We start from the raw sequence: 60,948 nt of genomic DNA, 5'->3' as shown, positions 1-60,948 counted from the left end.
ATTTATAGTTTTATAAAATAAGCATGCATCCCTAAATAATCTAGCTGAGTGTTTGTTACTTCTTTTTATATATGAGATCATGCAGTATGTATTATATTTTGACTGATTTCTTTTGCTTACATTTGTGAGATTTATGTTGTGTCTAGTTGTTATTTATTCATTTTTATTGCTATATATTATACCATTCTGTGACTGTACTATAATTTATGTATCCATTTTATTAAGGATACAATTTAGATGGCTTTAGTTCTTTGGCGATTACATAACTATGAATATTCCTATACATGTCTTTTGGTGTACACGCTGGTTGTATAATGTACATATTCAACTTTCATAGACAAATTTCCAGAATCTAGATTTATATCCTGGCTATGCTGCTTAAAAGTTATACGATCAGTAAAATACAATTTAGATCTTTTGAAATAATCCAGTCAAGGGGAAAAATAAATAAATACTAGTAAAAAAGAATGAAGAAAGCCTACATGTGTTTTCATGAAAGTACTAAACTCACTAGGAAGGTAAATTTACAAATCACACTTAGAATACTCCAGTGATGTTATGGTGCTGTGTAAATCTCTCAATCCTCTAGTATAAATGTTTAAAGTCAAAATAGTCAAAACGACAACAGCTACAATTAGTGGCTAAGGAACACAGAATAGATAAAGAAGTAAATTAGGGCAAGAAAAATATAAATTGCGAGAAAGGCAGAAAAAGTCTAGAGTATTTTTATGCAACCAAAGTTAAGTTGATATCAGCTAAAAATGGTCAATATAACTATGGGACTGTTTATGTTTGCTGCATGGTTAACTACAAAGAAAGAAATTACAGCAGGCACACAGATAAGAAAGAGAAAGGGAACAAGTTAAACACCACAGAAAACCACCAACAAGAGAGGAAGCAACAAAAAATGAAGAAAGAAACAGAGAATCTATATAACAACCAAAGCAATTAGTAAAATGGCAAGATTCCTTACCTATCAACAGTAACCTTGAATGTAAATAAGTTAATTTTTTATATTGAAAGATACATAGTGGCTAAATGAAGAAAACTACAAGATCCAATGACGTGCTACCTATAAGAGACTCATTTCATGGTTAAAGTCAAATATAGACTCAAATTGAAGGGATGGAAAAAGATATTCCAAGCAAACAAAAACCTAAAGCAAACAGGAGTAGCCGTACTTGTATATAATAGACTTGAAGTTAAAAAAAACTGTAAAAAGGTCATTATATAAAGATAAAAAGATCAACAAGAGTAAATAAGAATTATAAATACATACGCACCTAATCCTAGAGCACCCATATATATAAGCCAAATATTGTTAGACCTAAAGAGAGAGATGGACTGCAATACAATAATACTAGGGAACATCAACATCTCACTTTCAGCAATGGACAAATTATTTAGAAAAAAAAAATCAACCCAGAAACATCAGACTTAAAGTGCACCATAGACCAAATGGATCTAACTGACCTTTACAGAATATTCCACACAACAGCTACAGAATACACATTCTCAACTGCACATGGAACATTCTCTAGGGTAGATCAGATGTTAGGCCACAGAACAAGTCTTGAAAATTTTAGGAAGGAAGAGATCATATCAAATAGGTTTTCTGATCACAATAATGTGAAACTTGAAATTAACAAAAGAAAAACTTTGGAAACTTTACAGATACATGAAAGTTAAATGACATGTCCCTAAACAACCAATTGGCCAAAAAGAAATTAAAAGGAAAACTAAAAGATTTTTTGAGACAAATGGGAATGACAATACATTATACCCAAACCTATAGGACACAGCAAAACTAGTTCTAATTGGGATATTTATAGTAATAAACACCTACATAAAAAAGAAGAGAGATTTCTAATAAACACCCCAAGGAACTAGACAAACAAGAACTAACTAAACCTAAAATTGGTATAAGGAAGAAAATAATAAAGCTCAGAGCAGAAATAAATGAAAAAGACATGAAAAGAAAAGAGGCCGGGCGTGGTGACTCACGCTTGTGATCCCAGCACTTTGGGAGGCCAAGGCAGGCGGATCACGAGGTCAAGAGATCGAGACCATTCTGGCTAACACAGTGAAACCCCATCTCTACTAAAAATACAAAAAATTGGCCGGACGTGGTGGCAGGTGCCTGTAGTCCCAGTTACTCAGGAGGCTGAGGCAGGAGAATGGTGTGAACCCGGGAGGTGGAGCTTGCAGTGAGCGGAGATCGTGCCACTGCACTCCAGCCTGGGCAACAGAGCGAGACTCCGTCTAAAAAAAAAAAAAATTGAAAGAGCAATAAAATGAAGTTGGGATTTTGAAAATATAAACAAAAATGACAAACATTTAGCTAGACTAAGAGAAAAAGAGAGAATACTGAAATAAATAAAACAGAGATTAAAAAGGAGACATTACTACTAATACCACAGAAATAGAAAGTACTATAAGATACTATTATAAACAACCATATGCCAACAAATTTGATAAGATAGAAGACATGGATAAATTCCTGGATGCATACAACCTACCAAGATCAAGTTATGAAGAAATAGAACATCTGAACAGACCAATTAAAAGTTGAATTGAAGAGAAAATTCAATCAGTAATAAAAAGTTTTCCATCAAATAAAAGCCTAGGACCTTATGTCTTCATTGCTGAATTCTACCAAACATTTAAAAAAGAACTAATACCAATTCCTCTCAAACTATTCCAGAAAAATTGAAGAGGAGGGAATACTTACAAACTCATTTTGCAAAGCTAGCATTACTTTGATTCTAAAACTGGACAAGAACACAAAGAAAAAAGAAAACTATAGGCTGATATCCCTGATAAGCATCGATGCAAAGATTCATAACAAGATACCAGCAAACCAAATCCAAGAGCACATTAAAAAAATTATTCATTATGATGAAGTGGAATTCATCCCAGGGATCCATGGATGGTTTATCATATTCAGATCAATAAATGTGACACACTACATTAACAGAAAGAAAGAAACATGATACAATCATTTCAATAGGTGCAGAAAAAGAATGTGACAAATTTCACATTCCTTCATGACAAAAACTCTCAACAAATTAGTATAGAAGGTATGCACCTCAATACAATAAAGGCCATATATAAAAAACTCATAGCTAACATCATACTGAATGGAAAAGCTTCATACACAAATGGACCAATGGAACAGAAGAGAGAGCCCAGAAATAAACTTACTCACCAAAAGCCAACTGATTTTTGAAACAGGTGAGAACACATACTGGAGAAAAGACAGTCTTCAATAAATGGTGCTGGGAAAATTGGATATTCGCATACAGAAGAATGAGACTAGATCCCTACCTCTCATTATATACAAAGTCAACTCAAAATGGATTACAGACTTAAATATAAAACCCCAAGCTACAAAACTACTAGAAGAAAATATAGGGGAAGTGCCCCACATCATTGGCCTATTGACTTAAATGGACATGAGTTGGCAATTCATATAATTAAGGACAGATGGCTATATGAAACCATCTCAACTTACCTAAGGTTTCAGAACAAAAGGTGAAATCCTATATTTCACTGCAAGTTAATTTTATATATCACTTTGGGTCATACTTCTTAAGTAACTTGTTTCTGAAGTAAACTTAGGATATGTGAGGGTTTTTCTCATTCAGGGGGTAAGAATGACTTTATAGAGATCTTGCTTTGAAGAAGTCTCTGATTAATGAATGACTGGAACCAAGAAACATAACAGTAATACTACTTATTGTCTGTGGTTGTTGGTAAAAACCATACTTAAAAAATTCTGAATGACCCAACGGATTTTTGCTTTTGTTGACAGTTGCCATAAGAAAATCATATAGATGGATGGATAGATATAGATAGATATATGATTCATAGAGACATCTCCAACTGTTTTCCTCTGTCTTGTCATTTTCTTGCTTTTCTTAAGCTTTCTCTTTCTCCTATAACTCTTCTGCCATTTCCTTGTTCAGATAATTTCCTTGGCTCACTTGGCCAATTGCTATAGTCTTCTTAATCAATCTCCCTGTCTCTTCTCTCTGCCTCTTTCAATCTACCTTGTATACATCTGCCATAATAGTCTTTCAAAAACACAGTAATCATGTCACTTGAAAAAAGTGTATGTATATTCCCTAGTTTCAAGCTCCCAATCTTGGTATTGAAAACCTGATCAAACCCAGTTCTAACCTGCCTCTTTATCTTTAACTATCATCTCCTATCAGGAATTCCTTATCTTCTAATCAATCTGAAGTACTAATTACTATTTTCAATAAATAACCTTTACCTTCTCACTGCTGTGCCTTTACTTAATTTTTACTATTGCCATAAAATATTCCACATTTAACACTCCAAATTTCACAGCAATATCTACTACCTCTGTACAGTTCACCCCAGATCTCTGGAATTTACTGGTCTCCTGAATATGCTCCTGTTACAAAAAATACAAGCTATCTTTTATTACAAAAATTTAATGCCTTTTCTTCTACATTTGATTATAATCTCCTTGAAAACAGTTCCCATTTTATTCTTCATAGTACTTTATGACAGGTAAGAATTCAATGACTGTTTATTAAGTTGAGTTCTTTCAGCAGAAAAACACTGAAGAGGCATCAGATCATGCACTCCCAGAGACCTCCACTTGCACTCCTTGAGGGCTCCACCCTCGATAGAAAAGGAGAAATCGCAGCTTCACTCGTCTCTAGGCTGTGGAAAGTCTCCAATTCAACTCTGTTCCAAATGATGCTGGTCACTGTTTTGTTGGCTACCATTCTTGGTAAGTAGTGGGGAGACAGGCCAGATGACCAGCATGCAACTGAGTTCATCACACACCCTATTTTAAGAGGTGTCTAAGAGATCTCTAACATTATGGAATATATTTGACCACCTGGAATTTGGGAAACATGCTATAAACTAAAAAAAGAAAAGCTTGTTTTATAGACCGTCCTGATGCTCCCTTTTAGAATTTTTCTCTCCAGGAAACTCTGAACAACTTAACATTGAAACAATCATGACTTGTAATAAATGCGTATTATCTGCCAGCCTGGCCATGAACTCTCACTGCCTGTGTGGTTATTTAGAATGTAGAAGGGGTTGGTATAATTCTTCTGGGGCATTTGGAAGGTCGCTCAGTACTTTGTTTAATTCTTGCCAGGGAAGTAGAATTAAGATTTTATTTTTCAAGGGTTTAATGATTCTCCACCTTGTGATGCTTTTGAAAAACATTTTATTTTTTAGCAGGCCATTTATTCTAAATCTAAAAGTTCCAAAAGGACATAAATGAAATGCCTCCTCATCCTTGACTGAGGCAACTAATCTTGCATAATGCTATTATTAGCAGAAAATATGTTTCTGCTAAGGCAGGAGGTAGAGTCATATGGCATGGCATAGCCACCTATATTCTGAGCAGACGGATGTGGGCAATCTGATAGAATGATGAAAATTAAGTCTATTCATTCACTTTCTAATAAATTAGCACTTATACAGTCAAAGATGGACAAACTTTTCCTGCCTTTACTCATTGTTGTTGTCATTATCATTGCTCAACAAATGTGTATTATTGATCACTTACTGCGCTCATTGAACAATGACACAATAGGAGTTATGATGAAAGAGAAAATCATGGTCTCTGCTCTAGAAAACTTAGTACTCGGACATTGAGACATTGTGTCCCAAGATATAACTGTTGATGTTCCTTGCCAATTTTTTGTGTGTGCAGGTGACTGTGGTCCTCCACCCGAGTTACCATTTGCTTTTCCAATAAATCCGTTGTATGATACTGAATTCAAAACTGGAACTACTCTGAAGTACACCTGCCACCCTGGGTATGGTAAAATCAATTCAAGTCGACTGATTTGTGATGCCAAAGGCTCGTGGAACTATAGTATCTTCTGTGCAAGTAAGTATCAACATTTATTTTTCTCACCTTTACTTTTTTTCCCAGAAAGTTCTTTTAGGAACTTAATGAATTACTTAATTCATATGAAAATCTTCTATCAAAACAGTTCAAAATTAACATCATCTATAGTATTTAGAAGAAATCAGTTGGGAATACACTTGGACATATTTTTCGAACAGTTAGAATATAGCATCTGCTTCCCTTTTCCTTCTGTTTCCCTGTGACGAAGGTCATATATTTTCGAGAGCATACATTTTTATGGACAACTGGTCAATAAATACAACCAGTATTATCACAGTGGTCTAACTGAGCAAATGAAACTAAGTGAAGTTTTTTTTTCTCTTCTTAAAATGTGTCAGAAAAATGAGATATATGTTTATTTTTTTTTTCTCAAAGCAAAATATTAACGAGTCAGAATAAGAAATAAGCATTGAAAAATATCTCTAGGTCTATCTGGAAGCAGGAGTTAAAGTTAGTGAACCAGACTTTTTTTTCCCCTAATGTTCTATTTTGTGAGTAATTGGAATCATGAGTCATTATTTTAATTTTCCTCCTAGAGAAACGATGCAGAAATCCAGAATTAATCAATGGGATAGTGGAAGTTAAAAAAGATCTTCTCCTTGGTTCAACCATAGAATTCAGCTGCTCAGAGGGGTGAGTATAAGGCAACCTAGAAGCAATAATTTCCTTTTCAATTAATTTTTATAAGGAGTTAATACATTTATATGTTTCAAAAATAAAAGTGGCATAAAAAGGTATACATCAATAATTCTTACTTCCACCCCATCCTCATTCATCCCATTTCTCTCTGCCTTCTGACAGAAAATGACATTGATTAGTTTCAGATTTATCCCTTTAGTGTTTACTTCTATAAATACAAGTGAGTACAAGTATTTTTGTCAATACTTTTCCCTCTTTATTATACAGAAGATACCTGACTGCATACATCGTTTCGAACCCTGCTTTTGTTTTTTTCACTTACAACATTGCTATGGGCTGAATTTTTTTGGTATTCCCTCAAAATTCATATCTGAATCCCCAGTGTGATGGCATTTGGAGATGGGGCCTTTGGGAGGTCATTAGGTCATGGGAGCGGAGTCCTCATGTGGGGATTAGTGTCCTTATAAAAAGACGTGAGAGAGCTTTCCCTCTCTGTCTCTCTCTCTCTCTCTCTCTCTCTCTCTCTGTCTGTCTTTCTCTCTCTGTCTCTGCCATGTGAGGACACAGCAGGAAGGCAAACCATCTGCAAACCAGGAAGTAGGCCCTCACCAGAACCTAACTATGTTGGTACCCTGATCTCAGACTTCCTAGCTTCCAGCACTGTGAGAAATAAATTTCTGTTGTTTAAGCCATCCAGTCTATGGTATTTTGTTATAGCAACCAGAAATAACTAAGACAAATATGTACTAGAGATCTTTGACATTCATGCACCAAGTATGTCCTCATTCTCTCTGTCTGTGTGTATATGTATGTTTACAGCTGTATAGTTTTCTAACGCATGTATCGTAGCTTATCATAGTTTATTTAATGATTCTTACTGATGGATTTTTGTGTGTTTCCAACCTTTTCCTGTTACATACAATGTCCTGATGCATACTTTTTATATATGTTATGTTATATATATTAACATAGAGAGATGTTTGTAGGATGAATTCCCAGAAGTGGGATTGCTGGATCAGAGAGAAGATGCTTTGAAATTTTGCTAAATATTGCCAAATTGCTCTTTATAAACTGTAAAATTTTGTAATGTAAACAAACGCCTGTGTCTTTACCTCTGTGATTTACTATTTTTGAATTTTTTGCCTATTAAAAAGAGAAAACAAAATCTCTGTATAGTATTTTTTAAGTTTTTTATTTTTTTCAGACCTCTCAGGGGTGAAAAACTTTTTATTTTGAGGTAAGTATAGGTTCACATGCAAATATTTCAAAAATACAGAAAGAATCCATATCTTTCTCTAGATGGCCTTTGCATTGTCTTGGCATCATTTATTAATAAGTCTACATCTAATCCATGTGAGAGAACATCTTTTAAAAATACGTATTTAATTCTTCAGCGTATATTAGTCTTTTTTAGATGTTCTATTCAATGCTTTTAGTCTTTCTGTATATTCACACAACCAGTTCCTTTCTCTTGAATTTTTAGTGTGCAACATCACTTAGAGGTATCCGCCTGACTGTTCTGTTTTTATAGAGTTTTCCTATGTTTGCTTGTTTGTATTTCTATATGAACTTTTAAATTGGTTGATTTTTACTTTTAATCAATTGTATTAAGCTTTTAAATGAACTTTAAGAGAATAGACATTTTATGATATTGCATCTTGCCAGCCAAGACTTTCCATTTGTCCTAGTTGTCTATGTGTGTGTGGCTGTGTGTGTGTGTTTCAGGACTGTTTTAAAGTTTTCCCCATTTACATTTTTCAATTCTTATGTTTGGTCTCTGCTATCTTATTTTATTTTTGTCTTATTTTTGAGATTGCAAATGGTGTCTTTTCTTCCATTATATCTCCTAACAATTTTTATTCGTATATATGGAAACTACTTATTTCTATATATTAATATCATATCTCAGCTAATGCCTTGAATTTCCTTATTACTTATAATAGTCTATCAGTTGGTGATATGGCTTGGCTTTGTCCCCACCCAAATCTCATTTTGAATTGTAGCTCCCGTAATTCCCACGTGTGGTGGAAGGGACCCCGTGGGAGATAATTGAATCATGGGGGGGGGCGGTTTCCCCCTTATTGTTCTCATGGTGATGATTAAGTCTCACGAAATCTGATGATTTTATAAGGGGTTTCCCCTTTCACTTAGCACTCATTCTTTCTTGCCTGCTGCCATGTAAGACATGCCTTTTCCCTTCCGCCAAGATTTTGAGGCTTCCTCTGCCACGTGGAACTGTCAGTCCATTAAAACTCTTTTTCTGTATAAACTACCCAGGCTCAGGTATGTCTTTATCAGCAGTGTGAAAACGGACTAATACAGTCGGATTTTCTTGGGATTTCCAGATATGTAATTATGTCATCTGAAAATAATGATTCTGTTATTTTCTCTTTTCCAGTTTTTGTATTTCTAATTCCTTTTTCTTATGTACTTATGCTAGCAATTATCTCAAATAAAAAATTGATACTAGTTATTTTTCTCTTATACTTGACTCTAGCAGAAATGACTAGCATTTTCTTCCTAAATTTAGTGGAGCTGTATCTGCACTGATTCCTGTTATATTGAACATTTTTGGCCAAAACTAATTGTTGATTATTTTTCAAATGCCATTTTAGTGACTATCAAGATGATGGTTTATTTTTCTTAATAGATTTATTAATATCACGTATATATTAGTCTGCTCAGGCTTTCATAAAAAAATACCAAAATCCCACAGGCTGGGACAGTTCTGGAGTCTAGAAGTCTCAGAACAAGGTCCCACAGGTTTTGGTTCCTGTTGAGGGCTCCCCACCTGGGTTGCAGATGGCTGGTTGTCTTCTCACTGTGTCCACACATGATCTTTCCCTGGTGTCAGCATGAGGGTGCAGGGACTGCAAGTGGAAGATCTTTGTGGTGTTTTTTCTTATAAGGACCCTAATCTTACTGGATCAGGGCTCCACCCTTCTGAACATTAATTACTTACTTATGCAAATATAGCTACACTAGGGGGTTAGGGCTTCCACATATAAATTTTGAGGAGATAGATACATTCAGTCCATAACAAGTTATTCTATATTAATATATTTCCTAATTTTGAAGGATCCTTTTATTCTTTAAATAAAACTATACTATTTGGTCATTGTATAATTTTCTTTTTAAAGTGTTCCTGGACTCTGTTTGATAATATTTTATTCAGGAACTTATTATTGATATTCAGAGTAAATTTTTTTTTAAAGGCAAAAGGTCCTAGAATAAAGACTGGGACTTGTCAAGAGCAAGAACAATGAGATGATAATCAGGAAGTTAGGAACTTATGAGTTCCTAAGGAACTCTCAGGTTTATGAGAGTAAGCCAAGCTCTAGAAGCCAGAAAAAAGATTCAAATTAGAGGTCAGAGTACTAGTACACATCAGTAATGTGTCTTGCTCGTTTATTTAAAGGAAACTACATAACAAACTCAAGTGAACCACTTACTTGTTTTGAACTGCTTGATTTATAGCTTGTTAGGGAAAGAGTGTAAGATTTAAGACAAGTCCTCAGATTTTAGGTGTAAAACTTGTTGTGTTCTCTTTTTATTCATTTTGGATGGGTACCATGTGATACAAAGAAAAAGCTTAAGTTGCTTAGACAAGCTAGAGCATTTTAAAATTGAACAAATAAACCCTTCGCTTGATATGAGAAAATGTAACTGCAAGTTGGCCTAAATGGTAATTAGTAATCAAGACAGCATTATTTTTTCATTTTAAAATATTTAATAAAAATTTGTTTCTTTTTTTCTTTAACAGGAGAAAATTACAGTGTTTATTCATGCAACATACATGTGGGAGAGCTTGGTGATGAGTAACTCAAAGGGAGTGATTAGAATTTGGGGCTTATATACCATTTTAGTAGGTGAAGGGAGAAAGGCACTTATGGGAAACAAATGACTTTCTAGAAAGATAAATACATTTTCAGGAGAACAAACAGGAGATAAGAAAGTTAGTAAAAAAATATATTTTTTAAATGTTTACTTTAGGTTCAGGGGTACATGTGCAGGTTTGTTATATAGGTAAACTCATGTCATGGGGATTTGGTATGCAGATTATTACATCACACATGTACTAAGCATAGTACTCAATATTTATTTTTTCTGATTTGTCCAAAACCTCATAGACAATTTATGTCTAGAGTAAATGAATTCCACTAAAATGTTTGACCTATCTTATTTAGATTTTTCTTAATTGGCTCAACCACCAGTCATTGCCAGATCCAAGGTAAAGGAGTTGATTGGAGTGATCCTCTCCCAGAATGTGTAAGTAAAACTTTTTTTTTCTGACCTGACTACAAACCTAAACTACTTTAGGTAATAACACTGCTGTGAAATCTCACTGCTTCTTTTACCCTCCGTTAGAATTTGCATGAATTTTCGATTTAACCCAATGCCTACCCTGAGTGTTTCTTTCTCTTCACTCACTCACCTCAGTTGCCAAGTGCGAGCCCCCTCCAGACATCAGGAATGGGAAGCACAGCGGTGGAGATCAAGAATTCTACACATATGCCTCCTCTGTCACCTACAGCTGCAACCCCTACTTCTCACTCATAGGCAACGTCTCCATCTCCTGCACCGTGGAGAATAAAACAATAGGTGTCTGGAGCCCAAACCCTCCTATCTGTGAAAGTAAGTCAGAATGATTAGTTCTGCTTTGATCTCTTTTATTTGTTTAAAAACAAAAGGAAGGCATATTTATTAGGGAAGATGGAATGATTCAAAGAGAAACTAATCACTGCAATGATGGAGTCATTCATTTGTTCAACTAATCTTGTTACATGCTGTATCAGTCAGAATAGCATAGGCTGTGCTGCAGTAGTAATCAACACCTAAATCTCAAGGCCTTTATATAGTAAAAGTTTTTTTCAAGTTTCTTCTTAGTGCACTGCTAGCCTGGGAAACTCCCTAGGGCAGCTGTCACTTATATGGTAATCCAGATTGTTTAGATCTTTGACACCTCCATGTCAAAACTTCCACAATTAGTTCAGCGGGAGAAGAGAACAAGGAAAGTCAGTCTCTGGCTCTTCAGTTCTTTGACCTGGAAGTGACATATATCACTTGCCATTACAGCCTTTTGACCAGAACTAGTTCCTTATTTCCACCTAATACAGAATAACCGGGAAACACTGTCTTTTGTTTACCTTACAATAACTGGAAGTATGGGTGGACACTAACAATGTCAACCATGCATGCCTAAGGAGCAAACAAACCACCAACACCAGCAGGTAATAAAGGTAATAAAACACAATGAAAGAAAGTACTTTCCCTTGGCCTCTCTATGGAAGCCAGAAGAGATGTTATGTCAATATCAGTAATGATTCAGCTTGCTGGTTTAGGACATTATTCTTTACTGCAAATAAAGTGCCTAAAAACCATAGTATCACATATTGTTTTGACTCAGTACAGGACACAGCCAATGCCGGGGTGAGAGAGAGCATAACAGTGAAAAGACTGCAAGAAGTGGAAAAGGCAGGAGCTGAGGCTGGATAAGTTAGTAGGGGCCAGGTTACGAAAGCTTTGTGTGTCACTTTCAGGAGTTTGGAATGAAAGAAAAGGGAAGACATTAAAAGGACAATGTGAAGTGAAACAAAACATAACTAATAGGCACCTGTTGCAACCTTTCAGCCAGGAAGTGAAAGTGGCTTCAACTGTAGCCACAGCAGTGAGCCTGGAGGAAAGTTGAGGAAGTATAGAGGAATTAAGATGGCAGGACTGACAGGACATGATGACTAACATGATGTGGGGTGAAGGCGGCTTGTTCTCTGCTTATGGAGGCGCAGCACAGATTTCCCGATACCCTGGCTGCCTCTGCATGACACCATATCATTACCATGGGTCACTGACCCCCAACCAAAATCATCCAGGAAATTAGGCCATTTAATGGAAGGATTTGGAGACATTGAGATTTGGACTTCAGGGTTTAGATATTGCCCATTCTTATTGATGAGAAAGTTGGAGGACTTTACATGACTAACATGATGGGACCTCATTTTGCTGAGGTTTCTGGCAACTGAAAGGAAGTATACAAATCTCCAAAATGTTTTCTTTGTTCAGCGCCTATTAAATATATATTTGTATCAGGCCCTCCTTGAAGCCATGCCAACAGTTACAGTCACATCTTTACTGCCATTTCTCTCTGATAACTCAGATGTCTTTTTGTATGCTTCTTTAGAAATTGTCTGTCGTCGACCACAGATTCCAAAGGCAATCTTTGTTTCTGGATTTGGACCCCTCTATACTTACAAAGACTCTACTATGGTTAACTGTGAGGAACGTTATATCCTCAGAGGCAGCAGTTTAATCTATTGTGAAACGAATAATGAGTGGTATCCTTCTGTTCCCTCTTGCGTATCCAGTGAGTATGGGCTACGATGGAGTTCCAATATTTGGATCTAAAACTATCCTGACATATAGGTGTGGCATGCTCACAGGCACAAGCCAACTCTACTCCCAATAATCATTTTAAGATAAATTAATACTTTTCTTGTTAAAAGGAAGATTTTTTTGCTAATAATCTCTTAGTGCTATTGGAAGAATTCCAAATATATAGTCATGAGACCAATGACTTCATAGATATTGTAGACTTATATATTTGCTATAAAAATTTTCCAGGAGACAATAGTAAAGTGTTTCAGTCTAACAAAATCAATGTATTATGAGAATTTTTTGAACAATGGAAGTAAGATCCCTTTAAGACAGTTCTTTTTTATAATTTGCACAGAAATGCTCTATGGGCCAATATTGGTCTTGAGACCTTCATGTTGTAAATACATACGGATCATTTATAACATTAATGATTTATTGCTAACATTTATTGAGCATTTTCTATGTTATAAACACTGTTCTAAGTGCTTTACATCAATTAACTCATTCAATATTGACAACTATTCCAAGAAGTTGCTATTTTTTATCCAATTTTAATGGTGAGAAAACCGAAAAAGAAAGATTAAGTAACTGGCACAAGCTCACATAGTTAATTGGAGGTGGAAGCCACCACTACATTGTGGTTTATCTAGTCTCTTCTGCTATCACATGAACTTAGGTGCCATTCAAAATGTGTAGTAATGAAACTCAATAAATACACAATTTGACAGACACATATCCTCTCCTTGATTCACACTGACCTTTAGCATATTGTTGAATAGAAAAAAAAAATACAAGACGAAAGGCCCAGCTGCAAAAGTTATATGGGGCTTGGTTTGAGGCCAAAGCATGAAGTTGCAGATGATAGTGTCATGATGTCAAGAAGAATGCCTCTTATTTTAATTCCCCATTAGGCAAAGAGATTAGAAAGTCATTCTCATCTTGGAGCAAATTTTTGCTATGTCTTTCTAGTGATCCTAATTCTTCCCCTGAAGACCAACCATTCTAAAGTGCAGTGATGTAAAAGGAAAACTAAGCTCCTACAGAGTTGACCCAGCACCTAGAAACTGTCCCCTTCCTACACCATGGCATGCTTCTCAGTACAGCCTCTCCAGTGGCACATGCATTTAGTAGACACATGCACTTAATAGACACTAGTCTATTGGGCAGTGGTGCTGCCGAGTCTTTTTCTGGAATTCCCATTTAATCTTTACCATCTCATTTTTTGCTGAATGACTATGTTATATCCCTTTTTTGTGACAGGCTCATGAGTCACTCTGCCATTCCCAGTAACACGTTTCTTTCACCCTTGTGCTTTCTTTATGAGTGAATGGTTGCACTGACCTACCGGACATTTCCTATCTTCCTGGGAGAGAAATGACTACAACCTAAGTGATCACGAAATATTTGAAATTGGAACTGAGTTGAAATATCTATGTAAACCTGGCTATAGACCTGTTTTAGATGAGCCTCTGACTGTGACTTGTCAGGAAACTTTGACATGGACATCTTCCAATGAGTGTGAGAGTAAGAAGACTTGAACTTTGTTTTGTGTATATATGTGTGTGTATCTTCTTTGATATTGAAAATGTTGAGCACAATCCTTGAAATTTGCTGAGACTTGCTTCACTTCATAGCATATAGTTAATTTTTATAAATGTTCTGTGTGCACTTGAAAAGATGCATATTTTGCAGTTGTTGGGTGCAATGTTACATATACATCAATTAGATCTAATTTTAATGGTTTTGTTCAAATCTATTTCCATATTTATATTTATTTCTTGTCTACTTGTTCTCTCGGTTACTAAAAAAGTTTTGTTTGTCTTTTATCTTTTCAGAGTTTTTGTTTGTTTGCTTGCTTGCTTGTTTTGAGACAGGGTCTTGCTCTGTCACCCAGGCTGGAATGCAGTGGCATGATCTCGGCTGGATGCAGCCTCAACTTCCCGGGCTCGAGCCATCCTCCTGACTCAGTAGCTGGGACTACAAGTATACACCACCACACCTGGCTCATTTTTGTATTCTTTGTAAAGATGGGGTTTTGTCATGTTGTCCAGACTGGTCTCAAACTCCTGGACTCAAGAAATTCACTCACCTCAGCCTCCCAAAGTGCTGGGATTACTGGTGTGAGCCACCACACCTGGCCATCTTTTTAGTTTTTTCAAATCATTTTTTGCTTTGTGTATTTTGAGACTACATTGCTAGATGCATACAAATTTAGAATGATATATTTTCCTGATAAATTTCACTTTTTATCATTATAAAATGACTCTATTACTATAACTGTTTTATCTTTAAAATTCTACTTTTACATTAATATAGTTCTGACATCTTTATTTGAGTTAGTGTTTACATGGTTTATCCTCTTTTAGTCTTTTGTTTTTGTACTTTCTGTAATTGTATATTTTAAGTGTATCTTGGAAGCAGGATAGAGTTGGATATTTTAGTCCTACTTGACAATTTTCATTATTTAATTAGAGCACTTGTCAGTGTACAGTTAGTGTAATAATTAATATAATTGAATTTATATCTACCATCTATTTGCTATATACGTTTTTTGTTTTACATTCTTTTTTTTCCCTTCTTTTGAATTGATTTTAAATTTTTTTCCATTTTTTTACCTGGTATTTACTTGGTATTTATTTACTTTTAGCTCTTTTTATGATGTTTATACATAATTTACTACTTTTGCCTCTTCCCAGGCAATGAAAAGCCTTAGAAACCTTTAACTTGATTTATCCTGCCTGACTTATATGATTTTATTTTTCAATTCTAAATGTGTCTTAAACTCTGCATTATTATTATCATTATTACTATTGCATTATTATCTTAGTAAATCCAATTAGTTTAGATTTGTTCACATAATTACTATTTTATTCTCTTCTGATTCTTCAGTCATATCTGTTATCCCTTTCTTTTGCTTCATAAATACTCTCTAGTTTCTTTTAGTGAGAACCTGTTGATGATAAATTTCTCTCTTTGTTTTTCTCAATGTGCCTTTATTTCACCTTAATATTTGAAGATATAGTTGCTGGATATAAACTTCTAGATTGGCAATTATTTTCCGTGGTCATGTGAAAGATTTCATTCCATGGTCTTCTGCCTTTCATTGTTTCTGTCAAGAATTTTGCTATTAGTCATACTGTTGATCATGTGAAGGTTTTCTATTTTTTCTGATTGCTTTTAAGATGTTCTTGCCTTTATTTTGTGGCAGTTTTTGTCTGATATGTCTGGGTTGGTTTCTTTGTGTTTAGCCTTTTTGAGATTTAGGATATTTCTAGAATATGAGGTTTGATGCCTTTCACTGATTTTGGAAAATTTTTCAACTTCAAATACTTCAATATTATAAATAAGTATTTTCTTTGAGTACAATTTCAGCCCTATTTTCACTCTTCTACTGATACTTTGGCTACATTTATGTTAAGCTTTTATACTGAATCTTCTATATTTCCTGTGCTCTTACCTGTGTTTTTACTTTTTGTTTCTCAGTATTTTACTATGAATATAAATTAAGTTCACTAATTCTCTCTTCATTGATGTATTATCTGATATTAATTATGAGTTGAATTCTTAACTTTATTGTTTTTTCACTTTCAAGATTCCCATTTGTAGTGGATTTGTAGTATTGATATTGACTTTTCTACCAAAATTCTCAATGTTGTATTTTATTTCCTTCTACATAACAAAGCAAAGTGGCTTTTAAGTCAATGTTTAGAACTTCATTTTCTGGATCCTCTCAGATCTGTTAGCATTGTCTCTTGCTTTCTTTGGCTTTTTAATAACCTTGTCTGGTCTCCTGTTTGCTTGTGGCAGGTAGTAAGGGGCATTAAGGGCTTTGAATGACCCAAATCCAATCAGGGAATGTAATGATACAAGCCTGGGCTTCAATACTTATTATAGATAGTTGGTCTATTTTTGGTTTATTCTTACTTCAAGGTATAGTTCTAAAGATTCCCAAGAACTGTGGGTTACCAGCAATCAATCCCCACTACCACACACACATTGAGTTCTGATCAGCTTCTTAGCCACTAAGTTGTATTTTGGGGGAGGAGAATTATTGTATACTTCTAGATATATATTAAAAAGCAGCTCTACATTCCTGGTACACATTGGGTATCTTTCTTTCTCATTAAAAGAACAACTAAGACAATTAAGGTCTTAGCACCTGAATTCTTTCTTCATGGATTAACTGCCCCCACTCCCCACCATGTTTTTCTACTTGTTATCAAAGAGAAGGTGAATCTAAATTGCTTAGCTCATTACTGCCAAAATCAACACTTCGTTTTAAGGACTTCTAATGAAGAAACACGGTTGGAGGGAAATTAAGTAATAGCACTTCAACCAAACAATGGCAGAATTTGGAGAAGATGCTTGGTCTAACTCTTCCCTCAACTTCTTTGTTTCTTTCTTTCTCTTTCTCTCTTTAAATTTTGGCAAAAGCACTTAACATGAGATTTACCCTTTCAATAAGTTTTTCAGTGTATAATATAGTACTGTTAATTATAGGCACTATTTGTACAGCAGATTTCTAGAACTTATTAATCTTGCACAACTGAAACTTTATACCTGTTGAACAACTGGGGAGTTGTTTCCCCTCCCTCCTCCAGCCTCTGGCACCCACCATTCTACTCTCTGCTTCTATGAGTTTGCCTTCAGATATTAACATCTTCTATAAGGTGGAATCAGGTCTTCAGCCAAAGGTGTGTCCCCCTGATTGATTTACTAAATGTGAATAACATTTAAAAATTTTTAAAAAAATTTTTGTGAGTACATAGTAGTTGTATATATTTATGGGGTACATGAGATATTTTGATACAGACATGTAATGTTGAACATTTTTTAATCCATCAGGGGTATGTTGCCCAACACCAGATCTGGAGAATATCAGAATCATAAATGAAAGGAGGTATTTCACTGGTAGATGTGTCTATGCCTATGGAGACTATATTTCATATATGTGTGATGAAAGCTATTACCCTATTTCTGTTGACGGGGAGAGTTCATGCCACACAGATGGCACATGGAAGCCTAAAATGCCAGCATGTGAGCCAGGTAAGAATATTGAGAGAACCTGTCATAATCATTTCCTAGATTCCCCAAATGATTCCACTTGGTTCCACAAAAGATCGAAGTACTTAAAACTAACTGAATTTGAGGTTGTTCCTCCAAGAAGCATTGTGCAAAAAGGATCACAGATACACATCACTAGCACCATGCAAGGCAGCTATGGAACAAAATATGTTGGAAGACAAACTTACAGGAGAAATTTTCTTTTAAGAGAAAAAAGTAGAATTGATGAAGTCTTTCAGTCTCATTTTGTCATTTTCCTGCATGTATACTGACGTTTTAGTAAAGAGGGACACTACCTCACAATGCTCCATATTTATAAGTCAAGGGAGAAAACATGATTTACATATTGTGTAATAATGGAAGCTCCAGGTTGAAGAAGTGCTCTGTTAGGGAGAGTCTTGAAGCCTAGCGGCTGACGGTGTCAGCCTTTTCTTTCCTTGCTTTAACTCAGACCTACTGAACCACCTCTCTGTTGAAATACCACGAAGGAGAAGAAATAAGCATCTAAGGTGATAAACATCTGTCTCTTATCAGGATAAGACACTGAAAATGTTATTATTATGGAAGTATCTTCATTATGAAAGACTCTTCACATCAACACGATGGTGATTACTCGGTACTATAGTTTGGGTTTCTCTAAAAGCAAAGCTTGAGAAAATGACTTGGGAGCCAGTAGTTTATTTTGGAGGTGATTCTAGGAGGTAGGAGTAAGAGATGAGGGAGAGACAAGGGGAATCAGCAAAGGTGACTATTATAAGCAGCAGGGGCTCAATTCTTTGGGACCACAGAGAAGTGTAAGGAATGCCTTTCATAATTATCTATCTGAAGGATGGGAGACTGGGACATTTATCCACTACTTTCTGTTGCTCATTGGTTTAGGGTTGCCCTAAAGCGCAGTAACCGCTTCAGTAATTTAGTCAGTAACTGAGCCTCAATTGCAACTGTGCTCTTTCAGCTGCAAAGGAGGCTCCAAAGTAAGACTGACAGATTCACATTGAATGCTTTCTGTAGAACATCATCAGCGTAAATCTGAGCTTGTGTAAAATTATATATTTCATCTGCGACTGTAGTCAGAAGTCCAAAGGGACATGGCATGGGTACAAAGCATTTGTTACAATATATCCTTTGCACCACTCGATTTGTTTATGTCCCATTAATTAAACTCTATTAATTTAAGTAATCTACTGCTAACAAGTGTTATAAAAGGAAAGAACAGACATTGTGTATTGGAATAATCAAACAAAGCTTCATGGAGAAGTGGGACTTGAGATAACAATTAGAGAAGGTAAGCAGATGCTAATAAAGGGGAGTCCCAGGAGGAAATATTAATATATAGAAGTGGAAATGTACATGACAAGTTTAGGGAAGGAGGAGTTGACTAGTTTGGTTAAACAGAAATAGTGCTAGATGGGGCCCAGTGCGGTGGCTCATGCCTGTAATCCCGTAACTTTGGGAGACTGAGGTGAGCGGATCACCTGAGGTCATGATTCGAGACCAGCCTGGCCAATGTGGTGAAACCCCATCTCTACTAAAAATACAAAAATTAGCCGGGTGTGGTGGCGCATGCCTGTAATCGTAGCTACTTGAGAGGCTGAGGCACGAGAATTGCTTTAACTTGGGAGGCAGAGGTTGCAGTGAGCCAAGACCATGCCACTTCACTCCAGCCTGGGTGACAGAGTGAGACTCCATCTCAAAAGAAAAAAAAAATAGTGCTAGATGAATTTGAAGGATCTATGAAAAAGGCCAATAGAGGTATTTGTATTTTTTCATATGTCCATGGTTTGTTAAAGATGCTGATTATTTTATTTTTAGAAAATAGAGCATTTTAAAATCCCCGTCGCTTAGTTTTAATCTTCGGAGGCAATCATCCTTCAACACAGGACTTCCTTTGACATTCTCAGGGCTCTAAATTTGTTGCAATTTTTCATTCAAGAGTTCCTGAAACTTGAAAGTTCCCTTCTAGTGTGACTACCCCAGCATTTCATATTACTTATGTCAACACTGAAATCATTGTTTAAATTGTAAGATATGGTAATTATGTTCTTATGGTGTTGTAGTTATGGACAAGATTGTTTGGGGATCCTGCAGTTATTCAGGGCCTTTACAACTATTCCTTTACTTAGCCTTACTTCTATTGAGAATGATTTTCATTTAATATGACTCTCTATGGTTGAATTCATGCTTTCGTACCAAAGCTCATTTAATTTCCCTAAGCAGTGAAATATTTTAGTGATCATGTACACAAAAACCAAGAAACGTCCTACAAAATGGAGAATTCTCTCAACCCAAGAGTTGCTTTCATTCACATCAAGCTTTTCTCTAGATTCTCAGCCTGAAAGCAGTAGAAATGTTGAGTTGCGTCAAGATACCCTATGGAAAAAGGATTTGGATGGGAACATTTGAATCTCCTACAGATCATTCAGATTTGGGGAGATTAATCTGAAACTATGAGTTCATGCTCTTCTCTCTCTCTCATCATCCAAGTTTGCAGTTACCCTCCCAGTATTGCCCATGGACACTACAAGGAAGTTATTTTAATAACTCCTTATCCTGAGGCTACATATGAATGTGATGAAGGATATGTTTTGGCTGGATTTGCTACAATCTACTGCAAGTCTTTTCACTGGCAACATGCACCTCCTCAATGTAAAGGTAACTCCAACTCAACTCATAATCCATAGAAGATAGAATTAGAAAATATTAATGGCAATGTTTCCTATTAATCAAAGGCAGCATAAATTTTGTCTTTATTTATTTATTCATACTATTTAAATTATGCCTGATATATTTTAAAAAGTAATTGACAGGTATATTGAAAATGAACTTTACTTCCTACTCCAGTCTTCCAAAAGCATAGCTTGCCCTATGTTCAGAGAGAACCACTACTACCAGGTTCTTATGTGTCTTTCCAGAATATGTTGAGACAGTATCTTTTACCTGAGAATACCTTTGTGGCTCTAGTTTTCATGAGAATCCTGAGTTAATTTCAACTACTCAAGAAAGAGGAATCTCAAGTGTTAATTCCCAAATTATGAAGTGTTGGAAATCTCCACAAAAACTTCATGATGGTCACCATTTCCCCATGATAGTTACATTTCCACTTTTGATTACCTGATGGTGGTGCTGTTGGTAAACCTGCTGTAGAAACAAGACGAATCAAGTAAGGCTCTGTCTCTTGATTGTGCTTGGAGCTTTCATCATTCTGCTAATAATCACCACTGGCTCTGTTTAACCCAGGAAGATTATGAAGCAAGAACAATGGAAAGTACATATCAAGAATCCACAAATCAAGGCTGTGGGGTGCAGCAATTGAGAGCACCAATTCTTACCACTTATAAGCTATGTGATACTGAGGAAATATTTAACTTTTCAGTTTCCTTGCTGGTAAAATTGTGATAATAATAGTATCTAACTCATAGATCGGTAGCGAGGATTAAATGAGATAAGTAAAAAATTTAGCACATAGACTGACATATAGTACTTGTTCAATAAATGCTAATTATTACTGTTATAATTATTATTAAAATAAAAGCATAGAACAACCTGCAGGACCAGAAAATAATTGTGAATACAATTTTGTATCCTTTTTATTATCCAATGCTGTTATGATGACTTTTTTTGAGAAACAGTGTGATCAAAAATACATTTTCATTACAGCTCTGTGTCTGAAACCAGAAATAGTGAATGGAAGGCTGTCTGTGGATAAAGATCAGTATGTTGAGTCTGAAAATGTTACCATTGAATGTGATTCTGGCTATGGTGTGGTTGGTCTCAAAAGTATCACTTGCTCAGAGAAGAGAACCTGGTACCCAGAAGTGCCCAGGTGTGAGTGGGTAAGTGGCACAATTCAAGGAAGTTCTGTGCTACCAATCCCTAAAAATAGTGGCCTCTTCCAAGGTTCTGTTCCGGTTAGCAATGGGGAGATCTGACTTTTGTCAGGAAGCATAAGTAACTTACCACAATTAGCACTTCCATACTTGCATGGTGATAAGCCAAGAGAGACACATTTTCCTGCTCTGTGTCTACAGCCCAAATCTCTAGACTTGAGAGTCTATTGACCCAGATGTCCTGACCCCTAGCTCTACATTTTCTACAATAAATGTTGTGCATTTGTTCCATTTCTGGTTGGTCCTCAGAACCATCCCTCAGTTGTCTTTGTGGAGGTGCTTTGCATCTCCTCTGGAGCCCAGCATCTTTTTAGCTTCAACCTGCTTGGTTGCTGCTCAAGGACAGATCTGGGCTTGGCTTGCATGTGAACACTTGCTAGGATGCACGGTCTCTCCTGATTTCCTATTTGTTCCTCAGGTCAATCTCCCTTTTGCCAGTAATGACTCTCAGAATGTACTCCCATCTTTATAGCAGCATGATTTATATTCCTTTGGGTATATACCCAGTAATGGGATGGCTGGGTCAAATGGTATTTCTAGTTCTAGATCCCTGAGGAATCATTCTTAGCAAACTATCGCAAGGACATAAAACAAAACACTGCATGTTCTCACTCATAGGTGGGAATTGAACAATAACACTTGGACACAGGAAGGGGAACATCAAACACCGGGGCTTGTTGTGGGGTGGTGGGAGGGGGTAGGGATAGCATTAGGAGATATACCTAATGTAAATGACGAGTTAATGGGTGCAGCACACCAACATGGCACATGTATACATATGTAACAAACCTGCACATTGTGCACATGTACCCTAGAACTTAAAGTATTAAAAAAAAAAAAAGAATGTACTCCCATCCCCTACTCATTTCTTTAAATCACTTTTAGGAGGCACCTGAAGGTTGTGAGCAAGTGCTCACAGGCAGAAAACTCATGCAGTGTCTCCCAAGCCCAGAGGATGTGAAAGTGGCCCTGGAGGTGTATAAGCTGTCTCTGGAGATTAAACAACTTGCAAAAGAGAGAGACAAATTGATGAACACCCATCAGAAATTTTCTGAAAAAGAGGAAATGAAGGACTTATTTTTCCCTTCAAATCAACATACAGAATCTTCATTCATCCACCCTACTCTTCCTTGAGCACCATCACTCTCATAAGGGTCTGGGCTAGGAGAACTTTCTTATTACTGCCAGAGAAAATGTGTAATTATTGGTAATTAGATTATTGGTAATCTAGCCTTTTGTAGCTCAAATGTCCAGTTTCCTGGACTTGAAGTGCTGGTTAATTAAATAATTATTTACCAAATATCAGTTTGTATTGTCATCTTGGTCAATATGTTGCATAAATATGACACACTCCAGTACACAAATCCACTGCCTAAAGTTTCTGTAATTAACTTTGCCTCACCTTTTTCATACCTCAGAAAGAATGGAAGCCAGGAAATTCAAACCATGTTCATACCATAATCTTTATCTGAATGCCTTTACTCTGAATCCCGCATGTGCCTACCCTTAACCTACAGAAAAGGATACAAAACTCAAAGGATTTTCTGTAACATTACAGACAAAACCATTGTCTGTTTGATGGCCCCTGCCCATTAGTAACTCATCGCTTTACCCCTGCACAGAATTCCACTCTTCTCACTTTTAACAGCACTTTCAACAGATTGGGCTTGCATGCTGCACTACTTTATAGAAATGGAATCATCCATTATGCACTCCTTCATATATGTTTTTTTCCTTTAAATATTATATTTGTGAGATTCATCCATGTTATACATAGTTGAGGTTCATTTATTTTCATTTCTATTTAGTATTCCACCAGTGTATGAATATATCACAATTAACTTATCTATCCTATTGTTGATGAACATTTGGGTTAGTTTTAGTTTTTTGGCTATCATGAATAGTGCTGCTACAAATATTTTTGCAAATGCCTTTTGCTGAATATTGACATTTTTTTCTCCGCATATACCTGAGGATGGGATTGCTGGCTTATAAGGTGTGTGTATGTGTTTGTTCAGTTTTCCAAAGCTGTTATAGCAAAACACACTCCTGCAGAACATGGAACACTTGCTATTGTTAATTGTTCTTTTTTTTTTTTTGAGAAATTCTGTTGGGTATCACATTGTGCTTTAAATTTGTTGTTCCCCAGTGATTAGTGAGGTTGAATTACTTTTCATATGTTTATTGACCATTTAGATATTCCTTTTCTGTCAAGTTCTAGTTCAAGTCATTTACTCATTTTTCTATTGGATGATTTACCTAGTTCTAATTTAGTTGCAGGAGTTTTTAATATATTCTGGACAAAAGTCCTTTGTGAGATATGTACTGCAAATATCTTTTTCCTGATCTATGGCCTGGCTTTTTTTACTTTTATAAAGTTATGTGTTTTATAAACATAAATTCCTAATTTTAATGTAGTACAATATATCAAGTGCTTCCTTTTTGATTAGTGTTTTGTATCCCATTTAAGAAATCTATGCCTACCCCCAAATCTTTGCCCATGTTTTCTTTTAAGATATTTAGAATTTTACTTTCACACCTAGAACTATGATCCACCCATAACTGCTATCGTGTAAGGTAAAGGACCAAGATTCATTTTTTTCCATATGGATATACAATTAATCTGGTATAATTTATTAAAAAGACCATCCTTTCTCCCATTGCTCTGTAGTGTCACTTTGTCATAAGCCAATTAGCTATGCATATTTGATGTTTGTTCTTGACTCACAGTTGTTAGCCCTTGGTCTATTTGGCTATCTTACACCAATACCACAATGTCTTCTTTACTAAAGCTTCATAATGAGCCTTAATATCTGGCAATGTGGGTCCTTCTCCTATTCCTCCTCCACCGCCTCTTTAGATTACATCGACAACTTTGCTCCTTTGCACTTAAATGAATTTTAAAATCAGCTTGTCAATTTTCACCAAAATTCTTTTGAAATTTTTATTAGAATGCATTTGATTGATGTATGAATTTGGGAGGAATTGATATCTATACAACATTGTGCCTTCTAATCCATAAACATGGTATTTTCCTACATTTATTTATATCTTTTATTTATCTCTAGCTTTCAGTGAAGAGCTCTTATACATCTCTCATTGAACTTACCTCTAGGCACCTGGCATTTTAAGTTTTACATTTATACAAAAATCTTTTAATATAATTTTTGGACAGTAGATAATTGTTTTTAATTGTTGATATTTTATTTGATAATCAGCTAATTCTAATTAATTTTTTATATGTCTTTGGCTTTTTAAAGTTCCTAATTATGTCACCTGTGAGAAATAAGTTTGCCTTCCTTCCCACTCCTACCATTTATCTATCTATCTATCTATCTATCTATCTATCTATCTATCTATCTATATATCTATATATCTGCCTGCCTGCCTATCTATCTATTTACTTAGCTAACATTCTATTCCCATGAATGGGACCGCAATTCAACGTACAATGGAAGTGAATATAGCAATTGTTCACGTCTTCTTATTGATCTCAAGAGAAAAACTTTTAATGGCTCACTATTATGTAGTATATCTATGGCCATACCACCCTGAACATACTCGATCTTGTCTGATTGAGAAAGTTTCTTTTCATTCCTAATTTTCTAAGAGGTTTCCATTTTTATCATAAATTGTTGTTGAATTTTATCAAGTATGTTTTCTGCATCTAGCGAAGTTATCAAAAACATTTTTTCTGTTAATGTAGAGGATGCTGTAATGTTATTTGTTGCTGCATAATAAATTACCCCAAAACTTGCTTAGTGGCTTAAAATGGTAACATTTACTTTGTTCATAAATCTGCAGTCTGGGCAGAACTTTGTGGAGGTTGACTTTGCTCTACTCAGCATCAGTAGAGGTGTCTCATAGACTGGGAGCTGGAATCATCTAAAGATTTGCTTACTCACATGTCTGGTATCTGAGCTGGGAAGACTTAACAAGCTGAGGGCTAGAACAACTGGGACTCCTCAGGCATCTCTGCCTTTATGTGATATCTGCCCTTTGGTTTACTAGTCTGGCCACTTCAGAATAGCTCCAACTATCAACTACTATTTTAGGAAATATATCGTATCCTGGCTGGGTATAGTATCCCACACCTGTAATCTCAGCACTTTGGGAGGCCAAGGTGGGTGAAACCCCATCTTGAGGCCAGGAGTCCAAGATGAGTCTGGCCAACGTGGTGAAACCCCATCTCTACTACAAATACAAAAATTAGCTAGGGATGGTGGTGCATGCCTGTAATCCTAGCTACTTGGGAGGCTGAGGCATGAGACTCGCTTGAACTTGGGAGGTGGAAGTTGCAGTGAGCTGAGATTGTGCCACTGCACTCCAGCCTGGGTGACAGAGCAAGACTCTGTCTCAAAAGAAAAGAAAAGAAAAGAAAAGAAAAGGAAAGGAAAGGAAAGGAAAGGAAAGGAAAGGAAAGGAAAGGAAAGGAAAGGAAAGAAAAGAAAAGAAAAAAAAGAAAAGAAAATATACCATATGCTATAGGTCTATACTCCAAGTTCATAAGGCATTCTTTCTTAGCTTCTTGGGCATTCAGTAGACCATTGCACTCTTTCATAATGTCAGCTGCTTCTGTGATGGAATACCACATAGGACCAGTGAATCTCAGGAACATCATTTCATTGACTTATATTATTTCATCATCAAGTGAATTCCTTGATCAGAAGTAATAATGTATGTCCTCCCATAACAGCAAATAAAGCATTTAGCAAGTCCGCAGATGGTATGGCTGCAAGAAGCCTTGCCATAGGGATGATAAATCCAAATCCATTCAAGAATCTACTGCTGCAGAGGCAAATCACTGTATCTTCCATGATAGGAACCCAAGTGATTGGCTGGCCTCCCTTGGATATGGTACCAAGATGGATGTTGGTAGATATAAATGCCAGCTTTCTTAATCCACAGGTAGGCAATCTCTGAGGCATGTTCTACACTCTCTACCTGAGGTTCCTTAAGGGGTTTAGCTTCAGTAAACCACAAAGGTAACTTGCTCGCCAATGTAAACTGTATTTATTTTCTTCTCTCCCATTTTTACATCCTTATTCCTTTAATGGTGTATTCTAGGATCTCATAAATTTCATAAAGTTCTTCCCAAGGACTGCATCTTGGTGGGCTAAGGCAAGTTCTTTTACATTCACATATTTTGTTCATTCAGTAGGGGTTGATATGGTTTGGCTGTGTCCCCACCCAAATCTCATCTTGAATTGTAGCTCCCATAGTTCCCATGTGTTGTGGGAGGGACCTGGTGGGAGATAATTCAATCATAGGGGTGGTTTCCCCCATACTGTTCTCATGGTAGTAAATAAGTCTCATGAGAGCTGATAGTTTTATAAGGGGAAACCCCTTTTGTTTGGTTTTCATTTCTCTCTTGCCTGCCACCATGTAAGACATGACTTTCACCTTCTGCCATGATTGTGAGGCCCCCCCCAGCCACATGGAACTGGGAGTCCATTAAATCTCTTTTTCTTTATAAATTACCCAATCTCTGGTATTATCAGCACCATGAAAATGGACTGATACAGGTGTTAATATGATTATTTCATGGTGAGTTGAGCTATAGGAGTAAGGTTTTATACCTCATTATTGTCAACCCAATTTCTGCTTTTCTTGTCCTTTATTTAAGACAATAAATTCCTATTTTTTTGCACTTTATTTTTTCCATTACTGCACAAGCTTAAAATTTCTATACTGGAAATATCATAGAGACCATTCTAATTCCAAGCTCTTCTTTAAACATATGTGGAGATGAAGGCCTGGGTCACAGTATCATGACTAAGCCACATGATTCTTGGTAGGTTATACGAGGATTTGGTCTCCTGATAAAATGGGCAGTTCAGAGTCTTTTCCACCATAATAAAAGCAGAAAGTCCTTAGGCATACTCTCCTAAGTGATAGGCACAGAGTTCCACATAAAAAAGCTTAGTCTGATTTCATTAAATGCAATTAGTTTGACATAGTGAAAAGAGCTTGGGATTTGAATCAGACTTGGATTCAGAATCTGATTTTGCCACTGATCAGAAAGATTTAGAAAAGTATACTCAGTCTTTCCGAATAAGTTTCCTCTATAAAATATGTCTACTAATATCCATGTTATAGGTTTGCTTTAAGAAATTAAATGCAATAATTTATGTAAAAGTTTGGAACATGTTTAATAAGCAGAAGCTGTTTCTTAAAAACAATATTCTACTTAACTATTTAAATGACCTCTTTTATCTACATAGTCAGATTTTATTTTAGTTCCTGTTTATCAGATGAATCAAACCACATGATGGGTTCATTCATTTTCCTTTCTTTCTAGGAAGGTTGAAATTCAATTGTGCTGTCAGCAATATTTACAAAGAACTCCACCCATTTATTTCTGGGAAATGTTCCTCTTTATTTTTGAGAGTTAAGCACTTTGGTTGTTATGTGCCTATTATACTCATTACCGCTCAGCTTGGTGTTAAAGGTCATTTTTGGATATTTTTTCAGCGTTCATTGTCCTCTGTGGATGAATATTTGTGTATACTCAAGTAACAAATATACATAGCTTCTCCAAGGGGCAAAATATGAAATCCAAGCTGTTATCTTCACCTTTTCACTTCATGGAGACTAAAAGAAATAATTCAGGCATATGACTTAGGTAGTTATTAATGGACCAGTCTTAACCCAGATAGTTATTAATAAACTAAGTCCTAGGTTTAACAAATACAACTTATTGTTAACGTTTTACAACTTATCTTTTTGTGCTTTTGTCAGAGATATAATACTGGAAGGGAAGGGCCTCTACTTGGATCCAGCACCACTGAAAAGTTCTTAAAGTCCTCATGATCCTTTCTATATTTATAATGCTTCATCCTCTACCATTTAATTTTCCACACAGGCTTTATCTGTGCTGTACACACCACTCTGAGAAACTTTCCTTTACTTTCCAATTAGTGTGGATGAATAATTAGATATCATAGATACATCGAGAAAACATAAATATTGAGGGAGTAATTGTTTGAACTATATTTTTGGATTTTTTTTACAATTATAAACTTGCATGCATTCTCTATTCCACTTAGGCTGTGGAGTGTTTAGGAAGAACATTTAACTATAGATTTTTTGAAATTTTTACCTGCCTATTGGGAGATCACAGTAGTGACTGAAGATCTGACACCTCTGGGAGATGGTGTAAAACATGTCTCAGCATCTCACCCTGACACCTGAAGAACATGACACACATCTAAACTGTGCCTTGATTACTTGGAAATAAATGATGTATATACGTAGACAACAAGCAATCAAGTGCCCCTGATAACAAGGGAAAAAAAGACAGTGAGAAAGTCTTGTGGTAATGAGTATAAATATCCACCAAATCCCAGAACTCTCATGTCCAGCTCATATTGTTCCCCCAAGATCTGGAGCTTTATTGGATTGCTCCCTATTGGTCTTATCCTGAACCTGATCTACCCAACTCTGCCCTGCCCTTCAGTGACTCAAAGCTGTGGCCTTCCCAAGACTTAGTTTCTTGGTTCAGGTATCAATTTACTAGAGATTTGGAGCACCAACTTTCATCTGATTTAGGGTGTCTGAGAATGCTGAGCCCAGTGCTGTGTCTGAGATTCTGCACAATGCCTCCCAAGTTGCAGGGAATCTTCCCAGCACTGCCTCCCCAGGGTCCTGTCTCTTCTGCAGTTTCTAGCTGTCCTGTGTGGTGAGTACTGAGGTTATGGGGAAGAAGAGAACAAGAGGGGTAGTTTAAATCAAGATATGGTGAAGAATTCCTGGTTAAAAATTAGTGCAGTATGATCAAATGGCAATAATTTGGTACAATTTTGGAGAAATACAATGAAGTACATTATTAAGAAATATATTTAAATAGTTTTAGTTCTTTTGATATAATCTTTAGTTATTTGGAAAGCAAAATATTATATAAATCTTTGAGAAGCTGATCTAACAAAAACCTTTAGTTTTTATATTAATGTATGTTACATAAAATTATGTTTAAATGGATACTGTCAAATAATTTAAAATTAGCTATTCTAAAGGGTTGATTTTTTCTACTGCATTAATAATTGAGTAGAAGATTTTTGTCATTTAGAAAGGAAAATTTTATGTTGTTACAAATAATGAGTGCATTTACTAAAGTAAAATTATAAAGCATTGAGTAAACTGAAAACATTATATAGGATGTAAGGTATTTTATTGTAATTTAGGGAATAATTCTACCTTACCAAGAGCACTGAAAGAGTCTGTGAGAACTTGTAGGTCCCACTAGCATAGTGCTGGTTATACATGCAGATGTAATTGTTTTAATTTATAAATTAAGAATGCTAATAAAAAGTAATTTTTTTCTTCTGATATGATTTCTTTTTTAAAAGAAAACTTTCCTAAAAGTATTAAAAAAAATTTTACACACATCCCTTATGCCATCTATCAGAACACTTAAAGTAGAGCATTTGCATAGAATTTCAAAATCACTCAACAGAGAAGAAAATATTTCACCAATAGCTATGTCCATCTCTATGGTGACCATATTTCATATTCATGTGCTGTCAGGGATTTTCCCAGTTCTGAAGATAGAAAGATTTTATGCTGATCAGAGAGAATGTGGTGTCCCACAATGCCATTCTGTCATCCTGGCAAAAGCATTGAGATAATTTGTCAAGATTAATTTATCTTTTTCTTTTTTAAATTTCAATAGTCTTTTGGGGAACAGGTGTTTGGTTACATGAATAAGTTCTTTAGTGGTGATTTCTGAGATTTTGGTGCACCCATCAACTGAGCAGTGTACACTGTACCCAATGTGTAGTCTTTTATGTCAAGATTAATTTCTAGTGCCCCAGAATGATCCCATGTTGTTCATCCTTTGAACTTTCTCAGTATCACAAGGTGACTTCTGAATTTCTTCTAAGGAGAATTTTAAAATGTTTTACTTTGGAAGAGGTCTCTTTTTTTTTTAAATCAAAATAATGGATATTTTAAGGGAAACTCTAAGGTTAAATGAATTCCTTTATCCCGGGTTATTCTTCTCTCCTGGAAAATGAAATGGCTAAATTTGTGATTCTTCCAAAGCCATACTCCACTCCAACCCTCTTACTGTTTTCCCTGGGCACCGTTACCGTGACCTTCCAGGTCTCCTCTTGTTTCTGAGGCAGTGAAGGTAGACTATGTCTAACAGGTCACAGAGAGTTGTTCCTCCGGGTTTCTCCATATTTATCCCCTGTTCTTCTAGTTCCTCAAAATCCTACTTTGCCTGCAGTGTCACTTATGCCCAAATCTTTCACAATCTGGTTTCTAAGTTTGCCTCTTTTTCTTCTGTCAATAAAAACTTTCTGCTGCCTTTAAGCCTTTGCCTAAACCATTACTCTAACATGAAAAGCCTACCCACATCTCACCCATTTAAGCAGATTTTAATCTAAACTTCAAAATATATATTTCAAATCTCCTCCATGAAATGTTATCTTATCCTTTTCTGTGTTGGTTCTCTCTCGTTCCTTCTTTCTTATTATACCCTTCTTGCTGGCTTCCCTTGTCTTTGGATATTACCATAAGCTGACTGGTATTATGGTTTTGCTATTCATGTGGTTATGACTTATTTTCCTTACAGTATCCAAAGATGTGCCTTGATGTCTGCTGAACAGTCTTATGGGGGTGAATTCACATAAGTGTTTGCTGGACTCATCATAAAAAGACTTTTCCTAATAATGCGTTTGATCTGAGGCTCAGGACATTTCATTTGTGAGCCCTAGACTTATACATGGGTGAACATTTATTTTGAACCTATCATGTCAAAAAGACACAAAGATACTTGAGACATGTTCTCTACTGTCAAAACAGAAAAAAAATATTAATAAGGAGAGTATAACTCAGTTGTTAAATAGCAGATAGACAGTATAGACTGAAGCCATAGAGGATGTGAACTTTTGAGCAAAATAGACCTCAGTTCCAACTCTGTTTCTGTCACTCAGTAGCTGCTTAACATAAAGCAAAGCTCTTCTCCATGGAGAAGTTTTCTTCTTTAAAAGGTAGGGAAGATGATAATGAGTATCTGTTAGGGGTATTGTGATCATTGGATGATATAATATATATAAGGTGTTTCAATTATGAATATATTATGTCTGTAGTATCATAGTATATATGCTATATGTAGCATACATATACTATGTAGGACATATACAGTGTCATAGAATACACAGTATTCATACTATACATGTGTATATATAAAAGATAAGTAATATACATACTATACATTCATATATATAAAATGTGTGATATATGCAATGTAGTATAGACTATAGTAAGATCTCAGCAAGCAGTTGGATATGATATATAATCTCTTCCTAATAACTGCTATAGGAGCTTACAGAAATAAATGATGACTGCTTGCTGGAGAAGTAAAGAGAAGCCTTCACACAGAGCATTTGGCACTTGAGCAGCAAGGAGAAAAGAAAGGATGCCATTCTAGGTAGGAGAGACGATATGAGCACAGGTACCCCTGTGAAAATGTGTATGATGTATTTGGGGACCAGTGGCTAGGTGGATTAGTCTATAAAGAGGACAAATTAAAAAATAGTGATGATTAAGGTTGAAGGATCCATGAGAAAGGCCAGGAGAGGGTTTTCTAAATGCCCATGTGTAGATAAATGTTTTAAATTTTTATTCCCAGTAAATAACAATTCGGAAGGCATTATTACTTGGTTTCAGCCTTAAGAGAAAATTCTTACCTTGGCATGGTACTTTGTCTGACATTCCTGCTGCTCTATTCTGTTCAACTTCCTCATGCAGTGTTTGTGGACCCTGACAGTGTTTCTTTTCAGTGAAGTGCTCTGTGCCATGTCCTATTTATTTCAATGTGCAAGTCACCATTTTTATTATTCCTATGAGTCATTTTCTAAAATATCTTAAAATGCAGTAAGTATATTCTTGGTGAGGATGAATAAACAGTTTTTTTTTTCTAATTTTGTTTTAGTTGCAGGGGTACATGTGCAGGTTTGTTATATAGGTAAATTGCATATGGGGGTTTGGTGGACACATTATTTTATTGCCCAGGTAATAAGCACAGTACCTGATGGGCAGATTTTTTATCTTCTCCCTCCTCCCATCCTTCACCCTCAAGTAGGATCTGGTGTCCATTGTTTCCTTCTTTGTGTCCACATGTACTCAGTGTTTAGCTTCCATTTATAAGTGAGAACATGCAGTATTTGGTATTCCATTCCTACATTAGTTCACTTATAACAATGGCCTCTAGCTCCACTCATGTTGCTGCAAAGGACATGATTTCATTCTTTTTATGCCTGCATAGTATTTCATGGTGTATATGTACCATATTTTCTTTATCTAGTCTACTGTTGATGGGCATTTAGGTTGATTTCAAATCTTTGCTATTGTGAATAGTGCCGCAGTGAACATACGCATGCATGTGTCTTTATGGTAGAACAATTTATATTCCTTTGGGTATATACCCCATAATGGGATTGCTGGGTCAAATGGTAGTTTTGTTTTAAGTACTTTTGGAAATCATCAAGCTGCTTTCACAGTGGCTGAACTAATTTACATTCCCACTAGCAATATAAGTGTTCCCTTTTCTCTGCATCCTCACCAGCATCTGTTATTTTTTGACTTTTTAATAATAACCCAAATGGACAGTTTTGATTGGGGAGCAATGACTCAGGGATTGTGGATGATGTAACTTTCTCACAGATGCACATCTCTGCATATAGCTTGCAAGGGACTAGGGGTAGCATGAGTATAATATGACTTCAGGCTGAATCCAGCCTTCATGCCAAAATGGTTCCTAAACAATGTCAAGTTGAGTGAGCTTGTTAGTAAGATGGTGGAAAATGTAAGGTCTATAACTTGAGCCTTTCTACAGTTCCTCAGCCTGAGGCTGACAGGATGGCCACACAAGTATGAAGGTTTAGCCAAGTGATTTTATGGGCAGAGAGGATGGAAGGACAGAATAAAGCCTCCTACAAATAACATGCATTCTGGGATGTGCTATTTTGTACATTCTATAACCTCGTGCTCTGTCACGTTTGTATCTCACCATCAAATTGCAGTTTTCCCCCTAGTTTTGCCCATGGGCATCCTAAACAAGTTAATTTATGCAACTGTTTCAAAAATGAGGCTGTATATAAATGTAATGAAGGCTACACTGTGATCAGACAGGTGAAACTCACCTGCATTTCTTCCTGCTGGTCATCTCCAGCTCCTCAATGTAAAAGTAACTCCAGCTCCCTTTTCAGTCCATGACTACGTGGGTGGAACTGTCATTAGAGCACTGAGAGCAAAGTTTCTCCTCTGCTAGAGGCAGCACAAAAACATTCTATTTGATTTATTTTAAATAATTAATATATGGAGATGATACCCAATGCAAAAACTACAAAGGACATCCAGCACCTATATTTCATTTAGGAGTCCCTGAGCAAGCACTCCCAGGCAGAAAACTCATGCAGTGTCTCCCAAACCCAGACAATGTGAAAATGGCACTGGAGGTGTATAAGCTATCTCCAGAGATTGACCTACTGGAACTAGAGATACAAGGGAAGATGATACACTCTGGAAAAATAACTATAATTTTTCCCAAAAGAGGGAAAAAAAGATGCCTTGTGGCCTTGTTGCTTTCATTCAATACGGATCACTTCTGTTTTGCATCTCTACCATACCTTTAGCTCCAATTTCATGGTGATTAATATTCACATATCAGAACTACTTTGTCTTTGTAATCATTTAAGAGCCCAGCAAATGAGAGTCCTAAAAAACCCACTTCATAAGTTAATACTTTTATTTTACTGTGTAGACCTTAGAAGTGCATACTTGGCTTTCCACCAATATGTGTCCCTGGACTGCCTTTACTCCACAGTTCCATGTGTGCACACCTCTCAGGTCCTCTATGTTCAGACTAAACATCAACACACCCTCAAAGACTCTTCCAATCTTTCTGTTTGAGGGAGGCATGCCCTCCCCTGAACTCCTGTGCATGTTGCCTCTTTCATTCATGCCACATCTCAACTGTTGCCTTCCATGAATGGGATTTTCATTTGCGTTTGACCTCCTTGTTTCAACTCCAAAGAAGGAACTCTAAAATAGGGATGAATATTGTCGTGGGTTGCAACTGGCTGGGGCCAGCCTTGCGGGTGGTAAACAAACTTACCAAGACAGTCTTAGGTGAAGAAAGGCAGGTTTATTACAAAAAATATTAAAATACGAAGATATGTTGCAAGAGAGCAACGGGTGAAGATGGCTGAATAGAAAGAGCTCCGGTCTGCAGTTCCCAGCGTGATCGACACAGAAGACAGGTGATTTCTGCATTTCTAACCGAGGTACCTGGTTCATCGCATTGGGACTAGTTAGACAGTGGGTGCAGCCCATGGAGGGCGAGCTGAAGCAGGACGGGGTGTCGCCTCACCCGGGAAGCACAAGAGGTCGGGGGATTTCCCTTTCCTAGCTGAAGGAAGCCATGACAGACTACCTGGAAAAACTGGACACTCCTGCCAAAATACTGCACTTTTCCCAAGGTCTTAAGCAACTGGCAGACAAGGAGGTTCTCTCCCATGGCTGGCTTGGCAGGTCCCACACCCATGGAGCCTTGCTCACTGCTAGCGCAGCAGTCTGAGATTGAACTGTGAGGCAGCACCCTGGCTGGGGGAGGGGCGTCTGCCATTGCTGAGGCTTGAATAGGTAAACAAAATGGCCAGGAAGCTCGAACTGGGTGGAGCCCACTGCAGCTCAACAAGGCCCGCTGCCTCTAGACTCCACCTCTGTGGGCAGGGCATAGCTGAATAAAAGGCAGCAGACAACTTCTGCAGACTTAAACGTCCCTGTCTGACAGCTCTGAAGAGAGCAGTGGTTCTCCCAGCACGGTGTTTGAGCTCGGAGAATGGACAGACTGCCTCCTCAAGTGGGTCCCTGACCCCTGTGTAGCCTAACTGGGAGACACTTCCCAGTAGGGGCTGATAGACACCTCATATAGGCAGCTGCCCCTCTGGGACAAAGCTTTCAGAGGAAGGATCAGGCAGCAATATTTGCTGTTCTGCAATATTTGCTGTTCTACAGCCTCTGCTGGTGATACCCAGGCAAACAGGGTCTGGAGTGGACCTCCAGCAAACTCCAACAGACCTGCAGCTGAGGGGCTTGACTGTTAGAAGGAAAACTGACAAACAGAAAGGAATAGCATCAACAAAAAGGTCATCTACACCAAAACCCCACCTGTAGGTCACCAATATCAAAGACCAAAGATAGATACAACCACAAAGATGGGGAGAAACCAGAGCAGAAAAGCTGAAAATTCTAAAAATCAGAGTGCCTCTTCTCCTCCAAAGGATTGCAGCTCCTCACCAGCAATGGCACAAAGCTGGATGGATAATGACTTTGATGAGCTGACAGAAGTAGGCTTCAGAAGGTTGGTAATAACAAACTTCTCCAAGCTAAAGGAGGATGTTTGAACCCATCAGAAGGAAGCTAACAACCCTGAAAAAAGATTAGATGAATGGCTAACTGGAATAAACAGTGTAGAGAAGACCTTAAATGACCTGATGGAGCTGAAAACCATGGCATGAGAAATTCATGATGCATGCACAAGCTTAATAGCTAATTCGATCAAAAGGAAGAAAGGGTATCAGTGATTGAAGATCAAATTAATGAAGTAAAGTGAGAAGACAAGGTTAGAGACAAAAGAGTAAAAAGAAATAAACAAGACTTCAAGAAATATGGGGCTATGTGAAAAGGCCAAATCTATGTTTGATTGGCGTACCTGCCTGAAAGTGATGGGGAGAATGGAACCAAGTTGGAAAACACTCTTCAGTATATTATCCACGAGAACTTCCCCAACCTAGCAAGACAGGCTAACATTCAAATTCAAGAAATACAGAGAACACCACAAACATACTCCTCAAGAAGAGCAACCCCAAGACACATAATTGTTGGATTCACCAAGGTTGAAATGAAGGGAAAAGTGTTAAGGGCAGCCATAAGCCCATCAGACTAACAGTGGATCTCTCGGCAGAAACCCTACAAGCCAGAAAAGAGGGGGGACCAATATTCAACATTCTTAAAGAAAAGAATTTTCAACCCAGAATTTCATATCCAGCCAAACTAAGCTTCATAAGTGAAGGAGAAATAAAATCCTTTACAGACAAGCAAATGCTGAAAGATTTTGTCACCACTAGGCCTGCCTTATAAGAGCTCCTGAAGGAAGCACTAAACATGGAAAGAAACAACCAGTACCAGCCACTGCAAAAACATGCCAAATGGTAGAGACCATCAACGCTATGAAGAAACTGTATCAATTAACAGGCAAAATAACCAGTGACCATCATAATGACACAATCAAATTCATACATAGCAATATTAACCTTAAATGTAAATGGGCTAAATGCCCCAATTAAAAGACACAGACTGGAAAACTGGATAAGGAGTCAAGACCCATCAGTGTGCTGTATTCAGGAGACCCATCTCATGTGCAAAGATGCACATAGGCTCAAAATAAAGGGATGGAGAAAGATCTACCAAGAAAATGGAAAGCAAAAAAAAAAAAAAATAAGCGCGGTTGCAATCCTAGTCTCTGATAAAACAGACTTTAAACCAACGAAGATCAAAAGAGACAAAGAAGTCCACTAAATAATGGTAAATGGATCAATTCAACAATAAGAGCTAACTATCCTAAATATACATGCCCCCAATACAGGAGCACCCAGATTCATAAAGCAAGTCCTTAGAAACCTACAAAGAGACATAGATTCCCACACAATAATAATGGGAGACTTTAACACCCCACTGTCAATATTAGATCAATGAGACAGAAGGTTAACAAGGATTTGAACTCAGCTCCACAACAAGTAGACCTAATAGACATCTACAGAACTCTCCACCCCAAAGCAACAGAATATACCTTCTTCTCAGCACCACATCACACTTATTCTAAAATTCACCACATAATTGGAAGTAAAGCACTCCTCAGCAAATGTAAAAGAACAGAAATCACTACAAACTGTCTCTCAGACCACAGTGCAATCAAACTAGATCTCAGGATTAAGAAACTCACTCAAAACTGCACAACTACATGGAAACTGAACAACCTGCTCCTGAATGACTACTGGGTACATAACGAAATGAAGGCAGAAATAAAGATGTTCTTTGAAACCAATGAGAACAAAGACACAACATATGAGAATCTCTGGGACACATTTAAAGCAGTGTGTAGAGGGAAATTTATAGCACTAAAAGCCCACAAGAGAAAGCAGGAAAGATCTAAAATTGACACTCTAACATCACAGTTAAAAGAACTACAGAAACAAGAGCAAATAAATTCAAAAGCTAACAGAAGGCAAGACATAACTAAGAGCAGAGCAAACTGAAAGACATAGAGACACAAGAACGCTTCAAAAAAATCAATGAATCCAGGAGCTGGTTTTTTGAAAAGATCAACAAAATTGATACACCACTAGTAAGACTAATAAAGAAGAAAGGAGAGAAGAATCAAATAGACACAATAAAAAATGATAAAGGGGATATCACCACCGATCCCACAGAAATACAAACTACCATCAGAGAATACTATAAACACCTCTATGCAAATAAACTACAAAATCTAGAAGAAATGGATAAATTTCTGGACACATACACCCTCCCAAAACTAAACCAGGAAGAAGCTGAATATCTGAATAGACAAATAACAGGCTCTGAAATCGAGCCTGGACCAGGACCAGATGGATTCACAGCTGAATTCTACCAGAGGTACAAAGAGAAGCTGGTACCATTCCTTCAGAAACTATTCCAATCAATAGAAAAAGAGGGAATCCTCCCTAACTCATTTGATAAGGCCAGCATCATCCTGATACCAAAGCCTGGCAGAGACACAACAAAAAAAGAGAATTTTAGACCAATATCCCTGATGAACACGGATGCAAAAATCCTCAATAAAATACTGGCAAACCGAATCCAGCAGCACATCAAAAAGCTTATCCACCACAATCAAGTTGGCTTCATCCCTGGGATGCAAGGCTGGTTCAACACATTCAAATCAATAAACGTAATCCATCACATAAATAGAACTAATGACAAAAACCACATGATTATCTCAATAGATGCAGAAAAGGCCTTCAACAAAATTCAACAGGCTTTTATGCTAAAAACTCTCAATAAACTAGGTATTGATGGAAGGTATCTCAAAATAATAAAAGCTATCTATGACAAACCCACAGCCAATATCATACTGAATGGGCAAAAACTGGAAGCATTCCCTTTGAAAACCGGCACAAGAAAAGGATGCCCTCTCTCACCACTCCTATTCAACATAGTGTTGGAAGTTCTGGCCAGGGCAATCAGGCGAGAGAAAGAAATAAAGGGTATTCAATTAGGAAATGAGGAAGTCAAATTGTCCCTGTTTGCAGATGACACAATTGTATATTTAGAAAACCCCATTGTCTCAGCCCCAAATCTCCTTAAGCTGATAAGCAAATTCAGCAATGTCTCAGGATACAAAATCAATGTGTAAAAATCACAAGCATTTCTATACACCATTAACAGACAGAGAGCCAAATCATGAGTGAACTGCCATTCACAACTGCTACAAAGAGAATAAAATACCTAGGAATCCAACTTACAAGGGATGTAAAGGACCTCTTCAAGGAGAACTACAAACCACTGCTAAACTAAATAAAAGAGGACACAAACAAATGGAAGAATATTCCATGCTCATGGATAGGAAGAATCAATATTGTGAAAATGACCATACTGCCCAAAGTAATTTATAGATTCAATGCCATCCCCATCAAGCTACCAATGACTTTCTTCACAGAATTGGAAAAAAAAAACTACTTTAAATTTCATATAGAACCAAAAAAGAGCCCGCATTGCCAAGACAATCCTAAGCAAAAAGAACAAAGCTGGAGGCATCACGCTACCTGACTTCAAACTATACTACAAGGCTACAGTAACCAAAACAGCATGGTACTGGTATCAAAAGAGATATATAGACCAATGGAACAGAACAGAGCCCTCAGAAATAACACCACACATCTACAACCATATGACCTTTGACAAACCTGACAAAAACAAGCAATGGGGAAATGATTCCCTATTTAATAAATGGTGCTGGGAAAACTAAACTGGCTAGCCATATGTAGAAAGCTGAAACTGGATCCCTTCCTTACACCTTATACAAAAATTAATTCAAGATGGATTAAAGACTTAAATAGTAGAGCTAAAACCATAAAAACCCTAGAAGAAAACCAAGGCAATACCATTCAGGACATAGGCATAGACAAGGACTTCATGACTAAAACACCAAAAGCAATGGCAATAAAAGCCAAAATAGACAAAAGGGATCTAATTAAACTAAAGAGCTTCTGCACAGCAAAAGAAACTACCATCAGAGTGAACAGACAACCTACAGAATGGAAGAAAATTTTTGCAATCTACGCTTCTGACAAAGGGCTAATATCCAGAATCTACAAAGAACTCAAACAAATTTACAAGAAAAAAGCAAACAACCCCATCAAAAAGTGGGCAAAGGATATGAACAGATACTTCTCAAAAGAAGACATCTATGCAGCCAACAGACAGATGAAAAAATGCTCATCATCACTGGTCATGAGAGAAATGCAAATCAAAACCACAATGAGATACCATCTCACGCCAGCTAGAATGGCAATCATTAAAAAGTCAGGAAACAACAGATGCTGGAGAGAATGTGGAGAACTAGGAATGCTTTCAGACTGTTGGTGGGAGTGTAAATTAGTTCAACCATTGTGGAAGACAGTGTGGCAATTCCTCAAGGATCTAGAACTAGAATTACCATTTGACTCAGTAATCCCATTACTGGGTATATACCCAGAGGATTATAAATCATGCTACTATAAAGACACATGCACACATATGTTTATTGCGGCACTATTCACAATAGCAAAGACTTGGAACCAACCCAAATGTCCATCAGTGATAGACTGGATTAAGAAACTGTGGCATACATACACCATGGAATACTATGCAGCCATAAAAAAGGATGAGTTCATGTCCTTTGCAGGGACATGGATGAAGCTGGAAAGTATCGTTTTGAGCAAACTATCACAAGGACAGAAAACCAAACACTGCATGTTCTCACTCATAGGTGGGAATTGAACAATGAGATCATTTGGATACAGGGTGGGGAACATCACACACTGGGGCCTGTTGGGGGGTGGGGGCCTGGGGGAGGGATAGCATTAGGAGAAATAGTTAATGTAATTGATAAGTTGATGGGTGCAGTGAACCAACATGGTACATGTATACCTATGTATCAAACCTGCACATTGTGCACATGTACCCTAGAACTTATAGTATAATAATAATAATAATAAAAACAAAAAAACTAAATATGCAACAACAGGTGAATGGATAAGCAAATTGTTTTGTATCCATACTAGAGAATGGCTGATTTTAATGTATGTGATGTCAATGAGTCTGCAGGATTCCTAAACATTTGAAAATTGGCTTTCTGTGAGCTGGTATATGCTGACTGTAGCACACCACTGGATATAAATAATGTATATATGAAAAAAAAAAGAGCAACGGGCAGTGCAGCTGAGAGAAGGCTGTCTGCCAAGAGGCAGGGGCTGGAGAGAAGTTCTACAGGGTCATGCTGGAGGGGCTATGTGTGGAATGAGGTATTTGGGAATAGGATGTTGTGCCAGAGAGTTGTTTGTGGCTAGAATTTCTCAGAAGAATTGCTCTTCCCCACCCCAGGGCCCCCTCCTCATTGTTGCTAACCTATCTTCTCAGGACTCCACAAAGATAAAGCCCACATGTCAGTCCTAAGCATATTCCCAAGGCTTCCATCTGATTTAGTCACTGTTCCTTAATATTAAAATGGCTTGAGCAACTCTCATACACATGAGGAGAAACCCTGTATCAATCCTTATGTCTCTCAGTACTCTGGCGTCTATTCCTTCGAGTCATCACTTTTTCTGACTGTTGCTTCCTGTGAAGTCTCTTTCTCATTCTTATCTCAGCTTCTCTGGCTGTCTCTTCTCTCTCTGTACATAGAACTCCATGGGGGAATACCAGCCTCTTTGACTTGATTTCTGCAAACACACTCCATGGAGGCAATGGCGTATGGCAGGCTATCATTGAACCTCAGCTATAACAGAGGGGCTTGAACTGTTAGAGAAGCCCACTTAACATTGAAGCTGTCTGTTTATGGTCTTGAAAGCCATTGCCTGCTCCATCTGCTAGGAATTTTTGTTGTTGTTGATATTTATTTCGGGTTCCCCTGAGACAAGGATTTGTGAGCAACTGGTTTCCTTGGAAGGGGGTCTCAGAAAGTACTGATGGGCAGTAAGATGGGAAAAGAAGGAAAGCAAAAGAGGAAACATTGTTGAGCAGGTTCTCGTACTGCTAAGAGGGGCTCAAGCATGCTGAGAACCCGCTGAGAGCTGGTGGCACACTCAACTCTGAGTTGTTCTCCTCAGGATGAAGACCTGGGTATATATCTACCTATTCTCTTCCCTCACTGGTGAAGTCTTGCTCTAGCAGCAATGGCTCCCAGACATGAGGGATCCACACTATTGGTTCGTTGAGCAGGCTCAGAGGATGGGGATCATGGTTAGGCAGACAGACATGGGTAGCCAGTGGCTCCTAATGGGCTGTCTATAGCAACCTCCAGAGTAGGCCAAGGGCACAAAGGTAGGGAAAAGATGGTCTCTTCTACAGTTGCCTTTTCTGTGTGGTCCTATCTGTTGACAGGTTGTTCTAGTCTTCCACTCTCTCCCTACTCATATCTCTCATTTCCCTTTGCCAGATCCCTGAAACATTGTGTTTTTCATTGCCTCTAATACAATTGTAAAATTAAATTGATATAATAGCTTTCACGATTTGAGGTCTGCTTCTGGGAGGTATTAATATCTTAGCATTTCTGGCCTTCTCTGTAAGAAGGCAGAGTAGCTGTCAATGGTTCTGGTAAGAGCCTGGTCTAAATGAAGCAGATTTGGGGAAGTTGGAAGTTGTCCAGAGTGTGCTGAAGTGGCAGGGCCCTAATGATATTAACAGGACATTGACAGGGTCTGCTACACACTATAATATACAATGGATGCCCCCAAGTCTGTAGGCTCACCTCCTTGCCCTGTCTTTGCTTCTTGGACTCAAGTTCTCCTCTTTCTTGACTTATTCATTCATTGTACTGGAACACACCCTCCAGGAGCCACCTAAGAAATGATGCACAGGAAGTAAAATTTTGAGCTCCAACATATTTGAAACTGTCTTTATTCTCACACTTGATTGATAATTTGGCTGAGTGTAGAAAATTGGGTTAAAAACAATTTTCTTTTAGAACTTTTAAACAGTATCTTTTTTTGTATTACAGTTTCCAATATTATAGTAGAAAAGCCAGAACCATTTTAATTCTTGATCATATAGGATGTTTTTATCCTTGTTTTTCTGTAGGGAAACTCATATTTTATTCTGATAAATGTTGTTGGTATAGTTTTTTTTTGTCTTCTTTATATTTTTCTCTTATTTTTAGAGAAATCTTACTGGTCAGATATTGATCCTTTTTGTCAATCTAGTAATTTTCTTAAATTTTCTCTCTTTTTCCCATACATCATCTCTGTCTCATCCCGTCCCCACTTTCTTTGGGGATCATTTCTTGATTTTTTATTTTAAGCATTTTCAAAAATATTCCCTTCATTTAAATAAGTATTCTGTTTTTTATGGATACAGTGCCTACCTATATTTCTCAGAGGATATTAATAATAGTTTCTATGGAAGTTCTATTCTGCTCTCTGCAAACTTCTGTTGATGATGGTTCTAGGTTATATATTCATTTTAAAGAGTGAGACCCATATCACTGATTATTTAAGTTCTATGTACATGGTGAGATTGGGCAGTGAACTACTTTTTTCTTATTGGCAGTTGTAGCAGAAACTGCTGATTGCTTCCCAGTATCCATTTCCCGTACTTGTTTAGGTAATACAACTACCCTCACCCCTTTGAATATCAGCAGGGTACCTGCTGCTCTGTTAGATGCTCCCTTGGAGTAACCTCCCAATGTGCACAACTTCCTAGTTACTTTCTTAGGAAAGAAGTCACTTGCTTTCTTTTCTTTTCTTTTTTCTTTTTTTTGAGACGAGTTTCGCTGTGTCGCCCAGGCTGGAGTGCAGTGGCACGATCTCGGCTCACTGCAACCTCCGCCTCCCGGATTCAAGCAGTTCTCTGCCTCAGCCTCCCGAGTGGCTGGGATTACAGGCGCCCACCACCACGCCTGGCTAATTTTTTCGTATTTTTAGTAGAGATGGGGTTTCACCATCTTGGCCAGGCTGGTCTTGAACTCCTGACCTTGCGATCCACCCGCCTCGGCCTCCCAAAGTGCTGGGATTACAGGCATGAGCCACTGCGCCCGGCCCCACTTGCTTTCCGCTTCCTCTTTCCCCCCGCGGTGGGCTGAAGTGCTGGCAAGAGTGATGGTGAGTCAGCCTCTGCCATTCTGAGGACAGTTCCTGCGGATGCTAGAGTAATGAAAGGGAAAGCATTTGGCCCTTGGATGACCTTGTCAACTTGGGTCAGAGCTTGTGACTGTTCTGAATGCACTTCCATCTCTGGACTGTCATATGAAAAAGAGAGAAACTTTTGCCTCGTTAGCCGTTGTGTTTGAAGTGTGTTTGTTATAGCAGCTTAGCCTATGCCCTAACAAATTCAGAGGGATACCCACATATCAGTTTTTACTGGTATCTCTTCTGTTCTGTCCAGTTTCTCTAGAGAATGATTCTCCAGTCTCCTGCCTGCTTATTTATTAACTTGAATTTCTACCGTGCAACAAAGAAGATTACTGCTTCTATTTTCCTGTGGAACTCTGCTTCTCCCTCCACCTAGCACCCTGTTTCTGCTACAACGTTACTTTTGTATTGTCAACTTTAAAGCATTTACATTCTTTCTTGAAACAATTGTTCCTATTTCTAGAAGGCAGAGTCATTGCATTCATCAACTGCTTTTAGGTGACTTGTTTTTCCTTCTATTATGACTAGTTTATCTTTGTATTTGCCTCAGAGGTGTGTATACAGGATGTGCTTAATAATTACATCATGGGCAAACAGTACATGAAATTATGTGAAATACTAACTTGGTACTAATACAGTCCAGCAGAAGGTCAATTACAAAATTTCTGCTGCCAAATATTCTTCTCTGACTATAGGGAAACAAACTGTAAGTATGTGATTCAGTCTCTCTCCAGGCTTAAAAAAAGAGCCTAGGAAAAAGGAAGCTGCTTAACTAGAAACTTTCAGATGAAAAATTATATGTGAATGGTGACTATGGGTTGAGCTGCCATTTTGTAATGTGGGAAATTAAGGTTCAGAAAAAGAATAAAGGTTTCCAATCCAGAAATAGCCCTGTGAATAGCTACCAGTCCTGTGTTCACATGACTTTTACCAAATTATCAATTTTCTAGACACTGATAATTTTAAGTTTAAAGATATGATAAATTGTTCCTCATTATAAATATTAATATATAACCAATAATGGATATTTATACTGAAAAAAATTTTTCCAAATTTTATTTTTCCATTTTTTATGTCTACCTCAGTACCCAGTAGAAGCTTAATAATTTCAAAAAGTTTAAATATATTAGTTTGTAACAATATTTATAACTTAAATGTGCTAAAATAAAAATGGAAAATCAAAGTCATGTAAGAGAGATAAATTTCCCTAAATTTAAATTTATACAGTAATTGTAATTGAGTTTATTTTGAGTCAAATTAAAATGGGAACTATAATGTATCACATATTTACATTGTTTGACAAAAATAAACATATCAGTTCTGCTTACAGGAGAAACATTTTTTCTTGTTTTGAAAATAGAAAGCAATTTTCTTGCATGAGTTATTTTACAAGGGACAGTGAATAACATAATATATAATGCCTTTAACTTCAGTTGATAAGTTCTTCAAAAAGCTAAATATATCAATCCCCTATAAAACTGAGATGATGAGACATGTTGGGGGGTGGAGCCAAGATGGCCGAATAGGAACAGCTCCAGTCTACAGCTCCCAGCGTGAGCGACGCAGAAGATGGATGATTTCTGCATTTCCAACTGAGGTACCGGGTTCATCTCACTGGGGAGTGTCAGAAAGTGGGTGCAGGACAGTGGGTACAGCACACTGAGCATGAGCCGAAGCAGGGCGAGGCATTGCCTCACCCGGGAAGCACAAGGGGTCAGGGAATTCCCTTTCCTAGTCAAAGAAAGGAGTGACAGACGGCACCTGGAAAATCAGGTCACTCCCACCCAAATACTGAGCTTTTCCAATGGTCTTAGCAAATGGTACACCAGGAGATTATATCCTGCGCCTGGCTCGGAGGGTCCTATGCCCATGGAGCCTCACTCATAGCTAGCACGGCAGTCTGAGATCAAACTGCAAGGCGGCAGTGAGGCTGGGGGAGGGGCACCCACCATTGCCGAGGCTTGAGTAGGTAAACAAAGCAGCCGGGAAGCTCGAACTGGGTGGAGCCCACCACAGCTCAAGGAGGCCTGCCTGCCTCTGTAGACTTCACCTCTGGGGGCAGGGTATTGCCAAACAAAAGGCAGCAGAATCCTCTGCAGACTTAAATGTCCCTGTCTGACAGCTTTGAAGAGAGCAGTGGTTCTCCCAGCACACAGCTGGAGATCTGAGAATGGACAGACTGCCTCCTCAAGTAGGTCCCTGACCCCTGAGTAGCCTAACTGGGAGGCACCCCCGAGAAGGGGCAGACTGACACGTCACATGGCTGGGTACTCCTCTGAGACAAAACTTCCAGAGGAATCAACAGGTAGCAACATTTGCTGTCCACCAATATCTGCTGTTCTGCAGCCTCCGCTGCTGATACCCAGGTAAACAGGGTCGGAGTGGACCTCCAGCAAACTCCAACAGACCTGCAGCTGAGGGTCCTGACTGTTAGAAGGAAAACTAACAAACAGAAAGGACATCCACACCAAAACCCCATCTGTATGTCACCATCATCAAAGACCAAAGGTAGATAAAACCACAAAGATGGGGAAAAAACAGAGCAGAAAAACTGGAAACTCTAAAAATCAGAATGCCTCTCCTCCTCCAAAGGAACGCAGCTCCTCACCAGCAACGGAACAAAGCTGGATGGAGAATGACTTTGACGAGTCGAGAGAAGAAGGCTTCAGATGATCAAACTACTCTGAACTAAAGGAGGAAGATTGAACACATGGCAAAGAAGTTAAAAACCTTGAAAAAAAATTAGATGAATGGCTGACTAGAATAACCAATGCAGAGAAATCCTTAAAGGACCTGATGGAGCTAAAAACCAAGGCACAAGAACTACGTGACGAAGGCAGAAGCCTCAGTAGCTGATTCAATCAACTGGAAGAAAGGGTATCAGTGATGGAAGATCAAATGAATGAAATGAAGTGAGAAGAGAAGTTTAGAGAAAAGGAATAAAAGGAAATGAACAAAGCCTCCAAGAAATATGGGACTATGTGAAAGATCAAATCTATGTCTGATTGGTGTACCTGAAAGTGACAGGGAGAATGGAACCAAGTTGGAAAACACTCTGCAGGATATTATCCAGGAGAAGTTCCCCAATCTAGCAAGGCAGGCCAACATTCAAATTCAGGAAATACAGAGAACGCCACAAAGATACTCCTCGAGAAGAGCAACTCCAAGACACATAATTGTCAGATTCACCAAAGTTGAAATGAAGGAAAAAATGTTAAGGGCAGCCAGAGAGAAAGGTCGGGTTACCCTCAAAGGGAAGCCCATCAGACTAACAGCGGATCTCCTGGCAGAAACTCTACAAGCCAGAAGAGAGTGGGGGCCAATATTCAACATTCTTAAAGAAAAGAATTTTCAACCCAGAATTTCATATCCAGCCAAACTAAGCTTCATAAGTGAAGGAGAAATAAAATACTTTACTGACAAGCAAATGCTGAGAGATTTTGTCTCTCAGGCCTGCCCTAAAAGAGCACCAGGCCTGCCCTAAAAGAGCTCCTGAAGGAAGCACTAAACATGGAAAGGAACAACCAGTACCAGCCACTGCAAAAACATGCCAAATTGTAAAAACCATCGAGGCTAGGAAGAAACTGCATCAACTAATGAGCAAAATAACCAGCTAACATCATAATGACAGGATCAAATTCACACATAACAATATTAACCTTAAATGTAAATGGGCTAAATGCTCCAATTAAAAGACACAGACTGGCAAATTGGACAAAGAGTCAAGACCCATCAGTGTGCTGTATTCAGGAAACCCATCTCACATGCAGAGACACATAGGCTCAAAATAAAGGGATGGAGGAAGATCTACCAAGCAAATGGAAAACAAAAAAAGGCAGGTGTTGCAATCCCAGTCTCTGATAAAACAGACTTTAAACCAACAAAGATCAAAAGAGACAAAGAAGGCCATTACATAATGGTAAAGGGATCAATTCAACAAGAAGAGCTAACTATCCTAAATATACATGCACCGAATACAGGAGCACCCAGATTCATAAAGCAAGTCCTTAGAGACCTAGAAAGAGACTTAGACTCCCACAGCATAATAACGGGAGACTTTAACACCCCACTGTCAACATTAGACAGATCAACGAGACAGAAAGTTAACAAGGATATCCAGGAATTGAACTCAGCTCTGCACCAAGAGGACCTAATAGACATCTACAGAACTCTCCACCCCAAATCAACAGAATATACATTCTTCTCAGCACCACACCGCACTTATTCCAAAATTGACCACATAGTTGGAAGTAAAGCACTCCTCAGCAAATGTAAAAGAACAGAAATTATAACAAACTGTCTCTCAGACCACAGTGCAATCAGACCAGAACTCAGGATTAAGAAACTCACTCAAAACCTCTCAACTACATGGAAACTGAACAACCTGCTCCTGAATGACTACTGGGTACATAAAGAAATGAAGGCAGAAATAAAGATGTTCTTTGAAACCGACGAGAACAAAGACACAACACACCAGAATCTCTGGGACACATTCAAAGCAGTGTGTAGAGGGAAATTTATAGCACTAAATGCCCACAAGAGAAAGCAGGAAAGATCTAAAATTGACACCCTAACATCACAATTAAAAGAACTAGAGAAGCAAGAGCAAACACATTGAAAAGCTAGCAGAAGGCAAGAAATAACTAAGATCAGAGCAGAACTGAAGGAAATAGAGACACAAAAAACCCTTCAAAAAATCAATGAATCCAGGAGCTGGTTTTTTGAAAAGATCAACAAAATTGATAGACCACTAGCAAGACTAATAAAGAAGAAAAGAGAGAAGAATCAAATAGACGCAATAAGAAATGATAAAGGGGATATCACCACCGATCCCACAGAAATACAAACTACCATCAGAGAATACTATAACCACCTCTACGCAAATAAACTAGAAAATCTAGAAGAAATGGATAAATTCCTTGACACATGCACCCTCCCAAAACTAAACCAGGAAGAAGTTGAATCTCTGAATAGACCAATAACAGGCTCTGAAATTGAGGCAATAATTAATAGCTTACCAACCAAAAAAAGTCCAGGACCAGATGGATTCACAGCCGAATTCTACCAGAGGTACAAGGAGGAGCTGGTACCATTCCTTCTGAAACTATTCCAATCAATAGAAAAAGAGGGAATCCTCCCTCACTCATTTTATGAGGCCAGCATTATCCTGATACCAAAGCCTGGCAGAGACACACACAAAAAAGAGAATTTTAGACCAATATCCCTGATGAACATGGATGCAAAAATCCTCAATAAAATACTGGCAAACCGAATCCAGCAGCACATCAAAAAGCTTATCCACCATGATCAAGTGGGCTTCATCCCTGGGACGCAAGTCTGATTCAATATACGCAAATCAATAAATGTAATCCAGCATATAAACAGAGCCAATGACAAAAACCACATGACTATCTCAATAGATGCAGAAAAGGCCTTTGACAAAATTCAACAGCACTTCATGCTAAAAACTCTCAATAAATTAGGTATTGATGGGACATATCTCAAAATAATAAGAGCTATCTATGACAAACGCACAGCCAATATCACACTAAATGGGCAAAAACTGGAAGCATTCCCTTTGAAAACTGGCACAAGACAGGGATGTCCTCTCTCACCACTCCTATTCAACATAGTGTTGGAAGTTCTGGCCAGCGCAATCAGGCAGGGGAAGGAAATAAAAGGTATTCAATTAAGAAAAGAGGAAGTCAAATTGTCCCTGTTTGCAGATGCCATGATTGTATATCTAGAAAACCCCATCGTTTCAGCCCCAAATCTCCTTAAGCTGACAGGCAACTTCAGCAAAGTCTCAAGATACAAAATCAATGTACAAAAATCACAAGCATTCTTATACACCAATAACAGACAAACAGAGAGCCAAATCATGAGTGAACTCCCATTCACAATTGCTTCAAAGAGAATAAAATACCTAGGAATCCAACTTACAAGGGAAGTGAAGGACCTCTTCAAGGAGAACTACAAACCACTGCTCAATGAAATAAAAGAGGATACAAACAAATGGAAGAACATTCCATGCTCATGGGTAGGAAGAATCAATATCATGAAAATGGCCATACTGCCCAAGGTAATTTATAGATTCAATGCCATCCCCATCAAGCTACCAATGACTTTCTTTACAGAATTGGAAAAAACTACTTTAAAGTTCATATGGAACCAAAAAAGAGCCTGCATTGACAAGTCAATCCTAAGCCAAAAGAACAAAGCTGGAGGCATCATGCTACCTGACTTCAAACTATACTACAAGGCTACAGTAACCAAAACAGCATGGTAGTGGTACCAAAACAGAGATACAGACCAATGGAACAGAACAGAGCCCTCAGAAATAATGCCGCATATCTACAACCATCTGATCTTTGACAAACCTGACAAAAACAAGCAATGGGGAAATGATTCCCTATTTAATAAATGGTGCTGGGAAAACTAAACTGGCTAGCCATATGTAGAAAGCTGAAACTGGATCCCTTCCTTACACCTTATACAAAAATTAATTCAAGATGGATTAAAGACTTAAATGTTAGACCGAAAACAATAAAAACCCTAGAAGAAAACCAAGGCAATACCATTCAGGACATAGGCATGGGCAAGGACTTCATGTCGAAAACACCAAAAGCAATGGCAACAAAAGCCAAAATTGACAAATAGGATCTAATTAAACTAAAGAGCATCTGCGCAGCAAAAGAAACTACCATCAGAGTGAACAGGCAACCTACAGAATGGAGAAAATTTTTGCAATCTACTCATCTGACAAAGGGCTAATATCCAGAATCTACAAAGAACTCAAACAAATTTGCAAGAAAAAAACAAACAACCCCATCAAAAAGTGGGCGAAGGATATCAACAGACACTTCTCAAAAGAAGATATTATGCAGCCAAAAGACACATGAAAAAATGCTCACCATCACTGGCCATCAGAGAAATGCAAATCAAAACCACAATGAGATACCATCTCACACCAGTTAGAATGGCGATCATTAAAAAGTCAGGAAACAACAGGTGCTGGAGAGGATGTGGAGAACTAGGAATGCTTTTACACTGTTGGTGGGACTGTAAACTAGTTCAACCATTGTGGAGGTCAGTGTGGCGATTCCTCAGGGATCTGCAACTAGAAATACCATTTGACCCAGCCATCCCATTACTGGGTATATACCCAAAGGATTATAAATCATGCTGCTATAAAGACACATGCACATGTATGTTTATTGCGGCACTATTCACAATAGCAAAGACTTGGAAACAACTCAAATGTCCAACAATGATAGACTGGATTAAGCAAATGTGGCACATATACACCATGGTATACTATGCAGCCACAAAAAAGAATGAGTTCATGTCCTTTGTAGGGACATGGATGAAGCTGGAAACCATCATTCTCAGCAAACTATCACAAGGACAAAAAACCAAACACTGCATGTTCTCACTCATAGGTGAGAATTGAACAATGAGAACACATGGACACAGGAAGGGGAACATCACACACTGGCGCCTGTTGTGGGGTGGGGGGAGGGAGGAGGGATAGCATCTGGAGATATACCTAATGTTAAATGACGAGTTACTGGGTGCAGCACACCAACATGGCACATGTATACATATGTAACTAAACTGCATGTTGTGCACATGTACCCTAAAACTTAAAGTATAATAATAAAAAAAAGAACAGAAAAAAAAGTAAAACTGATATAGTAAAGCATCAGTCAGCATTTATATTTTTGTAAAACATTCAGCTATTGAGATCCAGGCAGGTGTATACTGGATATCTAATTTTATAACAAAGATAGACCCTGGAATACAGAGAGCAATGAATGAATAGTATCTCACTTAAACTAGAGGTCCCAAAATTGTCTAGTTTTACATTTATGTCCATGAGCCATTTGAATTAATTTTTGTATGTGGTGAAAAGTAAGAGTCAAGAATCTTTTTTCCCCCTTACATGGACATCCAAGTGTACTGGCATCATTTGTGGAAAAGACTACCCTTTTTTATGGAATTACCATTGCAATTCATCTATAACCAAGTAACCTTTTATGTATTGGTGTATTTCTCTAGTCTATTTTTTCCATTGACCTATATGTCCATTCCTATGCCAGTTTCAAAATGTCTTGACTATTGTGGCTTTATAATAAGCCTTCAAATCAGAAGTGTGAGTTCTTCAGCTTTTTTTTTTTTTTTTTTTTTTGCAAAATGTTTTGGTTTTCTAGGTCTTCGGCACATCCATGTACATTTTAGAAATAGCTTTTCAATTTCTATATAAATATCTACTGGGATTTGGATTAGAATGCTTTGACTCTAGATCAATTTGGGGAGAAGTGACTTAATAATATTGTATATAAATCCATGTACATGGCATATTACTCATTTTCTTTGATTTTTTTCATGAATGTTTTGGAGTTTTCATCTGCCATGCACCATAAAAAGCTTTAATGTATGTCCTTTTAAAAACTTTTTATTTTGAAATAATTGTAGATTCATAGAAAGTTATAAAAATAATATAGAGAAATCATATATATGTGTCTATATAATATATATAATACATACATACATATATATCATATATATGTGTATATATAATATACACACATATATAATACATACATATATATATATATATATAAATACAGAGAAATCCCATGTACCCTTCACCCAGTTTCCTCTCTTTGGTTATATCTTATGAAACTATAATATGATACCAAAACTAGAAAATTGACATTGGTTTAATATGTGCTTATGGTTCTATGCTATTTTATCACATGCATAGACTCATGTAACCACCACAGCAATCAAAACACAGAATTATTCCATCACCACAGAGATTCCCCCTTGAGCTACTACTTTAAAATCACACCTGGCCCTCTCCCCTGGCCCACCATTCCTAACTCTGGCAATTAGTAATCTCTTCTCCCTCTCTATCATTTTGTCCTTTTGACAATGTTTTACAAATGAAATCACACAGCATGTGACCTTTCGAAATTTTATTTTCACCCAGCATATTGCCCTTACGATGGTAGTGCTTTTTAAATTTCAAGTTCCAATTGTTCACTGCAAGTGTATAGGAATATAACTGATTTTTGTATATTGATCATGTATCTGTGGCCTTATTAAATTTTCTCATAAGTACTATTAGGTTTTCTATAAATTCTCTGGGATTTACTACATAAATGATCATGTTGTTTGCAAATAAAAGGTTTTATTTCTACTTTCCCAAACTGCATGCCTTTTATTTATTTTCCTGCTTTATTGCATGGGCTATATATTCCAATAAATGTATTGGTGAGAGTAGAGATCCTTGCCTTGTTCCTAATCTTAAACTTCTGTGTTTCAGCATAAAGTGATATTATTTGTAGATTTTCTGCATGGGGTTTCCTACCTCAATAGTTCTTTTTCTAAAGGTCAGGGAATTAATGTGAGTGTCCCACCAACTACTCTACATTGGGAACCATGGAAATGACCACCAGGTGGGCCATAGACACAGTGGAGATGGACATGAACTATGAATCCTTTTTTGCCTGGCCCCTGTATCTCCTACTTGAACTATCATACTTTCTGTTCCCAGGTACCACAGGTAGCTCAAATCCAACAAGTTTCTAAAAAGCACAGTGACCAATTACTTAAATCAATTACTGAAGGTTCCATTGCGGAAGGACTAGAGAATCACTACTATGTATACCTACTGTGGGGTTGCACAGTGCTTCCTCATATGGACCTGTTCTCACTTACTGCTGAGGAAATTGTCAGAAAAAAAAGGGCAATCAGCAAGGTAAAAGGCAAGAGATCATGATTTTCTATTCTAAAAGATCTTAGAGTCTTCTCTTCTAAGAGATCATGAGCCTGGAGTGGCCAGCCTCAGTCTTTGGATTGTTCATTCTTGATCTCTTTTTACATTAAGCAATTACCAGACTGGAGGGCCCTTGCCCTTAGGAACACCATATACTGTAGCCTTCTTCAAAGACTCCTACAGGTCAGGACATCCTCACCCTCCCAGGCTGCAATCCCACCTTGCTGCCCTAAATGCTTCACTCTTAAGGAGGCACTCACTCACAGTGTCATACAAATGCAGAATCAGTACTTGCACAACCCCGAGAGCAAGTGCCTCCTTAAGTTTTGCATCCTAGGCACATTTTTTGAATCATGTCAGTCCTGACTATGCTGTCCAAAACAGGATTTTTCACCAACCTTTTGCTTCTGAAGATTAAGTAACTGCTATAAGCCCTGCTACTCTGGAATCTGTTATCCTCATTGCTATTGGGCAGGCAAATTTGGTAATAGCCCATCCTACCATAAGATGCAGCCTACAGAGGGCCAGCCACTATTGAGTTTTGCAGTGATGTTGGTCCCTGTCATGGGTGTATTCCTTGTTGGCTTGTTAAATGGTACATCCTCAGGGTTCTCATGAAGAAAATAGCTGGTGGGTCTATGGCCTTATAAAATAGATAGTTCTAACAAAATCTAATTCTCTGACCCTGTGATTTCTTCCGACTTAGTTTGCCATGGCAGTTCTGGTATCTCTATCCCATTTAATATTGACCATTATTTTTCTTAAGCATCATATTAGAACTGACTCCCAGGGCACTTGCCAAGGTGTTAAATCCTGTGATATGGGAGGTTGCCCCTATGCTGATAAACTCTACCTTATCTAGCTTTAGGATCCACTCCCAGGCATACTCTCCCAGTTCCTCAGGATCCATGCCCAGGAATAATCTCCCTGTTCCTGGCAACACATGCTAGCTAGATCCCATGGCTCCTGGGTTTAATTTCTCTCTTCTTTTAGCAGGGACAGCACTTTCTCAGTCAGTTCACACTGAGATTTGACCCCAGCTATTGGCCTGGTGACTAGTGATAAGTTGGGGACAGATCTTGAGGAGGGCAATTATGGCCTTATATAGCACCTGCTTAATTTGATCCTCTGCATAGTGTATAAGCATGGGGAAAGGACACTATTATAACAAGGTAAAATGGGCCAATTATCCATCAATTAGACAGTAGGAATAAGGTTTTTATTTGAAATATACTGCACAGTGTGGTGAATATAGTAAATAATAATGTAGTGTATATAAGGGCCCTGAGTTTCAGTAGGAGACTTGGAAAGGCTAAGAATTCATCCTTTGTTGAGGTCCTGCTGTTCTTTTTAGGTAAGGTCCTGAGCCTGGTCCTCAGCCTAATTAACCCTCAGCTACCTGAGATAAGAGTTTCTTTCGATAGTAACGAGGAGACCTTCTGGCTTTCACCCTTGTATTTGCATTGTGATTGATTGCTTTGTGCCTTCATTTTCAGTTAAGCGGTGCTACTCAGCCACCCAATTTCACAATCCCTATTATTGCCATTTCCATCCTACCTCTCAAATGCCAGAGACATGGCACAAGCCAGTGCATCTTCCCCATCTACGTTCCATGACAGCTCACTGGGTAAAAATGTGAATAGTTGCCCTGCTACAGCAAACGGGGCTATCGATACTCCTCCACCTTTTACAAGTGATGGGGTCTTGATTGCCAGTTGGCTGGTGGGTGATACAATTCAAGAATCCCATCCTTAGAGTCTGCTTCCTAGTTCCAGGTGCATGTGAATTTTTAAGAATGTGCCCTTCAGGAAGAAAAATAAAATTTAAAGAAATGAAGCAGCCAAATAGGGAGGGGAAAGAACTGAGCAAGAACATGTTCACAGGAAATGCATAGCCTACACCAAATCAACAGGGGCTTGAGTACAAATTGCATCACAGGGTCATACAGACTTGAGTCAAGGGATTAGGGCTCTTGTACCCCAATACCAGTACGACATTGGTTGCTTCTTGGGGGGTGGGGCATAACTTCCTTGGTACATCAGGATTACATGGCTCCTATTATAACAAGGCATTCTCTGCAGAATGTCACAGGTATAACCCTTTAACTGCAGCACCAGCAGCAACTGGAGGGTGAGCATATCACTGGGTAAAACCCAACTGTGTTCATTTACTCCCAAGTGGCCCAGTCAGCAGACTCACAGGTAGTCATTTTGGCCAATGAGTGAAAATTATTTTGGTATAATGAAAAATCTTGGATTTTGGAATCATTCTTGGGCAGAATTTGGCTTAGTCACTAAAATATCTGAGAGATTTAGGGCAGCTTACATAATCTAGCTGAACCTGTCTCCTCATCTATGCAATGAGGAAGATTAGAGCCATGTCACAGGGTTGTTTGAGATCAATTATGATAATTTATGTAAAGTTCTGGTACATCTCATGCTCAAAAATTAAAGCCAGGTTAACAAACCTTCTGGCTAATCATTTAAATTACTTATTTATTTATTTATTTTTTGAGACAGAGTTTCGCTATGTTGCCCAGGCTGGAGTGCAGTGGTGTGATCTCACCTCACTGTAACCTCTGCCTCCCAGGTTCAAGCAATTCTTGTGTCTCAGCCTCCCAAGTAGCAGGAATTACAGACTTTCACCACCACGCCCAGCTAATTTTTGTATTTTTAGTATAGACTGGGTTTTTCCATGTTGGCCAGGCTGGTGTCAAACTCCTCGCCTCAAGTGATCTACCCGCCTCAGCCTCCCAAAGTGTTGGGATTATAGGCATGAGCCATTGCACCCCGCTAAACTACTTTACTGTGTTCCTCTTTCTAAAGGAAGAAACCACTTAGTGGATTTGTTTTCTTTTCTCTCTAGAAAGTTGAGATTTAACTGTGCTTTCATCAATATTCCAAAGACGTTTGCTCAGTTATATTTGGTAGTTCTATTTATTTTTGAGAGATAAGCATTTTGGCTATTATTGGTATGTAGTAGTCATTCCAACTTAACTGGGTAATGAAGATCACTTTGGGACAAATTCCAGAATTTACTCTCTTGTTCGAACAGCAGTCTTTGTCTCTTACAGGAACAGAAACCCACGGCTGGTGGGCAAAAGATACAACTCAGATTGGTGGTTTTGTCTGTCTCACTTTAAGAGACTAAATTTAGGAAATGGTCTGGGTGAATAGCTACGTAGTTCCAGATAGCTAAGAGAAATTTTGTCCTGTGGTTATCTTCCCGTGAAGAATAACAAATGTGCCTTTCAAAAACATATCTTTTGTTGCTTACAGGCAAAATGCTGGGTTTCACTCTGAACAAGCACCATTGAGATATTCTGTAAGTCACAATAAATCTTCCTTTCTTCCTAATTTATCATCCTCAAGCATTTAAATTTCAGGGCAAGCTTTTTCTGTGCTGCAAGCACAAACTAGAATAGTTTTCAGAGTAAGATAGTATCACAGAGTGAATCATTTGGTACATCAGAAATTCCAGGAAGTAGGAAAAAGAAGTTCCCACTTACGTATATTTCTTGTAAGAGTAATTATTGTTTGAACTAGATTCTTATTTTTAAAAGTAGAGACTTGTTTTACTCATTCTGGCTGGACTGTTTAGAAAAGTTTAACTTTGCAAACTTTAAAAAAAAATGTTCATTCCTCTATGGGCAGTTTATCTGCCTCGGTGAGGATATTGCTTCCTGGACAGGAACTGCTTCTCAGCCTGGCCTTTCATGCTGCGACCTCTCCTTCCTGGAGACCCACCACTTACCCTGTGTGACAGGAGCTGCAGTCCTTTTGCCTTTTGCTCTTGTTCCCTCAGAGAAGAATTATGCATATACCCAGAAAGGGACTCATCACTGGCCCCGCCTGAACAGTGATAAAGTCTTAGGGAGATACATACAGAATCTCAGAGGGTGGCCCAGACTCTTCTCCCCAAGAAAGGGCCATATCAGCTCCCCTCTGTCAGAACTGTGCTCAGCATCTGGTCTACCAGTCACACTCCTTGCCCCTCCCTTTCAGTGACCCATTGTTGGGACTTTGCCAAGGCTGAACTCCTTGGCACAGGCATATTTCAACGGTTACTTAGAGAACTTTTCTTCCTCTTGATTCAAGGTATTGCAGAAGGCGGAGCCCCATTGTGTCCCCTCTGAGACTCTGCCATGTCCCTCAAGTTGCAGAGCTTTTTCCCAGCACTAGGCTGGGAAATATAGTCAAATGGTGGTAGTTCACAAGATTTTCGAGAGAATAAAGTGACTATGTTATTAATAAAAATGAAGAATCTTAAAATGTCAAGGAAATTGTTCTAATTTAGATAGAAGCTGTTATTAGGTCTAAAACAACAAAGTGTTCATATGCAAAAATCTTTGCAGAGCTGCTTTAGAAAGGAATAACCTTTAATTTTTAAATCAATTTCTTATATTTAAATAAATATTCCTAAATGCTTAAGACACAATTATTTTCCAATTAAGTTAGTTAAACCATCTACAATCTCAGTTACTAACTGATCAGAAAAAATTTCCATCCTCCAAGCACAATATACTGCCTGCTATCACAAATTCTGAGTGAATTTGCTGAAGTAAAATTAGAGCACTTTGTAAACTATAAAGCCTTATACAAATGTAATGAGGCAGAAGTTTAAATAATAATAATGATAATAAGTACTGCATTTATTTACTTTAAAAAAAGTAAAAGCTAAGGCCCAAAATGTGGCAAGGCACAGGTTAAAAAAAAAAGTTTTCCTTTGCCTAGCAGCTTATTTTAAGGATAGTTATAAGATAATGCTGTCTGAATAGCCAAGGCCAAAGGAATGGGTTCCAAACACCCCTCCATTTTAGAGCAAGGTTAAACGAAAAAAAAAAAAAAAAAGACAAATGCTTTTACTGTTACTCTTTCCCCAGGCTTCTTGAGCATTATGTTTCACAAATGTCTATATTTAGCCAGTTTTTATTTTTCTTTCGATGCAGCTACAAGGTCACCAGCTATGCAAGGTCGCAAGTTATGTTATAAATTAAGTGACCTGTCACTGTATAATTAACTGCTTTTGTTTTGCTTTGGTAAGGCCGCTTATAAAAATGCCGCTTTATTTTTATTCAATGCACAGCCTTTGGATATAAATCCTCTGAGCCGGTGCATACCTAAAAATAAACAAATCCTCCTGTACTCCGTATTGGTCTCTCCGTTCCTCAGTTTACCACAATGTTTATGGCAATCACGAAGGGAATGAAGACTGCAGGCTTACTGTCTCCTTTGGGTCTGGGGGTTGGAGCCTGGGCCTTGGGAAACCTGTGACCCCAGGCGCTGCTAGGAGAACTTCAGCCCAGAGGGGAGATCAGCTCTACCGTGACCTGGCGTCCCCTACCTAGCAGTGCAACAGAACCTAAAAGGAGCTACAGGACGATTTCAGAAACCGGACGCTTCAGGAAACGTGGTAAGGTTTTGGGAGCCCAAGGCAGGACCCGTCCCTTGGATGGAAGGGGAGCCTGATCACCTCCTGGGGTGTGCCGAATAGTCCGACCCACAGGGGCTGGGTGCCAGGGGAGTGGCTGGTCAATTCAGATGAAACTCACACCCCGCCAAGACAGGACGAGAGTGGCTTGCTAAATCAGCTAGGAATCTGGAGGTGGCGAGAGTGGCTCACCACCCCAACTAGGAATCTAGAGGTGGCGAGAGTGGCTCACTACCCCAGTTACAAACATGGGAACTAAAAGTGTGTGAAAGTGTGTAAATGGAGGGGCCTAATTAGTCACAACAGCTGCGAAGTGGGGAGTCACAGATCTCTTAGTGTGGACTGTGTGCTCCAAGAAAGTGTGGGGCCGACTAAGACTAGTGTCTATCTGCATAGGGCTAATAGGAGCTGCGCTACAGCTCAGAGTTGTAGCAGGAATAGGGAAGTCTCCAAAGCCAAGCAGCATCTAAAAGTTTCTCCATTCCTCAGTTTACTGCAACAGTAACACATTGTTATTCAAATATAGGGAAGTTTTTACGAATGAATGAGAAATGTATGAGATTGAGAGAACTTGCCAGAACTGGTTGAAGAGCTGTTGTTATGGAAATTAATGATTGTTATATTATTTAAATGGAATGTCCTTTTAGCAAAGTTGTAGTTTTCTCTGTCATTAGCCAACAATGTTTCTTGAGAGAACTAATTTTTATAACATGTTAAAGTATTTATAAACATATTCCCTGAAACAGCTATTGTAGCATCAAAAATGGAGGATTTGGATGGCTTAGGGGGGAAATCTTGACCCAAAAATAATAGCTGGGTGCTCTTCTGAGAGCTGGTAGATTGATATAAAGTGCTGAAGCCATGCTTTTTTGATCATTGAGGAAGAAAGCGTGATTTATTAAGGAAGCAACTGTATTTGGAAGATAACTCTTCACATCAGAAGCATGAAAACTATTGAGGGATGGTGTTAATTTAGGTAACAGTGTCAGTACCGGATAAAGAGGCCAACTCCACCTCTGAGTTCCCTTCTTATATTCTGAGGAAATGGAGGAAGACTTTCTCCAATCTGTCAACAAGTCTTTGAATTATTTCTCCATGTTCCTACTTATTTTTTCTTTTATCTTCTGGTCCCTCAAATCTTCACATTACTTCTGATCCCAACCCCCTGAAAGGGTGTTTAATGTCTTGTCAGCCTTAGCCTCCCTTTCTGATCCTACCTCCCACTTCTCTTGCAACAGCAATCTGATGCCAGAGTTGCCTATCGCCTCAGTATATTCTACCTCTCCCATTTTTTTCAATGACTCAACTTTACTCACCCTTGAAGATGTACCTCCCCCTTACTCTGTGAAGCCTTCCCTTGACAATCCAGTCCTCTGTTCTGTCACCACCTTCTCCTATAGAACTTCTTTTCTGTCCTAATCT

The 60,948-nt window shown here is 37.9% G+C and overlaps 1 protein-coding gene across 1 annotated transcript; it reads left to right on the top strand.

Annotated features, from left to right (window-relative positions):
* The first annotated feature begins 482 nt into the window (after nt 1-482).
* LOC100968163 (zona pellucida sperm-binding protein 3 receptor-like) lies at nt 483-23,052 on the top strand. Its single transcript, XM_008976678.5, is given in 12 exon segments — nt 483-518; nt 4,570-4,768; nt 5,711-5,890; nt 6,448-6,477; nt 10,991-11,185; nt 12,729-12,911; nt 14,244-14,279; nt 14,282-14,446; nt 17,768-17,968; nt 20,471-20,638; nt 21,644-21,819; nt 22,759-23,052. Coding segments are annotated over 12 exon segments (1,818 nt in total). The 3' UTR covers nt 23,008-23,052.
* The last annotated feature ends 37,896 nt before the right edge of the window (nt 23,053-60,948 follow it).

Source organism: Pan paniscus, chromosome 1 (genome assembly GCF_029289425.2).
Source record: "Pan paniscus chromosome 1, NHGRI_mPanPan1-v2.0_pri, whole genome shotgun sequence".
NCBI lineage: Eukaryota > Metazoa > Chordata > Mammalia > Primates > Hominidae > Pan > Pan paniscus.
The sequence above is the reverse complement of the archived record's forward strand: the minus strand, read 5'-3'. Positions and strand labels throughout refer to the sequence as shown.